At 40.2% G+C, this 72,089-nt stretch overlaps 2 protein-coding genes across 2 annotated transcripts; both read left to right on the plus strand.

Moving 5' to 3' along the window:
* Nucleotides 1–2,490: 2,490 nt before the first annotated feature.
* On the plus strand, nt 2,491–4,251 carry LOC124595849 (mitochondrial nicotinamide adenine dinucleotide transporter SLC25A51). The gene is made up of 3 exons (XM_047134756.1): nt 2,491–2,577; nt 2,665–3,051; nt 3,498–4,251. The coding sequence occupies exons 2-3, from the start codon at nt 2,818–2,820 to the stop codon at nt 4,233–4,235; spliced, it is 972 nt and encodes a 323-aa protein (XP_046990712.1). The 5' UTR covers nt 2,491–2,577; nt 2,665–2,817; the 3' UTR covers nt 4,236–4,251.
* Nucleotides 4,252–4,287: 36 nt separating this feature from the next.
* On the plus strand, nt 4,288–42,709 carry LOC124595850 (stromal cell-derived factor 2). Its single transcript, XM_047134757.1, has 5 exons — nt 4,288–4,522; nt 4,618–4,813; nt 33,687–33,814; nt 38,879–38,975; nt 41,296–42,709. The coding sequence occupies exons 1-5, from the start codon at nt 4,438–4,440 to the stop codon at nt 41,474–41,476; spliced, it is 687 nt and encodes a 228-aa protein (XP_046990713.1). The 5' UTR covers nt 4,288–4,437; the 3' UTR covers nt 41,477–42,709.
* Nucleotides 42,710–72,089: the final 29,380 nt, after the last annotated feature.

Here is a 72,089-nt window from a genome sequence, read left to right on the forward strand (position 1 = left end):
GGGTAATAACAAATGCAGGTCAGTTGAGGGGATGCTGATCTCCAGAAGTGGTTTCCGTGTAGCCTGTTTGGCCAGCCTGTCAGCAAGTTCATTTCCTGGGATTCCAACGTGACCAAGGGGCCAGATGAACACCACACTGAACAACTGGACTGTTCCAGTGCATAGATGGACGCTACCAAAGGATGACGAGTGTAGCACTGGACAATAGTTTTCAGGCTGCTCAGGGAGTCAATACATAAAAGAAAACACTCCCCAGGGCATGAATGGAGATACTGAAGTGCACGAGAAATGGCAACCAGCTCTGCAGTGAATACACTGCAGCCATCAGGTAAGGAATGCTGGGTGCTGCCAAACCATAAACTACACTCTCATAGTCAATTCAGGATTGGACAAGGGCTCTGTAGAGCCGCAGCAGCATAGAACGATCTGCACCCCAGTTGGTGTTGCTCAGGCAAAGGAGGGCATTGAGATGCTGCCAGCACTTCTGCTTAAGCTGACGAAGATAAGGAAGCCAAGTCAATCAAGCATCAAAAACCAGTCCTAAGAATAGACATGACTCCACTGCATTGAGTGGATCATAATGAAGGTAAAGTTCTGGGTCCAGATGAACGGGTAGGAAGCCGTGGGCTAGAGCCCGTGACTGCGCCTTGTGGATGGCTCCCTGTAGGCAATGCTCAGCAACACCAGTACTGGAGCAGCAGTACGAAATGTAGAAATTGTCTGCATAGAGAGAAGGTGAGACAGAGGGCCCAACAGCTGCTGCTAGACCGTTAATGGCCACTAAAAATAGAGATACTCAATATAGAGCCCTGCGGGACTCCACTCTCCTGGATATGGATGGAACTACGGGAGACACCAACTTGGACACGGAGCGACAGGAAGTTTTGGATAAAAATCGGGAGCGGGCCCCGGAGACCCCACTCATATGATGTTGGTATCAGGGGTGGGCATAAAATGATAACTAGATCTTTCTATCGCCCATCAGACTAATCTACTGATGTAACCGAAAACTTTAGAGGAAACCTCATTTCACATGTAGTTAAGTTTCCAAATCATGCTGTAATCATTGATGGAGCCTAGAATCATCCAAAAAATAATTGGAAAAATTACAGTTTTGTTAGTAGTGGGTGTAATAAGACATCCCGTGAAACATTACAAAATGCCTCCTCCGAAAACAACCTAGGAACAGCTAATTAGGAACAAATAGACCTGACCTCTATGAAGATGTCTACATCGAAGCTAGTATCAGTGACCATGACAGGTTATGGCAACAATGACAACTAAAACGTGCAGAAAGACATATATTTTCAGCAAACTGGATAAAAAATCAGTAGTGCCATATCTCAATGAGGAACTTGAAACTTTTAGCACACGGCTTTAGCATGTAGACGAACTCTGGCTCAAGTTTAAAAGAATAGTTGACCACGCAGTGGATGGATATGTACCCAGTAAAACAGTTCACAATGAGAGGGACCCTCCCTGTCATATTGCATATTAAGTATAAAACGAAACATAGGGCTATAGATAGAGAGATGCTGAATGAAATGTGTTTGGCTATCAAGAGAGCAATGTGTGACGCAGTTAAATTAAATGTACATCTTTGACTTCTTTCCAACTCCTAGAGATCCGTGGGATCCATGGAATATAGGGTAACCAATGCAATGTAAAACTGCTTGAATGCTAAACACTTACATGAAAATTTCTGAAGTACTGATACCATGGTAAAAAGTTACAATGAAAGTGGTTTGACTCACACTCGATAATATATTGAATACACATCATTGGCAAGCAGAAAAGTGTAGTAAAATATGACATCTTCAGCAAGTTGTGCTAGAGTCATGACAGCAATTAAATCTTAAATTACTATATGGTAGGCCTATAACTGTCATTAAATACTTCTTACAGCTGTTCAGTGTGCTGAAGTAACTCAGTCCCTGTAAGCACATATAGACATACTGTGGAACGATATTACAAATCAGTTTTTGCATAAGGGTTTCATGTTGTAAGTTAACAGCATTTAAAATACATTAACAAGAGTTCAAAGTATTGCCCTGAAGTAACAGAAGGGCAAGATTTTATTTATTGTGCTCCGATGACTATCAGTGCCAATCGCATTACAACATTAAGATTACTGACACAATTTCATAAAATGATCGATATATGATGCCTTTATCAGACGACCCTTATGTACTAGGCGTTGAGAAGGAACTCGTTTACCGTGTAAAAATTGTTTTTTCAACGTACGTTGTCGCCACGTTGACATATGGTAGAAATGAATAGTCAACTACACAGTAACCTAAATGTCGACAAAAATTAATTGCAACTAACAGTACTCTACGATACGGATATTGATAATGAACATACTCTGCGTTACAGTTTTACACACGACGACGGCACCGCCAGTCTCTAAAAGTTAACATGCATCAAATCAGACGACCAACCACACAAATACGTAGTACGCGCTAGTGTGTTGTTTCGAACAGGTGTACCACAAAAGGTAAACATTTGGCTCCACCAGGAAACCTGACTGATTTCGCAGGGCAAGTGTAAATCGGAACTTGTTGCAGATAAGAAGCAGTAAATATTGTGCTGGTGTATATGTTTTTTGTTCACAAAGTTGCTGAGCAATTTATAATGCAACAGTGCGAATGTTTGCGATTTCAGATGACCCTGTAACGTCAGGAGAAACATTTATCATGTAATAAGAAGCTATGCAAATAACCGCATGACCATCCGTGTTATTATTCAATACAGCGGCGAAGTGTATTGTTGAATGTTTGGCTTCAGAATTAGGATATGAAAAAGTGATTTTCAATTATGACATGTTCTTCGAACACTGAAAATACAATGCAACAAAATGAATCACCTACAAGAACTAACCAGCATGGTATTACGGACAGCAGTTTACACGGATCTCCGCTTCATCGTTTACAGATTATTCGTCAGAAGATTCCAGTATTCAGAGATGTTAAGGAATATGTGTGTGGATGGGGGGCCGCTTTTATTAACATTACAGTGACATATCCTATTTATAAAATAATATTTAGGCAGGTTAGTATAAATTGTGGCATACAACACATTACCTGAATCTAAGCATTTATCATGTTTCATTCGTAATATTTCTCATTGCCTTGAAGGGGACTCCAGGAAGCCTTGATCAGTTGAATTGCAAGTTTTGCTGACCCCAGACATTGCCTTTTTTTTCGTGTTCTTCGAAAGAGAGGGCTTCTTGCTTGAAATCTAGAACTCGTTATCTGGATAGGGACAGATATATGTTCCTAGAAATTGATTCATTATTGTTTTGTCGTCCTGTAATTAATCTGCATTAACTTGTGTAATGAAAGGTATCTCTCTCAAAGGCAGTGGAGTAAAACAGTGAAAATTACTAACGTAATTGTTATATGTTTTAGCAGTAAATTCCGTAAAGTTACTGATAAATATCTTAACGTGATAAGAATATTAACTTACGTATATTTTTGTTTGGTTATTTATTGCAGATGCTTCATGGAGTTGGAATAAAAAGTGCATTCCAACAACTTTCAAATGAAGGAATATATTTCTTGTATCGCGGAATTCTGCCTCCATTGTGTCAGAAAACACTATCACTGTCGCTTATGTTTGGTTTGTATGAAGAATGCCGAAGGCCATTAGAAGATGCAAGGTTTTCCGCAATCACATCAAAAAGTATTGCTGCTATGATTGCTGGGTCAGTTGAAGCTATCTTTATGCCATTTGAAAGAATACAAACATTACTCCAGGATCGTCATTATCACAACAAATTCAAGAACACAAGTGATGCTCTGAGGCACATACTGATACATCATGGATTTAGTGAATGTTACAGGGGTCTAATACCAATTCTGCTACGGAATGGCCCATCCAATGTGATGTTTTTTTTATTGCGTGATGAAGCAAAAGAAGCCTTTCCAAAATCAGTTTCTTGGTACAGGCAGATGTGTCAGGATTTTGTGAGTGGTGCTGTCATAGGTGCATTCACAAGTACTGTGTTTTATCCTTTGAATGTTATAAAAGTTCAAATGCAGTGTCGAATAGGTGGAGAATATCAGAGTGTTTGGGTTGTTTTGTCACAGATTCATAGCGATCGTGGTTTAAAATCAATTTATAGTGGCGTACATCTGAACTACACAAGAGCATTTATGAGTTGGGGTGTCATTAACGTAGCCTACAGTTTCCTGAAGAAGATAATGGATGAATGGGATGTAGTTACGTACTGAATCTCGTATTTTACCATTAAGTATTCATATTTGTTCGCTTAGACGTTTAGCGAAGTACCCATCCCGCCAAAGAAACAGTATTTTATTCACATTGTGACAGCAAGCTTTGGTTTTTACAAGGTTGGTAATACGAAGTAACAGAAGACGGACGGAGTGAACGGCAGGCTCCAATCAAAATTAGTCACGTCTTTTAAAAATCAAAATGGAGCTGGGCAGAGGGGCAGGAATGAGTGCCGGAGTAGTATTACTGGTGTTTTGTTTCTTTTTACACGTTAATATTATATCGGGTAAGCAGACTGCTATATATTTGTAAAACAAACCATAAACGAAGAAGCCAGAGATTATAATTGCTTTTATTTTGCGTTAATACATGTCAACATAGGTCGTGCTAGTCAGTATGTGACTTGTGGCTCCGTAATAAAGCTGATGAACGTGGATTTTAAAGTTCGTTTACATTCCCATGACGTGAAATATGGCACAGGAAGTGGACAGCAATCCGTAACAGGCACAGAAGTGCAAGAGGACGTGAACTCTCATTGGACAATAAAAGGAACGACGGGAAAACATTGTATCAGAGGGTATGTAGAAGAAATCGTTATTTTCACCTATTACGTTGCACTTAATCTACTGCTTGTGTGCTTGAATTATTAACCAGGTCTGCAAATTTCAAGACAAGTAACAGTCTTTCCTTTACTCTTTATTAGCAAATAGTGATGGTGTCTGCAAACCAAATGGTGAAAACAATCTCAAGATTGGTTGATACATCTCCCTCTGTGCACTAGTCTTATCCTGTCCAGGCCTCTTCATATCTGTATAGTTACTTCAACCCATATCGCTATCAACCAGCTTACTATATTCATGCCTAGGTCTCCATGTACAGTTTTACCATTCTCACTTCCCTCCAATTACCATATTGACTGTTCCTTAATGTCTCAGGATATGTCCTATCAACATATCCCATCTTTTAGTCAAGTTGTACCATAAATTAATTTTTTACCCAGTTTGATTCAACAGGTTACCTCATTAGTTATTTAATCTACCAGTTTAATCATTAGCATTCTTTTTGTGTCACCAAATTTCAGAAGCTTCTGTTCTCTTCTTGTGTGAACTGCTTGCCATCCTCACTTCCTCTGTGCAAAGGTTATCTATTTATTTATTTACATTTAGGGTCTGTAGGGCTGTGGATCAGTTGATAGAAACATCTCACATGTTAAATTATGTTTATTAATTTACATTAAAAGACACTCTTACGAATGTATTGTATGTATAAAACATTATTAACAGGGTCTCTGTGATGACTAGATTTATTTCTAATTTGAATATGTCTTATTCAAACAGTTTGAACTGTTTTCTTCTTTTTTTAAAAAAATCCTAATATGGCTGCTTGATGTCTCAAGCACAGCCTTAAAGAAAATTTATGCAAATTGTATCACATAGATGCCCACACTATAAAGTTGTGAATACCCAACAGCATCAACAGTGGAGAACAGATTTTGAACCAAAGTAAACTTTATTGGCATCAAGATCTTTCTGTTTTAGTTCTGTAGTGAAAAATTCATTAAATATGGTCCAAATGTGGACATTCAAACTGTGTTATAGGTCAGTTTGTTACCACAATCTTTATTTCACACTTGAACACCTATCGGGTACCTCAACACACAATCAAATTATCTTCCAACCAAACCTTATAGTAAAGTCAACCAGTATGACATAAGAAGCTATATCTTCGAAGAAAGTATCTGGTGATCAATTGATCTCTTGTGTAGCTCAAAGCTTAAGTTAGGGTCAAAGATTGTGGTTTGGTTTTGAGTTGGGAAATCCTAAAGACGACAAGCTTGATTACATTTACTGAACAGTTCAAGCAATTATTTGTAAGACAGGTTATGTATGTCATTCCTCCCCATGAACCATGGACCTTGCCGTTGGTGGGGAGGCTTGCATGCCTCAGCGATACAGATAGCTGTACTGTAGGTGCAACAACAATGGAGTGTATCTATTGAGAGGCCAGACAAACGTGTGGTTCCTGATAAGGGGCAGCAGCCTTTTCAGTAGTTGCAGTGGCAACAGTCTGGATGATTGACTGATCTGGCCTTGTAACACTAACCAAAACAGCCTTGCTGTGCTCCTACTGTTAACGGCTGAAAGCAAGGGGAAACGACAGCCGTAATTTTTCCTGAGGGCATGCAGCTTTACTGTATGGTTAAATGATGACGGCGTCCTCTTGGGTAAAATATTCCGGTGGTTAAATGATGACGGCGTCCTCTTGGGTAAAATATTCCGGAGGTAAAATAGGCCCCCTATTTGGATCTCCACATGGGGACTACTCAAGAGGGCGTCATTATTGGGAGAAAGGAAACTGACATTCTACAGATTTGAGCGTGGAATGTCAGATCCCTTAATTGGGCAGGTAGGTTAGAAAATTTGAAAAGGGAAATAGATAGGTTAAAGTTAGATATACTAGGAATTAGTGTAGTTTGGTGGCAGGAGGAACAAGACTTCTGGTCAGGTGAATATAGGGTTATAAATACATAATCAAATAGGTGTAATGCAGGAATAGGTTTAATAATGAATAAAAAGATAGGAATGCAGGTAATTCACTACAAACAGCATAGTGAATGCATTATTGTGGCCAAGATAGATACGAAGCCGTCACCTACCACAGTAGTACAGGTTTATATGCCAACTAGCTCTGCAGATGACGAAAATATTGATGAAATGTATGATGCGATAAAAGAAATTATTATGATAGTTAAGGGAGACAAAAATTTAATAGTCATGGGTGAATTTGATAGTAGGAAAAGGAATAGAAGGAAACGTAGTAGGTGAATGTGGTAAAGGAGCAAGGAATGAAAGAGGAAGCCGCCTGGTAGAACTTTGCACAGAGCATAACTTAATCATAGCTAACACTTTGTTCAAGAATCATAAAAGGTTATATGCATGGAAGAGGCCCGTAGATACTGGAAGGTTTCAGATAGATTATATAATGGTAAGACAGAGATTTAAGAACCAGGTTTTAAATTGTAAGTCATTTCCAGGGGCAGATGTGGACCACAATCTGTTGGTAGCTTCGAGAGATGAAATGGTGAAGGCAGCAAAGGATCAAGTAGGTAAAAAGACGAGGGCTAGTAGAAATCCTTGGGTAACAGAAGAGATATAGAATTTAATTGATGAAATGAGGAAATTTAAAAATGCCGTAAATGAAGCAGGCAAAAAGGAATACAAACATCACAAAATGAGATCGACAGGAAGTGCAAAATGGCTAAGCAGGGATGGCTAGAGGACAAATGTAAGGATGTAGAGTCATATATCAGTAGAGGTAAGATAGATACTACCTACAGAAAAATTAGAGACTTTTGGAGAAAAGAGAACCACTTGTATGGATATCAAGAGCTCAGATGTAAAACCAGTCCTAAGCAAAGAAGGGAAAGCAGAAAGGTGGAAGGAGTATATAGAATGTCTGTACAAGGGTGATGTACTTGAGGACAATATTACGGAATTGGAAGAAGACATAGATGAAGATGAAATGGGAAATATGATACTGCATGAAGAATTTTACAGAACACTGAAAGACCTAAGTCGAAACAAGGCCCCGGGAGTAGACAACATTCCATTAGAACTACTGATAGCCTTGGGAGAGCCAGCTCTTACAAAACTCTACCATCTGGTGAGTAATATGTAAGAGACAGTCGAAATACCCTCAGACTTCAATAAGAATGTAATAATTCCAAGCCCAAAGAAAGCAGCTGTTGACAGATGTGAAAATTACCAAACTATCAGTTCAGTAAGTCACACCTGCAAAATACTAACACCAATTCTTTACAGACGAATGGAAAAACTGGTAGAAGCCAACCTCGGGGAAAATGAGTTTGGATTCCATATAAATGTTGGAACACGTGAGGCAATACTGGCTTATCTTAAAAGATAGATTAATGAAAGACAAATCTATATTTCTGGCATTTGTAGACTTGTAGACTTAGAGAAAGCTTTTGACAATATTGACTGGAATACTTGTTTTCAAATTCTGAAGGTGGGCAGGGGTAAAATACAGGGAGCGAAAGGCTATTTACAACTTGTATAGAAACCAGAAGGCAGTTACAAGAGTCGAGGGGGATGAAAGGGGAGCAGTCGTTGGGAAGAGAGTGAGACAGGGTTGTAGCCTCTCCCCGATGTTATTCAATCTGTGTATTGAGCAAGCAGTAAAGGAAACGAGAGAAAAATTCAGAGTAGGAATTAAATTCCATGGAGAAGAAATAAAAACTTTAAGGTTCGCCGATGACATTGCAATTCTGTCAGAGACAGCAAAGGACCTGGAAGAGCAATTGAACGGAATGGACAGTATATTGAAAGGAGGATATAATATGAACATCAACAAAGGGAAAATGAGGATAATGGAATGTAGTCGAATTAAATCGGGTGATGCTGAGGGTATTAGATTAGGAAATGAGACACTTAAAGTAGTAAATGAGTTTTGCTATTTGGGGAGCAAAATAACTGATGATGGTTGAAGTAGAGAGGATATAAAATGTAGACTGGCAATGGCAAGTAAAGCGTTTGTGAAGAAGAGAAATTTGTTAACATCGATTAGAAGAAGGGATCGGTTGGTAGGACCTGTTCTGAGGCATCAAGGGATCACCAATTTAGTATTGGAGGGCAGCATGGAGGGTAAAAATCGTAGAGGGAGAACAAGAGATGAATACACTAAGTAGATTCAGAAGGATGTAGGTTGCAGTAGGTACTGGGAGATGAAGCAGCTTGCACAGGATAGAGTAGCATGGAGGGCTGCCTCAAGCTAGTCTCTAGACTGAAGAACACAACAACAACATGAATGTCATTGGGCCGGTATTAGACTATCAAATTTCTTTGTCAAAGATTTGATCAAAGATGTGGTCAAATATTCCGTCAAATATATTTGACAAAGATCTTTGACATAGCACTAGGAGGGGTATTACACTGTCATCAAATTTTTCGTCAAAGTTCAAGATGGCTGACAACAACTTGTTATTAACCGCAGCAGTTGCATGTACCACAAGTGCATTGTGTGTACATGCGGAAAAGAAGTGGGGGCAAAAAAGGAACCATACATACGAGGTTGACAGTCTTAAATTCCTGGGATTACAACTTGATAATAAATTCAGTTGGGAGGAGCACACCACAGAACTGCAGAAACGCCTTAACAAATCTGTATTTGCAATTCGAGTGTTAGCAGACATAGACAACATAAAAATGAAAAAGCTTGCATACTTTGCCTACTTTCATTCCATGTCATATGGTATAATATTTTAGGGTAAGTCTTCATGTCAAACAAAAGTTTTCAGAGTCCAAAAGCGTGTAATACGTATAATTTGCGGAGTAAATACACGTCCTGCAGAAACTTCTTCAAAGAACTGGGCTTACTGACTACTGTCTCTCAGTATATTTACTCCTTAATGACATTTGTCCTAAATAATATATCTCTTTTTCCAACAAACAACTCAGTTCATACATACAATACGAGGAACAAAAATGATCTGCACAAGGACTTAAAAGCACTTCATTTCAGAATGGGTCCACTACTCAGGAACACTCATCTTCAATAGTTTGCCAGCAAACATAAAAAATTTAGTTACAAATAAAGATCAGTTTAAAAGGAGCCTGAAAGACTTACTAGTGGCCAACTCCTACTCCATTGACGAAATTTTTAATAGAAACAAATGATGTATTTATTCATACTATTAGTATTGTTATTTCAGCTTAAAAAAAAATTGACATGTTCCACATCCACGAGGATCTCCTCAGCACGGATCTATGGAACGTAAAACTAATCTAATCTGGGTGAAGCCGTTGATTTCATGACGACACGATAAAAGCTTTCAACAAAACTTGTTACGTGAGCTTACAGTGGAAGACGTCAAGTCGTATATCAATTACTTAAGAATCGATGAGCATACATTTCAGTATGTGCTCAGTGAAGTGTATCCTCATATCACAAAGCACAATATTCACTTAAGAACTGCTACATCTTCAGAAGACAGGCTCACTGTAACACTCCGATTCCTTGCTACAGGAGAGGGTTATGTTAGGTTAGGTCAGGTCAGGTCAGGTCTCCAATCTTCTTAATCTATTTTTGTATTCAGGGTGCCTAACTTGTTAAGCTTCATACATCTCTATTAATTTTGTAGTTGTCAGTACACACCAATTGTATTTACCGGCAATGTTTATAAAAACACTACAGACGGCAGAACGCTGCAGCGATGCTAGCGCCCCATGTGGTAGCATGTCACATTGCAGTGAACAGAAGACAAGCGGTTTTCTCTGATCAAATCTACAGCGTGGCCCTAGATTTGATCAAATATTGGACGACATTTGACAAAGTTCCTATTACACCATCAAATATCTTTGACAAAGATTGTTGACAAAGAAATTTGGTAGTGTAATACCGGCCTTACTTGGTTCAACAGAAGCGTCCAATTCTACCCGTCTGCTTTGACCCATGATGTAATGGTGTTGTGATGTCCGACATCACTACAGTGCAGAGTTCTTGAATTGGTTGTTTTTGTAGATGTCACGTTATTGAAATTGATAGTGCCCTGTGGTGGTGGATGTGGACGTGCAGAGTGTAACACGTGGTACAGGATTCGTCGGAGTTTCAGTTGTCATTGTACTAACGTAGTTCTTAGTTTATGTAGTTGGTGCAGTAATGTGGGTTGTGGAAGTGTTTTCAGTGAGGTATTAAGGCCTTTTTTGGTGTGTTTGGCATTTTTGTTAGGTCCGAGTAGTTTGGTTTAGTGCAGAAAGAAGTGTAACTTTTTAAATTGCTTTTAGGTATGCATATGACAGTGAAGTGCACGATTGTTTAATTACATTCTGAGATAGGTGATGATATGACTTCCGTCATAGAGTTTCTACAGATGTTCAGGCTTATTGCTGAATATGTTAGGTGTTGCGTTCGTGGCAACAACATGAGGTTGACGAGAGTCCGGCGGCTAGGCCCTGAGGTGTGTGTGTGGGGGGGGGGGGGGGGGCGGCAACTTGGATGATATTGCCAGAGGTTTTCATTCGGAAGTAACTTTTATTTTGGTTTTATTCTGTAGTAACTGTGATGTTTTGTGTGTTGTTTATTTATGGTAGGTCGGTTGTCTTTTAATTGATGTAGTGAGTATGGGCTATTTGGGTTTTTGAGTAGTTGGGGTTTTGGTTCCACTTTTTGGAGTTGTGGGTGTTGGTTTTAAGGTATTGATAGCTGCAGCTGAGCTATATGGGTCAAGGGAAATGTACAATTCCACTTTTTGGCGTTGTAGGTATTGGTTTTTTGGTATCGGTAGCTGCAGTTGAGATCTATAGGTCAAGGGAAATGTCCAGTTCCTGTGATTTTGTTGGTTGTAATTTGTTGTAATATAAATGTTTTCCGATATTATTTATTTCGGGATGGTACGTTATTCTTTTTATTGTTGTGTATTTTGCTTGTTCTCAATCTAAATCTCCAATTTTCCGCAGTTTTCCCATTAGTTTCATTTTATTTTTGGTGTGAGATGTTAATGTATGACATATTTTTTTTGCGTTTGTTGGCATCTGTAGGTAGTGACAGTGTCATCATTTTGTATTCTCTGGAAGTAGCCGTTTCTGCTATATTGATGATGTCATGGGGTAGAACAGACATGTTGGATTGGATGCTTCTATAAGGCCCATTACTTTGGATTGTCATTTTGGTTACACTATAGAATCTTGCTAATCCATCTCCTACGGGATCAGGAGCTTAGTAGGAACACAAGTACTGTCTGATTCTTAGAGGAAAACTTTTATTGACCCTTAACATGTTCTCGTTGGTTGTATGTCAGTTGTACTGATGCGCTCACTTTTGTCACTGGGCTCAATGTCCAGTTTCCAGTGTCATCATGACTCTCATCCCTGATTTATTTCAATACTTCATCTTTATTTTCCTTAATACTACGGTGGGTGCGGCTTTCATACTTCCATGAGGGGGCACGTTGTGGCTTTTGCACCACAATTAGTTTTACTTTTTAACCTAAGGAAAAATAATCATCCTGTCAGTAATAAATAGGTAAAATGCATCAATTTCTTTTTCCGTAATTTCAGAATTTGCTTTTGGACCTGGCAAAACTTTAAGGATGTTCTTGGCCTTGGTTTTAGAAGAAGGAAGGGCTTTACGTATCCAAATAGTTTCTTTATCTTTTCCTACGTAAAATCGGTAATCCTCTGCTGGTTGTCTCCCCTCTTCAACCAGGTGGTCATCTGTTTCCTCTGTTGATTATTTGGAGTCACTGCCGTGGTTGTCTTTTTCAGTGACTTCCTCTTCCATCTCAGATTCACATGAATTTGACAATTCTTGTAATTCTTCTTCTGACATTCTCGCAGTGCTTTCTCATAGTCTTCAGGACGTACAATTAGACGGTGCCTGTCAAATGCTTTCTTTTTCTCCATTTCCACGCTTTTATGAGACCTAATGAAAAACGTGTTTTTGTAAAAGTAATACGAGGGTCGGTCAAAAAGTAATGCCTCCCATTTTTTTTCTACTTAAAGAAATTAAGTTAAGTGAAAAATTTGAATTTGGCGCCATTCCTCAAACCTTCTTCTGCAATCCACTGCAGTAGTAACTTTCTGTGTCAACAGGTGGCAGCACAGCAGAAGTTTGTAAGATGGCCGACATCGATGTTCGTTTGAGACAGCGTTGTGTGATTGAATTCTTGAATGCAGAAGGTGAAACGCCCATACGCATTCATGAAAGACTGAAGAAGGTGTATGGTGTTGTGACAGTGGATGTCAGCACTGTTAGACGATGGGTTCGTCGTTGTAAGGAAGCTGAAGGGCAAACACCGTTGACTGACGAAAAGCGGAGCGGCAGGCCGGTGAGTGCAGTGACTCCACACAACATTCAGCAAGTTGATGACATCATTCGTGGTGACCGTCGGGTGACTGCAGATGAAGTGTGTCGCATTATTTCTCTTAATAAAGGCAGTGTGATCACGATTATTAAACAATTGGGGTACTCAAAAGTTTGTGCACGGTGGGTTCCAAGAATGTTAACCGATCAGAATAAAGAGGCAAGGAAAACAATAGCCTCCCAACACTTGCAGCACTTCCGTTTGGAGGGAGATGAGTTTCTGAAAAAAATTGTGACCGGGGACGAAACATGGGTGCATTTTTTGGAACCCGAATCAAAGAGGCAGTCAATGGAGTGGCGTCACACAAGCTCGCCGAGGAAGAAAAAATTCAAAACTGTGCGATCGGCAGGGAAAGTTATGGCAACAGTTTTCTGGGATACAGAGGGTGTGATTCTGGTTGATTTTTTGGAGCAGGGATGCACAATAAATTCTGTTCAATACGTCACAACCCTCAACAAACTTAAAGCACGTCTTCAGCGAGTTCGCCCAACAAAATCAATGGCAGATGTTCTTCTTTTGCATGACAATGCAAGACCACACACCAGTCGTCACACCTCTGACGAGATTGTCAAAATTGGATGGGAAGTTTTGCCTCATCCCCCATACAGCCCTGACCTGGCACCATCAGACTTCCATCTGTTCGGGCCACTAAAAGAAGCTCATCGTGGGATTCATTTTGAAGATGAGGAGGCCGTCAAAACATCCGTGCGTCAATGGCTTAGGAAGCAGAGCTGTGATTTTTACCGTGCTGGGATACATGCCCTTGTTCAAAGATGGACCAAAACTGTAGAGATGGGCGGAGATTACATTGAAAAATGACAAAATGATCCTCAATGTTGTGGTTTTCAACCTATGTAATTGCATTTAAATTTCCTGACAGTTAAACGTAGAAAAAAAAATAGGAGGCATTACTTTTTGACTGACCCTCGTATATTGTAGCAAATCAATATCCAAGACTGTAAAAAGTAATGAAAATTGCATATGGGAACTTTGATTCGATTCGAATATTCTTTATATACTAATATAAAAGAAAGATTGCCTTGAAGCAAAAGAAAAACACAAGTATAGAAAATACTTACATCACAAGGCGCGTAGTGTCAAACACACCGCAAACGCATCACTCACGTTTCAAACAACAATAGCGACAAAACTGCTGAAACCATGAATAGGTCAAATGTAGTAAGTTGTGACATCTCTTGAGAACAACAGATACATATCTAGACATGGACGCAACTGTAAAGCTATTGGTGATACTAACAGAAAACTAAATCTTGCAGCTATCTGCTGCAGGTGCGCCCATCGAAAGGTTAATATTTGGACTCAGTTTGCACCAAATTTTTCAAACATTCATGCTGGCATTGTTTCTGAAGCTTCATCAATCATATAGATCATGCCTTTTATATTTATTAATTTCATTGATTGAAACAAGCTGCTGCCATCTTGAGTCATCTCTAAAATTGATCCATTGTTTTTTTGATGACATCACCTTTGCAGCCACTCATTAATCCCCTGGTCTATGGGTTGAATTAGACATGTTATGTTGGCAGAAAGGAATAAAGCTTTTACTTCACCTTTTTCAAGTTCATCATCAGATGGATGAGACGTAGTACTGCCCAGTATCAATGCCACATAGAGGTAGGGTTTTTTTAGGTGTTTTGTAACAGCAGGAACAAACTTGTTATAAAACCATTCCTTAAGAATGAGCAGGCACTGTGGCAAGTACAGCCATTATGAAATACACTAAATTTAGTTAAAGTTGTGCGTATGGTCATCCATCAGCTGTATAATGGAGTGACGACAATGAAAATCCATGCTAGACTGGGACTCGAATCTGGATTTCGCACTTATCTTGAGTGGTTGCCTTACCGATTGGCTATTCAAGCATGACCAACGCTAGACCCAAACTTCCATATGTCGTCAACCATGTGTCTACAACCTGTACTCATACATCCATTATGTATATTCCCGTTCAGGGGAGACATTTAATTGAAAGTCACTTGCTTGGTGTTGGCAGAGAAATACAATATTGCAGTAAATGTGTTATTCTAAATACGATGCAAAGTTCCTTCGAACATGATGCATAAATGGATGTATGAGTACAGGTTGTAGAGAGAAAGTTGACGGCATCGGGAAGTTTAGATCTGGCCATAGGTCAAGCTCGCACAACCAAATGGTAAGGTGACCGCTCGCAATAAGGGGGAAATCCGGGTTCGAGTCCCTGTCCGGCACAGATTTTCATTGTCACATTCCATTATTCATCTGATGGTTGTCCATATTCACAATTCTGAATACATTTCATGTCTTCCTTAAAGAGGCTGGATTCCATCCATCATGACTTTTGGTTACAATAATATACAGGTAGTGGTGTGATATTAAAGTTTTTGATAGCCGTTGGTCCCCCCCCCCCCCCCCTCCCATCCCCCCCCTCCCCCTTTTCAATCACAAACAATGGCATCTTGTGACTGTCATTAATAGTACCACAGAGAGCAATACTCATTCTACCTTTGGCTAGTTTGCATCTGTTACAGATTGATTTTCTGGAGCATGAGTTCTTGTCAGGAGCATTTTGTACGAGGTGCATTCAAGTTCTAAAGCCTCCGATTTTTTTTCTAATTAACTACTCACCCGAAATCAATGAGACTGGCGTTACTTCTCGATGTAATCGCCCTGCAGACGTACACATTTTTCACAACGCTGGCGCCATGATTCCATGGCAGGGGCGATGGCTTCTTTAGGAGTCTGTTTTGACCACTGGAAAATCACTGAGGCAATAGCAGCACGGCTGGTGAATGTGCGGCCACGGAGAGTGTCTTTCATTGTTGGATAAAGCCAAAAGTCACTAGGAGCCAGGTTAGGCGAGTAGGGAGCCTGAGGAATCACTTCAAAGTTGTTATCACGAAGAAACTGTTGCGTAACGTTAGCTCGATGTGTGGGTGCGTTGTCCTGGTGAAACAGCACATGCGCAGCCCTTCCCGGACGTTTTTGTTGCAGTGCAGGAAGGAATTTGTTCTTCAAAACATTTTCGTAGGATGCACCTGTTACCGTAGTGCCCTTTGGAACGCAATGGGTAAGGATTACGCCCTCACTGTCCCAGAACATGGACACCATCATTTTTTCAGCACTGGCGGTTAGCCGAAATTTTTTTGGTGGCGGTGAATGTGTGTGCTTGCATTGAGCTGACTGGCGCTTTGTTTCGGGATTGAAAAATGGCATCCACGTCTCATCCATTGTCACAACCGACGAAAAGAAAGTCCCGTTCATGCTGCCGTTGCGCGGCAACATTGCTTGGCAACATGCCACACGGGCAGCCATGTGGTCGTCCGTCGGCATTCGTGGCACCCACCTGGATGACAATTTTCGCATTTTCAGGCCGTCATGCAGGATTGTGTGCACAGAACCCACAAAAATGCCAACTCTGGAGGCGATCTGTTCAACAGTAATTCGGCGATCCCCCAAAACAGTTCTTTCCACTTTCTCGATCATGTCGTCAGACTGGCTTGTGCGAGCTCGAGGTTGTTTCGGTTTGTTGTCACACGATGTTCTGCCTTCATTAAACTGTCGCACCCACGAACGCACTTTCGACACATCCATAACTCCATCACCACACGTCTCCTTCAACTGTCGATGAATTTCAATTGGTTTCACACCACGCAAATTCAGAAAACGAATGATTGCACGCTGTTCAAGTAAGGAAAACGTCGCCATTTTAAGTATTTAAAACAGTTCTCATTCTCGCTGCTGGCGGTAAAATTCCATCTGCCGTACAGTGCTACCATCTCTGGGACATATTGACAATGAACGCGGCCTCATTTTAAAACAATTCACATGTTTCTATCTCTTTCCAATCCGGAGAAAAAAAATCGGGGGCCTTAGAACTTGAATGCACCTCGTAGTGTAAGGCAGACTCATTAATGTTATAAACTTGATCAGTGTTCAGCTTATGCTCATTAACCAAGTTTTCAAGATTTGAAACACATTTATTGGTAGTAGTTTCATCAGCAGACACCTCACCAGAAATCATTATATTTTGAATGCCATGTCATTTTCTCCTACCAATATATCTAGCCGTTGCTCAGTGTAAACTTTTCGTTTTTCCTTGTCTCCATCCAGTTTTTCATGCATAACTGGTGCCTTTTATTTTCTATTGGCCCTAATAATGCAGTTCTTTTTCTTCTCTCATGCACAAACCATTGTCTAGGATTTCTCTTTTGGGCTTCTTCAAGGTATTATGTATTTTCAGTCCTTTCTCATCATCTGTCATCATTGTTTTACTTTCAAGAGTTTGCCTACTGTTTTCTCTAGTCTTTACAATTGTTATACCGGCCCTTATCTTACTTGTAATGTTTTGAAGAGACGATCTGTTTTCTAACCTTTCAAGAACTTTGTTTCTCTACTAAAGACAGTGTCTGTTTACATTGAATTGATAAAATAATTTAGTAATACACACTTTAATGTTTAAGAAGAAGACTGTCACTAATATATGAGACAAATATGTGTACAATAACACTTATTGATCAAATCAGAAAAAAGTTATTTCATACTAAAACTGATTGAACTATTGCACCTATCAATGGTCAGCTGCCTAATGATCCATGTCATAGACAATGAGCCATATAAAAAAAGAAAGGTATAATTAAATCTCTAGTTATAAACAACGTACAGCGCTGATAATTCCAACCCCTAAAATAAATCTGTTTTTCATAATAATACGCTAACAAACCACCAAAAATTATTCCAGTATTATTCTCACAAACAGCTGTCAAGAAGTACAATGACTCACTGACAGCACTCACAAACAATATAGAAACAAACCCCCAACATGACAGAGTGCTACCATTATATACTCAAACATGCCCTCTGCAAACACGATCAACTTCAAATAGGCTACATTATGCCACCATGACATCACACAACACAATTAGGTTACATCACGGGTGAAAGCAGTTGGTTCAGCAAACTTTGGTTGATCCATAATGATCTACAGCTTTACTTTTGTTGTTAAAATAGTTATTTTGTTGACTTTTGTGAGTAACACCACACCTTTTTTGAATACATTGAACTTTTTGTTTTTATGTCGATGTCGCAATTTGACTGTATTGTTACCACAGATTGCTATATAACATGCTGTAGGTCTACAACTCTTTTTGCTCCTTATAAGCACCTGTTTACATACCGTGTTGCTTTCCTTTCACACGCCACAGCAAGTGCTGCCAATGAAGCCTCACTAAACACACATTTAATGGTTCTGACCCTGATGTACTCTTACCAGTGGAACAAGTAGAAGGTTGTATATGTTTAGCGAACTAGATAAAGGGGCTGTAGTGTCATATCTCAATAAGGAACTGGAAACATTTAGCCCTGGAGAGTAGAATGTAGGACTACTGTGGTGTAGAATAGTTGACCCTGTTCTTGACAAGATATGTACCCAGAACAATTTCTGTTGGAAAGGATACTCATTCGTATGCAGTGACTGCAAGAAATAGACACTATTTTGTAACAGATGTAAAAGGAAACACAGGACTATAGATGGGGAGATAGAGTGAAATGCTTAAACCCTTCAACTATTTCAGCAGAATGTTATCAAAGGATTTCTCACAAGACCCAAAGAAATTCTGATCATATGTAAAGGCAGTTAGTGGTTGCAAAATTAGTGTCCAGGCATACAGGGGTGGGACAACAACTGAAATTGAGGGTTGCAAAACAAAAACGGAAATACTTAACTCCATTTTCAAATGTTCCTTTACAGTGGAAGGTCGAGGCCTGTTCCTTAGTTTATTTCTTGCACCACTGCAAAGATGATTGATACAGATAGTGGTGTCAGTGGCGTTGAAAAATGGCTGAAATCGCTAAAATGAAGCAAAGCTCCAGGGCCCGATGAAATTTATATCAGATTATATTTGAATTATCAGCTGAGTAGGCTCCTCTTTTAATAATAATCTACCATAGATCCTGCAGGTGATCAAATGTGCTCAATAATTACAAGAATGCATAGATTGCACCTATCTACACGAAGGGTAGCAGAAGTGGTCCACAGCACCAATCCCAGTACCCGTGACATCTGCTTGTAAAATCTTGGAACACATCCTTAGCTCAAACATAACATAATGACCTCCTCCATGGCAACTGGCATGGATTCTAAAAGCCTCAGTCATCTGTTAAATAATTCTCACTTTTCTCACGACATCATGAAAGTCAGGGATCAAGGCAGTCAGTCGGTGCGGTATTCCTTGAGCTCTGTAAAGCATTTGACTGAGTACAATACCTACACTTACTATTGACAGCGTGATGATATGGGGTATTTATTTATTTCATTAACAGTACGAGTAACCCATCGCCTTGAAATGTAAGGTGGGTCGGATGCTTCTGAATCTAATAGCAAAGACTTCTCATTGTTACAGTCTGATTGGTATTCAGTTGTTAATGCGTTTGTTAAATATTATAAAGAACATAATGTATAAAGATTTCTGTGAGATTACAGCGAATTGAATGCTTAAAAATTGGTAAAATGGTTTCATATAATTTGTTACTACGTAGTTGATGAGAATATAATTTATATAATGCAGATATCAAAGAAAAATAAAATAAAAGAAAATGCAACACAATGAGTGTGGTTACGAATAATTTGTAATATATAGAGGGAAGCTGTATTTGGATGAGTAATACAGTCTTAAGTAGCATGTTGGTTAATAATGGCCTATTTCAGGTGAGAAGGTCTCGGTACAACCTCAAGGTATTCTCATCTGAAATGGTTTGTGCTAATGTATGTTTACACATGGGGTGTCAAGATAATATGTAAGTGGATTGAGGATTTCTTGGCAGTGAGAATGAACAGTGTAGACAGATGTTGAGGTAGCTTCTGGTGTGCGATTGGGAAGGGGCTGGAACCCTGCTGTTCATGATTTATATTAATGACCTTTGCAGACAATGTTAATGCTAACCTTAGGCTTTTTGTAGATGATACAGTTATCTACATCCTAGTACTGTCTGAAAAAGCTGCACAAATATTCATTTGGATCTTGATAAAATGTCAAAGTGATGCAGAGATTAGCATTTTCCTTGAAATGTTCAAAAATTTAAAATTGTGCAGTTCACCAAAAAAGTAATGTCTTATGACATACATCAAAAAGTCACAATTGAAATTGATCAGCTCGTACAAATACCTGGGTTTAACAATTTGTTGGTATAAGAAATGGAATGACCTTCCAGGCTCATTCGAAAGTGAAGCATGTGACAGACCTTCGTTTATTGTTAGAATATTAGGGAAAATGCAATCAGTTCACAAAAGAGATTGCTTATAAAAAACCTTCTGTGACCCTTTGTAGAATATCAGTCAAGTGAGTGGGTCTTGTACCAAGTATGGCTAACAGAATATTGAATGTATACAGAGAAAGGCAGGCTGAATGGTAACAAGTATGTTTGACCTGTGGGATACAGAGAGATGCAGAAGAGACTGAACTGCCAGATCCTTGAAGATAGGTGTGTGGAACCAAATTTGAGCACATGGAAGGTATGTGGATTACTGTCATGGAACCAGATGGTAGTGTGTTTGAGGCAGTGAACTTGCATTTGAGAAGAATTTGTGTCAAATTCCCATCTGATAAGTCAGATTGCTTGAACTCACATTTGAAAATAGATTGAATGAAATCCCAACCTGGTCCTCCAGATTGCTTTTCAATGGTTTACCAAAACTGCTTAAAGCAATGACAGTTTCCAGTAAATCAGAAGGCTCTGTGCAAATGGTGGTGTTTCACGATATGATGATCTTTTTACAGTTTTCTACATTGAAAACCTTTCTTTGATTTGTTATTATAAACTGTAGGGATCCCACACCACTCCTCCAAACTGGACGACAACTGTAGCTTCCTGAAGCTGTTGGCAAGACTTTTTAATTGTATGTTGGGTTAACCAACCTTTGCAAAGAAAAATTGTTTATGCATTAGGAGTCATCGGAAAATAACTAAAAATATTGTAGAAGTCAGTTTTTCAATGCACCTGTTTATATCTCATTTATGTGGTGAGTTGCAGTCTGTCGACTTCATAGTGAGGTATGTATAATGTTTACTGACTGGAGTCTTTCTTCTCCCTGCACAGGGCTATCAGCAGATATTGAAAATATACAGAGAATGGCAGCATGTATGTCCACAGGTTTGTTTGACTCGTGGAAGAGCATCAGAGAGATGCTGAAATATCTGAACTGGGAGATACTTGAAGATAGACACAAAGTAAATCATAAAAGCCTATTTACATGTTTGCAAGAACCAGCATTAGGTGAGGATTGTAGGAATATACAACAACCAACTACATACTTCTCTTAGGGGCCACAACTACTAGATTGGGCTAATGAGAGTGCACATACAGGCATTTAAGCGATCATTGTTCCTACATTCCATACACAAACGTAATTGAAAGCAGTCTTAATAAACGTTAACAACGGTAAGTATTCAAGTAATTCCTTGTGGTTTGCTGAACGTGAATGTAGGAGTTCCTTTAACTTCCATATTTTAACGAAGAAAACTACTCTGACCTTGATAATTGTTACATGCATGAGTACTACGTTTTTGTCAAGCCACACAATCACATTAATCAAATACAAATCCTTTATAACTTTCCCTTATTTAATTAAAATGAAATTAAATGGTCATATAAGAGCAATAGTGGTCTTACCAGAGATGTTGCCATGTTGTTTGTTAATTGATCCTATGCTGAAATATGATGAATACGCTTCTCGCCTTACACCATTATTTTTTTGAATGAAGAAATACTTACTGTATGTATCTGAAGGTTAAAAAGTCTGATTTTTTGGTCAGTCACTGTAGACTGACTGTCAGTTTGGAGACCAGGTATTTGCTTCAGCTATCTCATTTGCTTTGAATGAGTGAGTGACTCAATGGTTCCCTTTACAGTGTCATTTGTAGGTTAACATTCACAAGACGGTTGTCCTGTGCTCATTTGCAGTAAACAGCAGATGTTTGCTGTGTGTGTGTGTGTGTGTGTGTGTGTGTGTGTGTGTGTGTGTGTGTGTGTGTAGATGAAGGCTGCCAGTGGGAAGATAGTATGTTAACATTTGCACTTTTCATGTTGAAACGTTACTAATGATTTCATCTGTAAAATGAATATTGGTTGTGGTGACGAATTATACTAATTACTCATGTTGTTTCAATGGCCATCTCTTCATTTTCTGCTTACATGTGTTTCTATTATTGATTTACAAAGCACTTCTCCAATACCCGTATTGAAATACAGAGTATTTGCAGTAATACTAAACAAATAAAAATATAAGGACATCCTGAAAAGTAATGCCTCAAAGTTTTTTTTATGTGAAAACACTTAAAGCTGTTTCAGTAACGCATATGTTACCAACATTCTAAACCTTCATTCTTCAAGTCTGCATATTTATTTCTCAACAGAGCCATTCTGACGATAAATGCCAGTAAACACATTTCTCCCAACGAGAGACCATTTTGTTGATACCATAACTGTAGAATGTTTGACCTCATTGATGGGCCCCAAACTCACCTCTGCTTGCACCACTTCATCACTATCGAATTGAACTCCTCGGAGGTATTTTTTAAGCTCTGGAAACATATGAAGATTGGTTGGGGCCATTTTGGTACTATATGGAGGTGTTGGATTGTTGCAGATAATGCAGCCCTTGTACATAGTCTGGCATTATCATGATGGAGAGGGTGATCCATGTGGGGATGAGCTCTTCAAATTCAAAACTAGATTACAGCATGCTGGTTCTCATACAGTGACATATTTATGTTACAGACCAGGATGTTAAACACTACAATTCAGAGCCCTCTAGTGCCAAAGGGTTGCAAATATGTAGGCGAGAAGAATAAAAAAGTGTAACATTAATAATGTTCGTTTTATTTAAAACACAATATTTCAGTGCCGGGCTCGACATCTTCAATATGTAATTCCTCAGTCTCAGGGAGCAGCTGATGAAGTAGTGAAGTTACAGCATCAAAATGTGTGTTGGGAAGATGCAGAACACCTAATCTCGACAAGGTGACAATAAATTGCTGAGAAAGTCTAAGAGATTAAATCACATAAAGTAAACCAAACATGTCTCAAATCTTTAACTTTTTCAACAACTTGCAATGCATATTGTCAGCTAAATTGCTCAAGGTGTAATTGTTACACAAGTGACTAGCATAGGAAAGAAATCAGGGCAGTATATGATTTTGCATTACAGATTAATCCATCAGTCGGAACTGTAATACGTTGACATGAAATATTTTATAACCTTTTCTATAGCACAGTTCTTATGGTAATTTGTGAATAATGACTATTTTACTGACAGTGAATCAGTTCCTTGATTATTTCCAGTAGTCATCTCAAAAATGTGAAACATCTGTTGTGTGATGAAAACAAATATTTTCTTTAATTCAGACACACCTGATATAAGAAAAAAATATTGCATTTAGGCATGTTACAGTAACTAGGGAACTGAGGTGGAATAAGAAATGGTCATGGCAGTTGTTCTGCATATTGTGCAGGGTACCATGAAACCTGGGGATGCAAACTGACGTTGCGCAGATGATTGAAATTTATCAATAGTATTCCATTGATAAACCTGAAAAAAATGACAAACAGCTATCGGAAATTATATTGTCCAACAGTTTTCTGAAAAATGCTTTACCAAGTCAAAAAAATTTATCATCAAGTGGCTAAATCTTCTTGTCCTCCTAAAGACAGACGTGATGTTAAGTCCAGGCCAAGAGTCCAACAAAAGCTGTGAATTATTTGCCGGAAGTGGTAAGAAGGCATTTTGGATGTAGTATTGAAAATTACTCTCTTCCATTTTTATAGATTTTGTTATGTCTGTTCCAAAGTTTTTGCGGTTAAAGAGACCTTTTTTAAAATTGTTGGTCCTAATTTGCCTTGAGTTTCCTAAGGACAGGCATGAAGCTGTGGAAATGGTAATGCATTGGTATTTATTACCGGCATTGTTGTATTGTCGTATGTGTCAAGTCCATGGCAAATGGGACAGGAGCTGAAATTGAGGGTAACAAAGCAAAAGCCAAAATTCTTAACTCAGTTTTTCAAATATTCCTTTACAAAGGAAAACCCAGGAGAATTGCCTCAATTTAATCCTCATACTACTGAAAATATGAAGGAAATAAGTATTAGTGTCATGGGTGTTGAGAAACAACTGAAATCATTAAAATTGAACAAAGCTTCAGGGCTCGACAGAATCCCTGTCAGGTTCTGTACTGAAATTATGGCTGAGTTAGCCCCACTTCTCAGTATAATCTATTGTAGATCCCTTGAACGAAAAACTGTGCCCAATTCTTGGAAAACAGCATCGGTCCCACTTCTCTACAAGAAGGGCAGTAGAAGTGAAATACAAAAGTACCATCCAGTATCCTTGATATCAATTTGTTGTGGAATCTTAGAACATACACTATGCGATAAAAAGTATCCGGTCACCTACAAAAGCATACGTTTCTCATATTAGGTGCATTGTGCTGCCAGGTGCTCCACATCAGTGGTCAGTGACTTCAATAGTCATTAGACATCGTGAGAGGGCAGAATGGGGCACTCCGCGGAACTCACGAACTCTGTACATGGTCATGTGATTGGGTGTCACTTGTCATATGTCTGTACGCAAGATTTCCACACTCCTAAACATCCCTAGGTCCACTGTTTCCAATGTGATAGTGAAGTGGAAATGTGAAGGGACACGTACAGCACAAAAAGCGTACAGGCCGACCTCGTCTGCTTGAGAGTTAGAGGAAATCAATTGGACTGTAAACATAACTTTTTACGTCCTTAATAGGTCAGTAACATCCTTCTGAATCTGCTCATTGTATTCATATCTTGGTATCCCTATGCGATTTTTGCCCTCCACATGCCCTCCAATACTAAATTGTGATCCCTTGATGCCTCAGAATATGTCCTACCAACCGATCCCTTCTTCTAGTCAAGTTGTGCCACAAATTTTTGTTCTCCCGAATTCAGTTCAGTACCTCCTCATTAGTTACATAATCTTCAGCATTCGTCTGTAGCACCACATTTCAAAGGCTTCTGTTCTCTTCTTGTCTAAACTATTTACCATCCATGTTTCACTTCCATACGTAGCTACACTCCATACAAATACTTTCAGAAAAGCTTAAAAGTAAGTTTTGAAATAAAGTATAGTTTATATTAAGTAGCTAGCCTATAGGTAGTATTTTTACTTATAGTATACTGTTGCAAAATAATTACTGATTTGCTCTCAATCACTGTACGTAACTCGGGCAATTTGTTCAAATTCTGAGGACACTTGAAACACTTTTTGATGTACTTTTCAGTTTTGTCAGAATGTGACTATTCCTGAAAACAATAATTTAAACTGAAGAAGGTCCAAATAAGTCCTTTTTTCTTACCATATTTACTCGAATCTAAGCCGCACTTTTTTACTGGTTTTTGTAATCCAAAAAACCACCTGTGGCTCTGTGGCTTAGAATCAATTGCAAAGTAAGCGGAAGTTCTGAAAAATGATGGTAGGTGCCGCCACAACTAACTTCTGCCGTCGAATATATGTACCGCTATACAGGCATGCTTTGCAGACACAGAGATAAATACTGGCGCCAAAACCTCTGCAACAGTAAATAAATTAAAAGAAAAGGTAGAAGAATGTAAACGTTATGCCATGTATTCTTTCGTGTTTGCTGCTATCTCATTTAAATCCTGTCTGCCTAATAAACTACGAAACTAGATTGAGACAACAGCAAATGTGGAAGAATATACTTATCATGCCGTGTTTATATTCATATTATTCTTATGCTGAATAGTGATAGTCAGAAATGAAGCACAGCAACTGGCTAGATTTTTAAATCTAAGATGACTAATTTCTGTGCAGAATGTAATGTACTAAAGAGGTGTCTGCAAGGATTTTCAAACGGAGAAAATTTTTCGCAATACTCTCTTTCAGAACATCATCTATCATACAGTGTCTATTATTTGGTTCTTGCTGATCATTATCAAAGAAAGCAGCAGTGTAAGTAACAACAAATAACAGTCTCTTGCCATTGATTCACTTATGAGACAATTCCTCTCTCTCTCTCTCTCTCTCTCTCTCTCTCTCTCTCTCTCTCTCTCTCCCCCTCCCTCCCCCCTTTTTTTTTTTAAATTGTAAGCAGCAGAAGCATGCACAAAAGCAAGCCTTGCCGCGAGCGGCGACAGGTCATGGAGACTCTTATCAGAATGCGACAAACTATGCATGACACAGTACAGTAATGCATTTTCAGCTTAGAGTGACGTAAACACCTATAACAAAAAGAATGGCACTTATTAGTTCAAAGCAAAATAAGCAATAGATTCAAACCAGATGAAGCACCTGAAAAAGGAAGGGTACCCGTATAAATACGGACGGAGCACCTGACACATAGCAATGGCTACTTAGTAAAGCTTAACAGTTAAGATTATGACTCGAACCAAACTACTGTAGCTGTATCTTCATCCATTCAACCTAAATTGTCTCTCATGTTACAATGGACCAACTTTGTTTCGATTTGGAGGTGCAGTCTAAAATTTTCTCTCCCCTTAAATTTTGAGTGTCAAATTTCAGGTGCGGCTTAGATTCGGGAAATTTTTTTCCCTTGATTTAGAGTCTCATTTTTCAGGTGCGGATTAGATTCGAGTGCGGCTTAGATTCAAGTAAATACGGTAATCATCTTGCAACTGTTCAATTGCCTATTGTCTGTAACACTGTAAATAACTCAAAGACAAGGTTGTGATGCTTCTCACTCAACCATGTAGACTTGGATGACTGTCAGATGGTCAGACCAGTGTTGCCAATTCCAATTAAATAAATGACCCATAGAATTGCATGAACTACTTGAAATTACCAGCCGTTCACTCAAAATTTCATCTACTACCTATTTGCAGTAATAGCAATAACATTAATATTTACTTAGAATAACTGGAATTGGTCAAAAAAGTTTATTCGTAATGATTTTAGTTTGGGATGTGTCACACACTAATTCCAATTCCACAGTTCTAAGAATCGTGGATTCTCTAGGAATCGACCAATATCAGGATCAAACAATTCTAGCACCTTGGGCATCAATTCTTTGGTATTAAATCTTTTTTATATTTAGTTTTCTCATTTTATCTTGCAGTCATAAGAAGGCAGATAAAGAAAGGAGGAGAAAAGAAAACTATAATCTCCCTCAAGTGTTGCCACATCTGACAATAAAAATTCCTCCCTCCCCTCCCCTCCCCTCCCCTCCCCTCCCCTCCCACTGAGTATAGTGTAACATTTAAGAATGCATTTATCATCAAGAAACACATCCAGATGTTTAATACAGTCTGTAATAATTTTGTTATTAGTAGTCATTCTACAATAATAATCAGAGATCTGACAGAGCTCTGACATAAGGACAATGTTTTTCATACCGGCTTATCACTACAGAGCTGTTCAACACTGTGTGTGTGTGGGGGGGGGGGGGGGGGAGAGAGAGAGAGAGAGAGAGAGTAGAACAGGTAAAGGGCATAGTAAAAGATACACGGCTGTCAGCAACATGCACCTTCCATTGGTTCAGCAAGGTGGAATTCAAGTAAAATAAACCAACCATGCTTCTCTCTTCTTTCCTTTAATTCCTTGTAATAGAAATAAGTGTAAACATTTACTAATTCTAATGTCTGGAGTATCACCCCATTTCCTTATTTTAATTGGTAAATCTCTCCCGATGAACCATGGGCCTAGCCATTGGTGGAGAGGCTTACGTGCCTCAGCGATACAGATAGCCATACAATAGGTGCAGCCACAACGGAGGGGCATCTGTTGAGAGGCCGGGCAAACGTGTGATTCCTGAAGAGGGGCAGCAGCCTTTTCAGTAGTTGCAAGGACAACAGTCTGGATGATTGACTGATCGGGCCTTGTAACATTAACCAAAACGGCCTTGCCGTGCTGGTACTGCGAATGGCTGAAAGCAAGGGGAAAATACAGCCGTTATTTTTACCGAGGGCATGCAGCTTTACTGTATGGTTAAATGATGATGGCCTCCTCTTGGGTAAAATATTCCGGAGGTAAAATAGTCCCCCATTTGTATCTCCAGGTGGGGACAACTCAGGAGGCTGTTGTTATCGGGATAAAGGAAACTGCTGTTATACGGATCGGAGTGTGGGATGCACGATTCCTTAATTGGGCAGATATGTTAGAAAATTTAAAAGGGGAAGTGGATAGGTTAAAGTCAGATATAGTGGGAGTTTGTGAAGTTCAGTGGCAGTAGGAACAAGACTTCTGGTCAGGTGAATAAAGGGTTATAAATACAAAGTCAAATAGGGGTAACACAGGAGTAGATTTAATAATGAATAAACAAAATATGAGCGGGGATAAGCTACTATGAACAGCATAGTGAACACATTATTGTAGCCAAGATAGACACGAAGCCCACACCTACCACAGTAGTACGGGTTTATATGCCAGCTAGTTACGCAGATGATGAAGAGATTGAAGAAATGTATGATGCGATAAAAGAAATTATTCAGATAGTCAAGGGAGACGAAGATTTAATAGTCATGGGGGACTGGAGTTTGATAGTAGGGAAAGGAAGACAAGGAAAAGTAGTTGATGAATGTGGACTGGGGTAAGGAATGAAAGAGGAAGACGCATGGTAGAATTTTGCGCAGAGCGTAACTTAATCATAGCTAACATTTGGTTTAAGGATCGTGAAAGAAAGTTGTATATGTGGAATATGCCTGGAGGCACTGGAAAATTTCAGATAGATTATATAATGGTAAGACACACATTTAGGAACCATTGTTTTAAATTGTAAGACATTTTCAGGGTCAGATGTGGGCAGTTTATTGTTTATGAACTATAGATTAAAACTGAAGAAACTGCAAAAAGGTAGGAATTTAAGGAGATGGGACCTGGATAAACTGAAACAGCCAGATGTAGAGAGTTTGAGAGAGAACATTAGGGACTAATTGACAAATACAGGGGAAAGAAATACAGAAGAAGAAGAATGGACAACTTTGAGAGATGAAATAGTCAAGGCAGCAGAGGATCAAGTTGGTAAAAAGACGAGGGTTGGTAGAAATCCTTGGGTAACAGAAGAGAGTTTAATTGATGGAAGGAGAAAATATAAAAATCCAGTAAAGGAAATGGGCGAAAAGGAATACGAAGTCTCAAAATTGATATTGACAGGAAGTGCAAAATGGCTTAGCAAGGATGGCTAGAGGATAAATGTAAGGATGTAGAGGCATATATCACTAGGGGTAAGATGGATACTTCCTAAAGGAAAATTAAAGAGACATTTGGAGAAAAGAGAACCACCTGTATGAATACAAAGAGCTCAGATGGAAAACCAGTCCTAAGCAAATAAGGGAAAGCAGAAAGGTGGAAGGAGTATATAGAATGTTTGTACAAGGGTGATGTACTTGAGGGCAATATTATGGAAATGAAAGAGGATGTAGATGAAGATGAAATGGGAGATATGTTACTAAGTGAAGACTTTGACAGAGCACTGAAAGACTAAGTCAAAAAAAGGCAATGGGAATAGACAAAATTCCATTAGAACTACTATAGCCTTGAGAGAGCCAGCCATCTGGTGAGCAAGATGTATGAGACAGAACACCCTCACATTTCAAGAAGAATGTAATAATTCCAATTCCAAAGAAAACAGGTGTCAACAAGTATGAAAATTACCGAAATATCCATTTAATAAGTCATGGCTGCAAAATACTAACACAAATTCTTTACAGACAAATGGAAAAAACTGGTAGATGCTGACCTTGGGGAAGATCAGTTTGAAATCCATAGAAATGTTGGAACACACGAGGCAATACTGACCTTACAGCTTATCTTAGTTGATAGACAAAGGAAACGAAAACCTGCATTTATAGCTTTTGACAATGTTGACTGGAATACTCTCTTTCATAATTGGAGGTGGCAGGTGTAAAATACAGGGAGTGAAAGGCTATTCATAATTTGCACAGAAACCAGAAGGCAGTTACAAGAGTCGATGAAAGCATTGGGGAGGCAGTGATTAAGAAGGGAATAAGACAGGGTTGTAGCTTATCCCCGATGTTATTCAATCTGTATATTGAGCAAGCAGTAAAAAGGAAACAAAAGAAAAATTTGGAGTAGGAATTAAAATCTGTGAAGAAGAAATAAAAACTTTGAGGTTTGCCAATGGCATTGTAATTCTGTTAGCAAAGGACCTGGAAGAGCAGTTGAATGGAATGGACAGTGTCTTGAAAGGAGGATATAAGATGAACATCAACAAAAGCAAAACGAGGGTAATGGAATGTAGTCGAATTAAGGGAAATTAGAACGGGATATTTTTTTCACATTTTCAGACTTTTGTCTCATTATAAAATTTGCAATTTTCCAAGTAAAATGATATATAGATCACTTATAAACTCACATGAGATGTATTTTATTTTTTTAAAAATATAATCTACACCAGTTGAAAATTTTAAAATTTTTACGATCTAATAAAATTGGTAATTTTTTTTATATAGAAGGCTGTGGATTGCTGTTTTACAAAAGGTCATGCCCAGAAGAGGATGGGCCCCAGGTTGAGGGACAAGAAACTTTCTGATGGTAAGACCATAAGAGGAAGGTTGACAGACAAAATGATTGATGAACTACAGCAGTATTATGGGATGGCCATTATAAATAATAATGAGGATTTGTTGAAAATGAAGCAGGCAGTGTGGGCTGCCTTCTTCCACACTGTCAACTGATGAAAAACCAGTATACCACCTTTGCCCTCCTGGACCTGATTCATGGTGCAATTACTGCAATCCCCAGTACTTAACTGGAACAGTTCATACTTCCAGCAGCAGTCATGGATATCGTAAAACCTGTTTACAGAGATGTGGCAAATCCTGAATTACTGAAGAAGTGTCTGCATGGTCAGACTCAAAACCCCAATGAGTCGTTCAATAATCTGATATGGACTCGCTTACCAAAAAATGTTTTTGTTGGGATGATGACAATAAAGTGGGGGGGGGGGGGGGTGGTCAGTGATGCTTTTAGTGATGGGAAATCCTGGAGCAAACTGGATCAAAGAACTTGAATGGGTGGACAAGGTTCGCTTTGATAAAGTAAGGTATGCAGCACATTTGGCTACTAAGGAGTCTGAAAAGAAGAAAAAACTTCGAAAAAGATCAAGAGGATGATACACAGTATGGTGCAGGGCGCATTTGAGTGGACAAAAAAATTAAGCATAAGTGAGTTACAGTCTCTTTAGAATCCGTTCCGAAAATTTACATTTTCTGTTGCATTTTTCCCTAAATCTCAGAAATCACTTCGAGTAGAGTATCCACATTTTCAGGAAGTAATAGCATACATATCCTGAGTCTACTGAACTAAAAGGAGGACATAATGTTATTTACTAATTAAAATTATTTAGGACAACATACAAAAAAGTATACAAAATTTGAATCGTATAATTAAAAAGCTTTATTTCCAAAAGCAGTGGCTGAAATGCAATTATTGTAGTTCAGTAGACTCAGAACATACAGTTTAATGTCCTATAAAAGTTTCCTGTCAATGGTTGCAGTGGTTCCTGAAATACAGGGAGGCCAAGTCACTAAATTTAACATTGTCAGAATAGGGCGTTCCAACTCCCCTTAAATCAGGTAATGCTGAGGGAATTAGATTAGGAAATGAGACACTTAAAGTAGTAGATGAGTTTTGCTCTTTGGGGAGCAAAATAACCAATAATGGTCGAAGTAGAGAGGATATAAAACGTAGACTGGCTATGGCAAGGAAAACGTTTCTGAAGAAGAGAAATTTGTTAACATTGAGTGTAGATTTAAGTGTCAGGAAGTCTTTTCAGAAAGTATTTGTATGGGGTGTAGCCATGTATGGAAGTGAAACATGGACGATAAATAGTTCAGACAAGAGGAGAATAGAAACTTTCGAAATTTGGTGCTACCAAAGAATGCTGTGGATTAGATGGATAGATCACATAACTAATGAGGAGATACTGAATATAATTGGGGAGAAGAGGAATTTGTGGCACATCCTGACTAAAAGGAGGATTGGTTGATAGGACACGTTCTGGGTCACCAAGGGATCACCAATTTAGTATTGGAGGGAAGCGTGGAGGTTAAAAATCGTAGAGGGAGAGCAAGAGATGAATACACTAAGCAGATTCAGAAGGATGTAGGTTGCAGTAGGTACTCGGAGATGAGATTTTCAAAGGATGTAGTTGCATGGAGAGCTTCATCAAACCAGTTTGTGGACTGAAGACCACAACAACAACAACAACAACAACAACAACAACAAAAACAATAACAGTTGGTAAATTTTACATTCTAGCAGTAAAAACTTTTGAAAGTAATTTTTTGTAAATGCCCAGATTTTCTGCATTTAAAACTGCTTTTAGAAAATTCCTGGACAAATGCCCGTTTATAAACATTCTACCCACTGGGCATTTTCCCAGTCGACATCACTACACCTGATCCATTTAGGGGGACCGTACTGTTCTGAATCCTGTGGTGCAAGGCCTGGAAGTTACAGCCTAGCTTGTTACAGGACCCTCAAGTCTCTGGAACATTATTGGGGTTTTAAATCCTATCATGCCTTCCTTTATAATTTTGTAATCATCTCAGAAGGCAGCCTGTCTCCTGGTAAGATGTTACCAGAGAGAACACACGAATATTTTAGAAATAATTCCTTAGTAGCTACATTTTTCGCACTAACTTCACAGTATCTGAGAGAAAATGTGGTGGATTTTGGATAATGGCACTTCAACACAATCTAAGGCTATGTTGAAGAACAGTGTCTAGAGACATTATTCAGGTGGTGGGGCCCTTTTTTTTTAACATCAACACTTATCGGTGAAGTTATCAATCAGGAAACGTAAAACAACCCATTATCTTTGTGGAAACCAGGATCTATCCTGTTTTATGAAATGACGTATGTACAAGATAAATTGATTATTCCATTTTATGCCACATTTGCTCTGGAGCTAATCAATTACTCTTTGATTGTTTTAGTGTTTTTCTGTCCCCAAATGCAGTGTGTTAAGTGTGACTGTCATACAGTAACCATACAAAACATTTGTTCCTTTGATAAAGGTTTTGGCAGGTTAGAACTGTTGGCCAGACAAGGACTCGGCATAAAATCAAACAGCAGCTGTTGCTGTTCCACCTACTACTGTAGGCCTAAAGAGTGAAATGTCTGCTGGGCTGTGGGAGTTACAGTGGTGGTGTGGTTTGAAGGAAACACATGGCACTGTCGATGCACATGTTACAAATGAAAAATGAAACATTAAGTACTTCGTTTTATGTCTCATATAGTCCTTTCTCCACTGGAGGAACACAGGAGAATAAGGAACATAGTCACTGCCAGGTTATTGCACCTCAGTTCTAAACTGTGCCATTGTTACAAGTTTTATAGTTTGGTACTGTCTTTTATGACAGTCTTATTATGGTCACAAAACATGGTATTAACCAGCAAAATTTGTTAAACTATTACTGCAAAAAAGAAGAAAAAAACATGCTCTATTGTTCTTTCAGGCATGCACTCCCTTGGACTGCTGGGTGTGCTGCTGCTGCTGCTGCTGCTATCATAACTGTACAAAAGTTTTAAGTATACTGTCTTACCTTTCAGTGAACCGGTGAAGTGTGGTGATATAATAAGATTAACACATTTGGCAACTCTGAAAAATCTGCATTCACATCATTTTGCCTCGCCTCTGTCAGGTGACCAGGAAATCTCAGCATATGGAGATGATAATGGTAAGCTATCAGCACACCTAATCAATCAGTTGTGTGGTTTTTCATTGAATTAGTTTTACATCTTTTATTCAGATAAAAACTAAGAATTTACAACTGAAAGTCTGCCTGCAGATAATGATGTTTAGTTACGTGAGAAATAATGTTATAACCAAGAAAATTTAAGGAAAATTTTTATTGCTGCAGCAACCAGAATCTGATTCCAAATACAAGCGCATAAATTTAGACAAAATTACCCATGTCATTGAGTATAACATCATTACCAAATCACTGATAGTGTTCACACTTTTACCATTTCAGTTGTAGTGTGGCAACTGACAGACCACAGTTTTTGAGAGATGTTGCTTATAGGCATATTATATTATGTACACTATAACTGTGTGACACATCCTCTAATATTATTTTTCTAGTTGAAAATGATGTAAGAAATTTATATTTGTAGCAGAGTTGTACAGTGCGTAGTAGATTTATTTGGTCAAGATGAGTCCACAGACTCCAGCAGAAGACTATGCAACTAAGTTGACTTTCTTAATGTGTGGAACTACTTTCAGAATTCAAAGATGATATCCCAACAGAGAATCATATGTTCCTCCCAATACACACTCAGATACAGTTGATACAGTAAAATGAGATAAAAACTGGAGCGGTGCATTGTATCAGATTTAGCCTGTTCGTACACCCATGACAGGCTGGCCAATGTATAAATCATTGTTTCCCTTTCAATATTGAAAACTACTGGTTCGTAATAAAGTGTTTTCAACAAGAGCAAAGCAAATATGAAAACTGCTGGAAAAATTATGGGCACTATGAAAATTATTCCTTCAAAGTGTACTCCTGTGTCAGCCATGTGACTTTTTATAGCAGGGGCGGGGGTGGGGGGGGGGGGGGGGGGGGGGGGTAGGAGAGGGAAGGAAGAAAAGAAAAAGAAACAGAGTACATCTGAATTACTTATTGCTAAACATGAAGATGCAATCAAAATTCACTCAAGTGTTCATTGAATTCTGATGCACCAGCATTTCATAACATGTAACTAACAAGGGGAAGTCTTCAGCTGTGGGATCAACTTTCTGAAACTGTTTATCTGGTGTTGTAGATAAAGGTCCCAGTCTTTCGTCCTGGTGAGCCATTATTTTCATGTATTTGCCGGGGTGGGAGTGGGGGAAGGGGACAACCCCCGGTATTTCGTGTTACACTCAGTAGTTTCAAAAAGTACTGTTCTACAGATTTATTGTGTAGCGTAATGAATATGGTAAGGGCCTCCCATACCGAAGGCTGTGGGTTGGAATCTCATTGGGTAATTTAAAATTTTTTATGTTTTAATGTTTATCAGAAAGGCTTTGAGCATCATTTTTGTTCTATTAATTGGATTAAATGTAATTTTTTATTTCTATTCCTTTGCCACATCATTTTAATCGAGGTATGCACTTTTTTTCTGTTCTAATTTTTTTTCTTTCTGTTATTATTTTTCCATTTGGAATATTTGTGAGTTTGAATTTAATTATATTTATTTATTTATTTATTTATTGTAATACTTAAACATTTGAATATGCTACTTCCTGGTATATTAAAATTGTGTGTCGGACTGCTGACTCGAACTCGGGACCTTTGCTTTTCGTGGGAAAGTGCTCTACAAACAGAGCTACCCAAGCAGGGGTGAATGGCTGCAGTGTGAGATAATGTAGGATCTTAGCGTACATAACCTTACAGACAGTTTCAGGAAGTCGATCCCACTGCTGGTGACCTTTTCTTGCAAGATTCGCCTAGTACAGATCCAAGGTAGGGTATGAGAAGACAATATTTTGTAATTTAATGAAGTGTGCTTCCGTTTGAATTTAATGAACAAAGAATGTGAATGTGGAAATGTAGTATTTATATTTTGTCCATGGTGTGAGAACAGTTTATGCTTTAACCATTTATATGATGATGATTACCCCCCACCACCTTCCCTCCCGCAAAAAAAAGTATATCTTGCAACAGAAAATAAATGTTTGTGATGATGGCACAACAAACGTAAATACTGGTGTATTATTTTGCATTTTGTTGTATAATTGATGGATTGGTATTTTTAAATGATTATGCATTACAATACATAAAGAAATATAATTAAACCAGATGGACAAAATTATATGACAAAGGATTTGAAATTAAAGAAAAATTATGTTTGAACCAGTTAGTTGAATAAAAAGACAGATGGAAGTCATTTCGACAAAAATTTAAAAATAAAAATCTAAAAACCATCTGACAGGACTTGAATCCATCACCTTTAGCTTATCAGTCTTGTATGCCATCCACTATGCTACGCTGGCACTCGGGATAAAAATCTAGATTATAATGCTCCAGACTATCAAGCGGAAAAAACTTTATTTGTTGATTGTTCATAAATGAGAGCCCACAGCATGAGTGGCTTCAGGGTGGGTTAACATACAATCCTAATGTACACCATCATAGAGATAGTTTTGAAAAGTTGATCCAACCACTGGGGACCTCTCCTTGTAAAGTGGCAACGAATTACTGACTCATTGTACTCAAGAGTGACAACCTCTTGATTACAATTCAGAACTGAGAATGGACTACCACTCACCTCTTCATGACCAGTGGTGACACAAATAACACAAAAGAAACATTCATACATAATTTTTCCTACAAACATTTTTCTTCAAACATAAGACATATCAACACGTCCACGTTTCGAGTCACAAACTGGCTAACATGAACTGTTTGCTGATATGCGGGATGAACACAGTGCTTTTGATTTTTAACCTGGACTATTAGTAGTTAACTTGTTGTTGTTGTTGTTGTTGTTGTTGTTGTTGTTGTTGTTTCAGTCAGTGCTGTAAAGCTGAGCACTTGTAGTTCTCACGTTTTTCAAGTCACTCAATGTTCTTCATGTCATGTTTGAAAAGCATGAATGTGGTGTGATGTTGCCTTTGTAAAAAATATTTTTCCAGTGTGAAAATGGTATTCTGAATGAAATTGGATGTGAATAAATTGATTTACAAGATAGCATTGTGTTCATCATGCATTTCAACAAATAATTGGTGCTTTTCACAGTGGCCCGAAGAAATTACTTTAACAAGAGCTAGGTTTTAATTGTTGATGGCAGTCACCAACAGTTACGATCTTAATGATCAGCTGCAACCAGTAGTTAACAAGGAGTGCATATTAGACAGTATGTAAACCCATCCTTTCCTAATTATTTCCATCCTGGCTGTGCAATGATGTTAAAATTTCATGGACATAATTAGTTAGAGATAAAATAAGAATACCAGTATTAGTAAATATAACAATAACATCTAAAAATAACTAAAATCTATCAAATATAACACACAATAGTTCACCCATGTTGAACAGTTGTAGTAGTGCTTGATTTTTTACCTTGTATGGAAGAATGAAAGATCTGCAAAACAACCAAAATATTTTCTAGTACAAGAAAACATGCCATGTCTAATATGTAGCAGTACAACAATAAAGTTTGTACAAATTTGGTGCAGGAATTCTAAATTATATGTTTACACATTAATTTAGTGGAATAGAATATTCACAAACAACTGAAGCAGCTCAGCAGAATTGATAACAAACACTTTCTCTGCCATACTAGTAAAGTGCGGACACAATAATGTGACAGTCCGTCACGAGTGTTAACAAATGAGGACTGGCCTGGGGGATATATATGTGTGAGGGGCGGGGGGGAGGGGGCGGGGGGGGGGGGGGGACAGAGCAGAACAAGAAGCCCTGCCTCCATCTTGCAGGCCTGGTAGCCTATGTTCAAGTTCTTACTCCTGTGAAGACAAAACTAGAGAGATGCTCTTGGTAGAGAACTCTTTTCAAAATAAGAAAAGAAAACAATAAGCAGTGCACAACTCAAAGCAGAGTACACAAAGCATTAGGTAACAGCTACAGCGAAATTGTTTGGTTCAAAATGGCTCTGAGCACTATGCAACTTAACTTCTGAGGACATCAGTTGCCTAGGACGTAGAACTAATGAAACCTAACTAACCTAAGGACACCACACACATCCATGCCCGAGGCAGGATTCGAACCTGCGACCGTAGTGGTCGCTCAGCTCCAGACTGTAGCACCTAGAACCGCACGGCCAATCCGGCCGGCGAAATTGTTTGCTGAGGTTGGCAATGTTGTAAATGTGGTAGTTCAGGCCCAAGCTCAGTTGTTATCTTGTGCAACCATAGTTTAAAACACCTTTGCCTAAAGCTGCCACATTAAAGTGGTTGTATTATAAAGGACATTCAATGTTCTTCATTTGGCAATAAATTATTAATCACAAAATGATAGAAAAATTGTCCCAGTTGACTTTTCTCCAGCTTTGACCTAGTGTAGTTCGAAAGCAGTGAATGGTAAGCCATGAAATTTTAACAGTACATAGAGCACGAAAAGTTGTACATTAATCCATATATCCCCCATACATTACAACCAGTTTTAAATTTAAATTATCTTAAATGTGGCCAAAACTGGCATAACACTTGCATGTAATTTTGTTTTCCTTTGAAGCTTTCTTAAAGTCTTGAACTTTTTTGTCTTGAGCTCAAATTCTGTGCTGTTCAGTTTCATTCTGTAGGGAACATTGTGCAACATTTAATTCAAGAAGGAGATATTCCTAAAATGTGTCTACTTTATGAGGAGTAACCCTATATTAAGTTAGCTTTTGCAGTTAAACTGAAGTAGACTGATAAATCCACAGCACATGTGAAACTTGCCACAGAAACAAGAAGAAAGAACAACTATTTAGTGACAAAAGCAAGTATCAGGACTCTTATGTGGTATATGAAGTGTAGATCTGAATTTCCCCTTTCCAAATATAGCTGTGGATGGATGTGAATACATCAGGTTCCAGAAACAGTGATTGGTTGCTGTAAATCTTTTCTCAGTAATACACAGTGCATTTTACAACATTAACTTTCACTTTGTGCATTCCATTTCCTGCAGAATAAGAGTTACAGGATTTTACTTTGTGATTGACTGACAGATACTGGATGATAAGTAAAAGGGGAAAAAATGGATTTGATAAAGTGTCATCATGTAAGACCTCTACCAGTGTCTTTCTCTTTTCAGGTGTTGGAGATTCAGGTGACCACTGGATGGTGTTGTGCGAGGGTGAATTTTGGGAACGTGATGAAGCTATAATGTTGAAACATGTTGATACGGAAGTGTAAGTAGTGAATTTTGACTACATTAAACTGATATTTGTGATCTGTGAGTTATGGTTTGCAGGTTGGAGTGTCACATTAACCATGTGCTAAAGTGCTACTGTGGCGTAACGTACTTCCATGTTGTTGAATCTCCAGCTTTTTATGTAGGATTAAAGTTTTTTTTCCAGCACATGGTTTTGGTTCCTCAGTTTCCGTCACCAATTTTCAATACACACATACCAGCAGTATGTGTGCCAGTATTCTGTTCCCAGTTCCCATCATGACTCCATCTTCACTTGATGTACAACAGAATCGTATCATTAGTTTACCATATGTCTGTTGGGAAAGGAAACCCATGATGGTGTGTTGGTTCTGCATTCAGTTTTCTATGACAAAGCTACAAGGTGTGTTCAAAAAGTAAGGTGACTTTGTATTTTTATAAAAAAATATTTATTTATTCATCAATATTCATGTTGTCCCCTTCAAAGTAATCCCCATCAGATGCAATACACTTGTTCCAGTGCCTCTTCCAGTCCTTGAAGCTCTTCTCATAAGCTCTTTTTGGTACAACCTTGAGTACTTCCAGTGATGCAGCAACAGGGTAGTCCACTTGTTCCTTGGCCACAGTTTGTCGGTGGCCATTGATGCAGACAGACAGCTTGTTGGTTGTCATGCCACTACAGTGGTTGCAGCTTAACTTGTAGATCACATAACTGGTTTCACAGGTCTATTACGCTACTAAACATGATGTCCTTCATTTCAATGACTGCTTCACTGCTTGTGCCACATGGATCCTTCCCACCGAGGATGACTGTTCAATCCCGCATCCGACCATCCTGATTTAGGTTTTCCGTGATTTCCCTAAATCGCTCCAAGCAAATGCCAGGATGGTTCCTTTGAAAGGGCATGGCCGAGTTCCTTCCCCGTCCTTCCCTAATCCGATGAGACCAATGACCTCGCTGTCTGGTCTCCTCCCCCAAACAATCCAATCCAATCCAATCCAATCCAATCCTTCCCACCAACACCAGCTTTTCTGAGTTGCGCAGTTGGGAACTTCCCTGCAATATATCCTACGTTCCTGTAACCCTCCTGGCCTCAAGCTTCCTTAGTCGCTGCACACACCCATCCAGCCCTTTCCCTGCTCCTATTTCTGGACTACACAGCCGTCTTTACACCACCCCACTAGTCTTTTCTTATTTATTTATTTATTTATATATATCTCTCTCTCCTTTTCCGCTACTTTTTCCTCTCCCTCCCCACTCTCCCCTGCACGTCGCCCAACCTGCAGCACTTCACTGTCCGCCATCCCCACTGTACTATTCCTCCCCCTCCCTGCCCCAGCTTCCTCCTTTCACCCACCAAGTTGTCACTCCCATCATGCAGTGGTGCTGCTGCTCGCAGTGGGGTTTCAGTTGCCCGAGACTGCAGTCGTGTGTGTGAATTGCATTTGCATGAGTGTGTGTGTGCTTCTGTTTGTCTATTATTGACAAAGGCCTTTGGCCGAAACCTTTAAATTTTAAAATCTTTTTGTTGTGCCTACCTGTGACACAGCATTTCCACTATATGGTGAGTAGCAACTTTCCTTCTAATAATATAGAGACTATTGATGTATTTGATGAGTGTTTTTAGAAGTCCAGTATCAATTTTCTGCAAATTATGTATCCCTATTAATGCAACCATGCATCACCTGTGCATTTCAGGCCAACCTATTGTACACAGAGGCAACAGTCAACTTCAGTACTGACATGGAGTAATAGTATTTGAATTGCCCAATTAGTGCACTTCTGTTATTTTGGAAAGTTTCAGTTTGAGTTTGTGCACAGCTCTGTGAGCAGATGCTACTAACAGCAACCTGAAGTGCTAAATGGCATAATTCTGTTCTCGGATGGTTTTCCTAGACCACTCCTAACTTTCCTACTTTTTGCTAAAACTGATACTCCATCTGCTACAATCCGAGGAATGGGCTGCAATATAAATGGCAATTGAATCATATCCTCTGGCATTAGTTCCCACAGCAATGCAGTATACAGCACTTGCATTGTATATGAAATACACTGATTAATTGTGTATGGTTGTGTAACATGTTTGGCTCATCTGTTTACAGATGGAGAAAGTTAATCATTAGTAAAGGTGTTTCACTTAATCCATTTTGTATAAACTATGGAGAAAGTCATGGACAGAAACTATTAAAAATTATAGTTCTAACCTTGTACTATTTTGTGTATGGGGAACCAGACAAACTTATTTCATTTTTATTCAGTTGTAAATATAACTTTTAAGATTTTAGGCTCAAGTAAATATTTATAAAATACAAATGTAATAGATTTTTAAAATTTTCAGCTATTTATCTGCAACTGGTCGGACATATGGACGCCCAATTAATGGCCAAGCAGAGATTGTTGGGGTTCCGACACCTGCTGTAGGGCATGTACACTGGAAAGCTATGGAAGGATTATTTATTCACCCATCTGATTTCAATCCAAAATCTCAGCATACACACACTCATCATACAGAACTGTGAAAGTTGATGCACTGTTACTGCCAAACAGTTCATCAGCATAATCATGCATTCATTTTGTAGTAACAAATTCTTTTATTTAATTATTTTATTGGATTCTGTTTGTGAGAATGCAGTAAATGTACCTGAGGAAAAATCATTTTCTCACATATATTGTAATTATGTGTAAGTTATATTTTTATGCTTGCCTGTCAGTGAGTTTGTTTTGTGTTTTTGAAATCAAAGCCTATATTAATTTTATATCAAAAGATAAAACATATCTGTAGGTTGCTCTTCTGAGCATGTAAGTTTGTGATATATTTTAAAGCCTCTTGAATTATATTGTTACAATAGAATACATGAAGACTTCAAATTTTGTACTGGAGCAAGGTATCGTAAACTTTAGTTTCATTCACTTTACAGGGAAGAAAAAGCAAGCACAAAACAAATTGATGTACTAAGGTTGAAAACAGTATCCCCCTCATGTGTTATGGAAACATATTCTGTCATCTTATCACAAGATGTGTATGTAACATAGGAACATTTTAAGGAAAGGGTGCCTGTAAATAAATAGATGAAACTTATTAAATGTATTACCTGTGTCAGAGTGAGTTTGAAAGAGAAACTATTTCATCCTGTGAGGTAATGCAAGTATATATTGCTGTGACTGTTATACTCTGCCATTGTAACACATTGAGAAAATCATGAACATTTGAGACAGGAGATTGATTAAATGTCCAGATGAATACAGTGACAAAATATTCATCAAATAGTCATCTGATTCTGCTATGTTCTGGGATAGATACAGTTGGTGTATGACAATGCTACTGATACTGGTGCCATGAGCGCTTGTATTTCCCAGTTTTATTTTTCTTTGTTATTTGTATTTTTCCACAGATTGCTTTATATATCCTGTCATAACAATAATTTTGGTTGATATTGATACAAATTGCAGCTCTCGCTTATGTGTGAAATGCAAGTAAAAACCCTAGCAAAAGCAGGGAAGGAAACTACTGGAAGAAAGACAGTAAGGCAGCATATTAAGAGTAGGTGGAGAGGTTGGTTAGGGTGACATATTGAGAAGACGGGTGCAATCAAGATAGAAAGCAGAAAGGACAGTGCTTGTGATATACGATTTCCAAGTGTGAGTTGTGTGATGTAACTGTGACATGGTCATGGGCTCAATATCTTATCTTGTCAGACTGTATTATATGCAATAACTGAACATAAATACAAAATATGTATCACTGTTTCAAAGCCTGCAGTATATGATATGAACCTTTGCATTCCATTCACGACTATGGAAAAATGAATGGGGTAGTTTTGTGATCAAAGTTTACATGTACATTGCTGTTTTTGAGGCATGTAGTTGTATCTGTTATGATCTCATGTTAATGAAATTATCAACTGCCATGGAAATGGCAGTACTTTCTAAAAACAAGGTATTTAAGTCATTTATGTGTGTGATTTTCATTGTGTGCAGTGAATGTAAAGCAGTTTGTAGCTGCAGTGATAATGTTCCATATCAACATTTTTTGTATTATGTATTCCTTTTCATGTTCCTCAGTGTGAATTAATGTTCTTGCGCCAGTAATTTCAGCAAATTATATGTTGAACAATATGGTAAAAAGTTTGTAGATTAGTGGACACAATTAGTCATCACCAGCTCTTCATGAAGGGCAGTCTAAAATCTCTTACATACATGAAAAAGTCAATAGAAAGAAATATTCAGACCAGACAAAACGGCATAACAGTACACTTTGCTAATTATGAAGGTATACAGCTTCTTTCTTGTGTAACTATGAACTAAAATTACAGTGCCTCATGAAGGCATACCATCTCTCTCCAGAGAATGATTTCAGTTGCGCTCTTTGTCCTCACCCTGTGCTTAACAATTCATAATGACTTTAATATGCTGATGGTTGTTGCCCGAATGTAGAAAGAGTAGCATTTAAAATCTGCCCAATTCAACTGACAGATGCAAGTTTGGACTGTGATAAGTTCAACTTCACTAGGTGTTGAGTTACGTAACATACTTTTATAAAATTATGATTTCAGTCACTTGACAAACATGTCCCAGTATCCCTTTTTCCATCTCCTTAGTTATTGTCAGTGGTTCACCATTTTAAGGTTCCCAACAAATATTCTTATCAGGTGAATTTTCCAGAATGCATCTTTCATCCTACAAGAGAGTGTGTGTTATGGAACTTCCTGACATATTAAATCTGTGTGTTGGACGGGGCTCAAACTCAGAACATGTCCTTTCATGGACAATGCTCTTATCGACCGAGTTATCTGTGCATGACCCACAGTATCTTTTCCTCCAGGAGAGCTGGGGTTCCGCAGGGTGTGCAGGAGAAGGTCTTTGAAGTTCGGAAAGGGTGACAAACTGTGTGTTGTGCCTGGAATGCTTATTCAGTAAGAGCATTTCCCACGAAAGACAAAGTTCTGGGTTGGAGTCCCAATCGTAGCGAACAGTTTTAATCTGACAGGAGGGTTCACAATTAATTTCACTGAGCAGCTATTCAGAATATTGTAGTCAGATATTTTGGTGCCATAGAAAACTGTTAAATGTAAATTAGTCATAACTGAAGAGCGATATTGCTGAATGAAGGAATGACAGATTTCAGGTCCTCCAGTTGCAAAAGAAAATGTTCTATTGAGTAATTTTTTGTTTAGGAGACACAGCACTGTAACAAAATCAAAATTTATGACTCTCTCAGATATAATATTTGTAATTAAAACCTTTTAAGGGCTTTGAGAAATAGTTATACTACATAAAAAAGTCAATAAAAATTTTATGAGTCATGCATATGTCATGCAGTGTATGTTGCAGTATTGCAGCACATTATCTGCAAGCTGTCTGTGCAGCTCACTGATAGTGTGTTGTGAAACACTTGATATATCCAAGAGATCTTGCTTATTTCCATACTGATTGCATGTTAGAAAACTCATTTTGGAAGATTAGGTAAAGGATCTATAGATCTTGTGTAGTTACGAACTTCCATAAATTTTTGGTACAAGGACCCAAGCTACAACTCATCATTAAGCCAGTATACTTCATGACCGAGAAGAAGATGAAAAGTAATGATGACTGCAGGAATCAAATTTTTATTTACTAGAGCAGGGCCAAAGGCTGCTGTAAAATTGTAGACATCTTAATTTTGGATTCCTGTGGTTGCTAACTTTCCCAGGGCATAATCACTCAAATTCTAGTTGTCATCCAATAAATTACATTATTTTACATCAGACTCATAACACAGTAGTATATGTGTTAGATTCTCAAAAATACAAATTGTTGAAACTTGTATGTGGTGACAATTCTAAATGGCTTCCTGTCCTTGCTCATTTTCTCATACAAATTTATTGAATTAAAAAAAAAAAAAGCTATTAGTTATTTAAAAGCCTGTGGTACACCTCCAGTTAGTTTACTGGATACACTTAGAACACCTATTTCCATAAACACATTGTTTTGATGATCTCTGCCTTGAATATATCTACTAATGTGTAGTGTTCTATGTTTTAAGAAAGAAAGCTGAAATGCACACACACTCCTTAATAACACAGGGCACGGCTTTGGCAAACTACGCAACTCACAGTCACCCATTTACTACAGACATGACGTCCTTATGAAACTGCGGGGAATAAACTACTACAGTGTGTTTCAGTTTTACTCAAATAAAGGACACAATATCAAAAACAACAACATTATATCCATATTGCATTACATCACCAAGAGAAAATGTAATACCTGGAGGCATAAAATGCCAGATGATAATTCTGTCTACTAGTTCACAAGTAAAGCAAAAGAAGGGCAAATTTTTGGAAGAATTCACAAGACCTCCCTCTACATAAACAGTTTCAGCTGGCTGTAAAGTACACTGTAACCAACTCCATTTATGATGGATGATGAAATTAAAATGGCCATCTGAAAGGATAATTATCCAAAGTTGTGGAGGAGTAGAGATAACCCCCCTCACTGCATAGTTGAGGTGTTGAAAAAGGAGTTGAGGAAGTGGAGGGAAGGGTGTCTGGGGACTGGGAGGGAGAGGCACAAAAGAAATGTTAGTTAGCCTTGCGACCAGAAGATTCTCCTGGCCTCAAACTCTGGTAGCTCCAGTCCCACACCCACCTTCAATCCTTTTCCCTATTTTATTCATTCTAGATTTTTTGTCATTTCCCTCTTTCTCTCTTTTGTTCTTCGGTATACCTCTCCCATTCCATTCCTGTACTGTGTGCCACGTCCAACTCCCTGTGCCTACACCAGGGGAGTTCACCAGTGCCAAATTCCTATACTTATTCCTTTGTTCTCTCTTCCTTCTGTCAGCCAGCCTTCCCCTTCAACCCTTCCTTTCCCTCTCCACTTTTTTTTTAGAGATGAATAAGTGACTGTGCTCTCCTTGTTCAACCCTCCTGTGATTTTCTTACAGTGCCATAACTTTACCTGTCATTCCAGGTTTCTGTCAGTCATTCTGTATTAAAGTTAAATAGGAAATCAGTATTTTCGGTACCTGCTGTTTCCCTTCCCAGTCACTTTCTTTGTTAATGTGGTTATCAGATTGTTGTTCTGAATTAATGAGTATCAGTTCAGATTATTTGATGTATGAAATCTTTGTTATGAAAAATTGCTGAAACATAGCTCAGATGAACTCTTATGTTTCTGAAGAGGCCCGACAAAAATCCTTGAGGTAACATTACTGTTCATCATGTTGCACCAATATATGAACTGCATTTACTTTTTCTTTTTGAAACTGTTGACTCACTTGTAATTATAATCTTTCTGCAGATATTTTGTTACTTCAGTATAATTCCATTAAAGTAGTCATGATTTACCCTGTTCTGAACTTTTTCATAATTTCATATGAAGACGTAACTGCTGTATTTGATTGTATGGGAATGGTGCTTCATATTGCTCTGTAGTATTCATTATCTGTTGGCAAGGCTCCTTAGTGCTGTAACGTCATTAGGAAGTGGCAACAGTAGTTTGATTGATTGAATTTTTTTCTTTTATCCATTTCGATGATCTAATGCTAATTTTTTCTGTAAGCTTTTACTAGTATGTGTAATGCTTTTACTCCATTTCTCTGGAGTGTACAATGAAAAAGTTTCTACACTAGCAGTATTTTTTGTTTTGTGTGACTGCTGTACAGAATTTGATGAACATTTGCAAAGCATGTCATAAAAAGTTGGATATTTCTGTCATATGATTTTCCATAAGCAACATACTTCATTTTACTAGTCAATTGTATGTATGGCTTAACATTTCCATCTGACTAAGGTTCCTAAATTCGAGGTTCTGAGTATTATGTGGTCACATTTAAATGGTTAATATTTATTGTTAATTAAATTTATTGTTGTAAATAAATTGTCATACCAAAAATGTTCTGTTTCATCTACCTTGTTTTTTGAATTAACAGAATTTTAGTGAATAATATTCTCGTAATACACCAAAATCGTAACACACCAAGCAAACATGCCCGATAAATCTTATTTTGAATGACAACAAAGTTGTTTTTTTTTCATGGTAGGCTCTTACGTGGGTGACCTAATTTTGCAGTTTTACTTACTAGGTCCACAACTTTGCTTCCGCCATTTTTTCTCTAAGTGGGCTTTGTTGAGAAAAACTAAAAAAAAATTATGATTAATAGTATTGCCCATCGCTCTGGCCACTATATTCTCCCATCTTTCAGGTAGCATAAGAATCCCATGGCGTAAGAACTGTGCGTTTTTTGTGGTGATCCATGAATCGATTCAAGTTTGCACTTCTTCATATGATCAGAAGTGCTGGTCAGCCAGACTGTATGCCACTGATTAAAAAAGGTGGTAGTCAGAGAGAGTGATGTATGGAGAATACGGCGGGAGGGATAGGACTTCCCATTTCAACGTTTCCATGTATATTTTGATGGGTTTTGCGACATGGGGTCAAGCACTGACGTGCTGCAAAATTACCGTTACGTGTCTATTGCTGTGTTGTGGCTGTTTGTGTTTCAGTGCTGGGCTCAAACGCATAAATTGCTTTTCGTGATGATGTCCTGTGACTGTCTTCCTCTGTTTCAGTAGCTACGAAAATGTTCTGTCTTCCACTGCCATACTGGTCTTTGACATCTAAATCACTGTTCTTAAGGCATTGAAAACATTCTCTGCACATTCTTCCACTAGTAATTCCCTCACCATTGGTCTTACCCAGCATTTTAAGAGCCACAGCCGCAGATTTCTTGGTGTTAAAGCAGAAAATTAAAACTTTCTGCAAATGGCGAGAAATGGGTACATAAGTTGATGTACTCAATCGAGAATAATCTTTTGGTGCAATCACAAATCAACTGATATTTTTATGGCATTATGTTTACAGATGCCTAAGCTTATTGTATTACACCTATGACCAACCACCCGAACTCCACTTGCCGTTACTGCCATGTATTGCAAAACGGTGGAAGCAAAGTCATAGACCTAATACATTACCAAAGACTATGTTACAAATTACATTTTGCAGGTGTGTGTTCAGTTGCCCAAAAGGAATCTTAGCTTCAAATTATAAATTATGTTCAAACTTAAGTAAGCTGACATTCATATGTTGTGGAAGTTAATTTTTATTTGCACTGTTTTACAATTATTAAAATTTAAGGTTATATCTTTAAATGTTCATCTGGTACAGCATTTGGAGGCTTATTTTTAAAAACACTGCCTTATGGCCCATCAATCAGCTGCTTTGTTTTGTATGTCATTCAGATGACTGATAACCTATTTGATAAACCGTAGCTGTGTTTTCTTGAATGTTAAGAAAAGTGGCAAGTCTGATCACAACAAAAACTGAATTTCTTCATTTTAATGTAGTAAATAGTATTTTCATGTTCCAAGTTGTCAATAAAAGGCAGTTTTTGAGATACCACAAGACAACCTTAAAACAAAACACAGTGCTTAACTATTACTTCTTCTTCTTCTTCTTCTTCTGTAAAAGTAACTTTCTGGATGGTTCCTATGGTGGGCAACTTACAAAAATTTGCAAAACATTTGTGTTTAGTTGCCTTGCAAAATGTTTGCACTTAGCTGCGGATTACATCACATTTAACATAAAAATTACAGCAAAGGAAAGTTATTAATTGTGAAGCTATCAGGTAGAGACTACTGAATGGAATGTTGGCAGTAATAATGAGCAGATTATATTAATTCATTAAAATTTACGTTACAGTTATTCAACTCATGACCTTATTAAAATGTTCAATATTATGAAAAGGATAGATCGCTGCTCACCATGTAGAGGAGATGTTGAGTCACAGACAGGTGCCTCCTGAGGGTCTGGGGGTTAGAATAGGCCCGCGGTATTCCTGCCTGTCGTAAGAGGCGACTAAAAGAAGTCTCCATCGTTTCGGCCTTTGTGTTGGTTCCCTCTCGGGTTTGACCAACATTTTTTCCAAATTTCTGTTGCTAGTGCATGCCATTTGGGGAAGGACACCTTAGATGGTGTTTTTTGTTTGTCCATCATGCACCAAGATCTTGCATGCTACTTATTGTCGTGTGGAGGGCTTTGCACCCAACGTCTTCCGGGTTGCCTCGATCTTGTCTCCTGCGTAGTCCCATCCTTATCGCCCACGACAATTCTGGACCATTTCGACACAAAAAATCCAGTGTGGTAGCCAGTCCGTCGTGGTGGGGTCGTCATGTACCCTATTGGTGGTAGCCTCCTGAGAACACAGGGATCACACTGCTGATGCCTGAGCTGAGACCTCCCCATATATGCCAAGGAGTAGGTGTCCGTCCTTCTGGGGCACCAGGACTCACGGCAATGGCCATCCCGCCAGGTGGTCCTTGCTGAGGCTGGGTGGCACCCGTGGGTAGAGCCCCTGTTCGGGGTGGGTGGCATCAGGGCGTTTGACTTGCAATGAAACGGGTTAAATTGAATCAAGTTGGTAGTTGCTTGGCCTCAGCAGTCTCCAAGCATGTTAGAAATGATTTTGATGCTGCGACATACAATTCCTGATCGTTCCTCTCCCTGGCTACACCTTGGGAGGACCGTAGGGCGACCAGGTCTCGAGAGCTGTATTCGCCTCAGTATCTGGTTTGCAGCAGGACTGATGGAGAGACCTTTCAGGCAATGAAGCCCCAGTTTTTCGTAGACCACCTTGGGGATAGGTTTGGGGAAGTGCCGGTGTTGTCTAAGATGCGTAGCGGGGCGCTTTTGAACCAGGCGGCCTCACCAGCCCAGTCAAGTGAGTTACTCACCTATGACAGGCTGGGTGATATCCCCGTCTCATTTACTCCCCATAAAAGCATGAACATGGTCCAGGGTCTTATTTTCCATCATGACCTTGGAGTTGGATGTGGAGCTACGCACCAACTTAGAGCGATGGGGTGTCCACTTTGTCTGGCACATGCACAGGGGACACAAAGACAACAGGGTCACAACCAGTGCCTTCATCTTGGCTTTTGAGGGTGACTCATTACCTGAAAAGGTCGAGGTGATGCTTTACCATTGCGACATGAAACCTTACGTCCCTCCTCCAGTGTCACCTGCAGGAATTGCGGTTGTCCTCTGCACCTGGGAGCTCCGTGTGTGCCTCCTCCCACTTGTGTCCACTGTGGGAAGCACCACTCCCCCTGCTCGCCTGACTGCCCTGTTCTCCACAAAGAACAGTGAATAATGGAAATCAAAACCCTGGACAGCCTCACCTATCAAGACACAAAGAGGAAATATGAACACCTTCGTCCTGTTCCAATGACTGCATCCTATGGTGCAACTGCAACTTCATGGCCCCCGTTGGCGACAGCTGGCCCTACGGTTGTTACACCTCCAGTGGGCCCTCAGGGCTGCACCCACCTCTTGCCCCGTGTCTGTGACAGGGGACACTACTTCTACTGGTGCTCCCAAGGTACCTCCATTGGGAGACCAACCCCCAAATTGATGGGGATATCGAACCCCATCGCCCCGCCAGAGGTACACCAGCCTTCTCCGGCTTCTCTTGTGCGGAAAGGATCCTTTGGAAGTCTATCTTCTAAGGCCTCCTCCAGTGTGACAGCTGATGTCAGTCGGTGACTCAAGGAACCACGTGTGCCAGATCGAAGAGTTTCCCGCTCTTCGTCTGTCCCTGACCCTCCTTCTGAGACTCTCTCCCAGGTTACTCGTAAGGAGCAGCGGGTGGAGGGGCAGACAGAGAAGAAGAAGAAGAAGAAGAAGAAGAAACTGCTGGGTAGGAAGGCATAGGTTTAGGTTGCCTCTGTGCCACCTGTCGCTACCAGCTCTGCAGCAGGACGATTTGCAGATTTTGGCATATCCTAACGACCTCAATCTCTCCTCTACCTCAGATGCAATGGTTCTCGATTCTGGCTCTCCTTCGGTGGCAGTAAATGACCCAGTGGCGTAATGTGCCTAATCAGTCCCTTCATGCCTTTTTCGGCCGCAGACAGTGTCATCCTCCAGTGGAATTACAGCAGTTTATTCCACCACCTCGCTAAGCTCTGACAACTTCACAGCCTTCACCCTTTCTTCTGCATTGCTCTCCAGGAAACTTGGTTTCCGAAGATGCGAACCCCTGCCCTCTGTGGCTGCCAGGGTTGTTATAAGAATCAGGCAGCTTATGAGAGGGTATCTGGTGGCATCTGCATCTATGTCCTTAACTCTCTTTACAGCAACTGTGTACCTCTTCAAACACCTTTGGAGGCTGTCGCTGTTCGGGTGTGAATGCCTCAGGCTGTTACTGTCTGCAGTATCTATCTTCCACTGGATGGTGATGTCCTACAGCATGTTTGGCTGTGCCGATAGCCCAACTGCCGCCACCTTTTCTGTTACCGGGCGATTTTAACACTCATAACCCTTTGTGGGGTGGCTTGGTGGTGACAGGCCGAGGCACTGTTGTTGAGCACATGTTGGCACAGCTCGACTTTTCCCCTCTTAAATGATGGTGCCTCCACACATTTCAGTGTGGTGCATGGCACGTACTCAGTCATCGATCTTTCAATCTGCAGCCCTAGCCTTCTACCGTCTGTCCAATGGAGTGTGCATGACGACTTGTGTGGTAGTGACCACTTTCCAATCTTTCTGTCACTACCACAGCAACACTCTTCTGGGCCCCCCTCCAGATGGGATATTAATAAGGCTGACTGGGACTTGTTCACCTCCATTTCCACTATTGAGCCTCTTTCCACTGACACAATTGATGTGGTGGTTCACATGATCACCACTGGCATCATTTCTGCCGCAGAATGTGCAATTCCCTGTTCTTCCAGGTCCACTTGGTGGAGGACTGTGCCTTGGTGGTCACCCGAGATCGCTGAGGTGATTAGAGATCGCAGGCAGGCCCTCCAGCATCATAAGTGGCACTCATCATTGGAACACCTCCTCGCTTTTAAACGGCTCCGTGCGTGAGCCTACTGCCTCATTCGTTGACGCAAGCAGGAGTGCTGGGAAAGGTATGTCTCCACCATTGACCTCCGTACCTCTCCATCGCAGGTTTGGGCCCAGATTAGGCGACTCTATGGTTATCGGATGCCCGTCAGCGTACCTGGGCTATCCCTGAATGGAGCATTTCGTACTGACTCTGACACAGTTGCAAACCACTCAGTGGAGCATTTTGCTCAGAGTTCCGCTTTTGTGAATTACTCGTTGGCCTTCTGCTCCCTGAAAGAGTGGTTGGAACGTTGGAGCCTTTCATTTCACACACGCCACCCTGAATCGTGCAATGCTCTGTTCAGTGAGTGGGAATTCCAAAGTGCCCTAGCTGCTTGACCTGATACGGCTCCCGAGCCGGATCATATCGTCTGTCAGGTGCTCAAAAACCTCTCGGTGGACTGCCAGCGATGCCTCCTAGACCTTTTTAACTATGGCAGGAAAGCATTATCATACCAGTGTTGAAGCCTGGCACGAAGCCCTGGAGGTGGACAGCTACTGCCCCATTAGCCTCACCCACATTCTTTGCAAGTTGCTTGAACGCATTGTGAGCCGGAGGTTGAGTTGGCTACTTGAGTCTCGGGACCTTCTGGCTCTGTCTCAGGGTGGGTTCTGTAAGAGGCACTCTGCCATCGATAATCTGGTCTGCCTGGAGTCTGCCATCCATACGGTGTTTGCCTCCATCACCATTTGGTTGCCATTGTTTTTGACATGCGAAAGGTGTACGATACGACATGGTGATATCATATCCTCACCACACTGCATGGGTGGGGTCTTAGGGGCCTGCTCCTGATTTTTATTCAAAACTTTCTGTCACTTTGTTCCTTCCATGTGCAAGTTGGGCCCTCCCATAGTTCCTCCCAAGTCCAGGAGAATGGGGTCTTGCAAGGTGTCTTGAGTGTCTGCCTCTTTTTAGTTGCTATCAATGGGCTCACTGCAGCAGTGGGAATGTCTGTCTCAGCTTCCTTGTTTGCTGATGACTTTTGTATGTACTACAGCTCCGCTGGCATTGCAGTTGCTGCTGTACGGCAGCTGCAGGGCACAGTCTTGGGCTGCAGGGCACGGCTTCCAGTTTTCAGCTGCCAAGACCTGCGTTATGCATTTCTGCCGGTGAAGCAGTGTTCACCCTGAGCCACGGCTTTGTCTCGACGGCGAACCTCATGCTGTGGTCGTGACACATCAGTTCTGGGATTCCTTTTTAATACCCGGTTGACTTGGCTCCCATGTATTCGGTAGCTTAAACAAATGTACAGGCAGCGTCTTAACACTCTTCCTTGCTTGAGTCGCACAAGCTGTGGTGCCGATTGGTCTACTCTTCTATGACTGTATCAGGCATTGATTCAGTCCCATCTAGATTATGGGAGCCTGGCTTTCGGTTTGGCATCGCCTTCCGCATTGCGATCGCTTGACCCCATCCTTCACTGCAGGATCCGACTCGCAACTGGCGCTTTCCGCACAAGCCCTGTAAACAGCATACTTGTTGAGGCTGGTGTCCCTCCATTGCGGATCCAGCGCCAATGCCTACTGACCGTTTATGTTGCACACGTTTGTAGCTTGCCCGGGCATCGCAATTACCATGTCCTGTTCCCCAACTCGAACGTCCATCTTCCAGAACGGCGGCCCCAGTCAGGGTGTAAGATCGTGACTTGCATCCAGACTCTCCTCTCTGGGCTTGAGTTTTTCCCTCTCCCACCTCTTTTCCAGGCCCATATATGTATACCTCCGTGGTGTGTACCCTACCCATGCCTTCGGCTTGATTTGGCACAGGGCCCGAAGGACTCAGTCCCTCCTGAGGCCCTCTGCCGCCACTTTCTTTCCATCCTTGCTCCGTTTCAAGGCTCAGACATGGTCTATACCGACAGTTCGATGGTTGCTGGTCAAGTTGGTTATGCTCTTACTTTAGGGGATCATTATGAACAAAGCTCATTGCTGGCTGGCTGCAGTGTTTTCACTGCAACGTTGGTCACCATCTCTCACGCCCTAGAGTATATCTGCTCCTGCTCAGATGAGTCCTTCGTTATCTGCAGTGACTCCCTGAGTGGTTTACGAGCTATCGACCAGTGTTTTCCTTGCTCTCTTTATGGTGATGGCTATCCAGGAGTCCATCCATACTCCTGCCCATTGCAGCTGCTCTATCGTTTTTCTGTGGACCCTGGGTTATGTCGGCATCCCGTGTAATGAACCTGTTGTCATGCTGGCCAAACAGGTTGTCGGTGCACCAGCCTTGGAGATTAGCCTTTTGGAGTGTGGTCTCAGGTCAGTTTTGTGACAGAAGCTACTAGGTACCTGGGGTGCTCAATGGCGCATCCTGCCTTCTCCCAACAAACTTCAGGTCGTCAAGGAGACTACCGGTGCATGGTGCTTCTCCTTGTGTGTCTCTCGCAAGGACTCAGCTGTCCTTTGCTGGCTGCTCATTGGCCACACATGGATGACACACGGTTATTTATTGTGCCACGAGGACCCGCCTTTATGTTGCTGCGGGTCAGTGTTGACAGTGGTCCACATTTTGTTGGCCTGTCCACTTTTTAACTGCGCTCAGGCAGACGTTTGCCCTGCCTTCACTTTTAACAGGTGACACTGCCGAGGCGGGCTTAGTTTTGTGTTTTATTCAGGCGGGGGACTTTTATCGCTCAATCTGAGGGTTTGTTTCTTTTGTGTGTTGCGTCTGGCCTTTGGGCTACGGTTTTAGATTGGGGTTTTTAGTGTGTCTCTTGGTGGTTGGCCTTTCCTTTTTATTTCCATGGTTGGCCAACCACTGTACTACTCTTATGTGCTTTTATTTCCTTGTTTTCTGGTCTTTGTCTGTGTCTTTCTCGTTCTGTGTCGTCCCTTGTTACCTCTTATACTTGTTTTTATTCCTTGTAGGTTTTCATGGTCGTGTAACAAGGGACCAATGGCCTTTGTAGTCCGGTCCCTTCAACCCCTACAAACCAACCAACCACAGACAGGCAAAGCAAAAAGACAGCTATACATTTGAGCTTTTGGCCAAATGGCTTTCGTCTGAAGTATAAAACACACACACACACACACACACACACGCACACACACGACCACTGTCTCTAGCTGCTTAGGCTGGAGTGCGTACAGCAACTGCACCTGATGAAAAGAAGCAGCCTATGGGCGGCAGCGGTGGTGGTGTGGTGGTGGTGGTTGTTGTAAGGAGAAGGCTGGAACAGGGAGGGAGTGGGATAGCAGATTAGGGTTGGAGGAAGTTATAGTACTGCTTGTGGGAACATGCAGGGGCATGATTAGGACAGGGCAGGGATGCTAGGTGCAGTCTGGTGGTTTGAGGGGTGAGAGGGGCAGTGGAAAAGTAAACGGGAGGAAAAAAATCTGTTGGGTGCATTGATGGACTAGAAGGCTGGCCTCATTCTTCGTTTGTCCCTGTCCTTCACTCATTTATCCCCTTCCCTGCTTCCACTCTAACATTAGGCAGCCTTCTATTCCACCAGTGCACACACAACTCTGTACCTATTTTGCAATGCAGTCTAGTCAATGGAAAGCTACAAACTTGAGATAACTGCAGCTCAAGAACATCTATAACAGAACATTGCAAGTGTTAAAGGAAAAATGAGAATTTCAATCAAAAACTGAAAACAGTAACATTTGAAGAAAACAAAATAGATTGTTATGTTGGGCAGGCATTGCATTTATTTAGTAAAGTTGGCAGATAGCACAGTCATGAACAATGAAGAAAACTGTACTAGTGTCTGCAGATTTATTTAAATGTTTGTGTAACTCAAGAGATAAACCAGAAATACTGATAATGAAAATCATGACATGCAGGAAGTAATGTCAGGTGAGATATATACAGACATTTGAGGGCTCTTTTAATATAAATGGTGAAAGCTGGAGACAAAGTAATGGTATACTGTTACTTAACAGAAAGCAAATAAACAAAATATAAGAAACTACAGATGAATCAGCCTCATTTCCGTAATTACTACATACTAACTAAAATTGTCACCAGTCCCGTAGATAGAGACAGGTAATTTTAATAAAAAAAAGGAAGGGTAAGCTGGCTCTATAAGTGTATATAACACAATGGGCTGTTTGCAAATCATGAAGCAAATAGTAGAATGGAGTAATGAGTATGATTTAGGTTGTTCAATACGCTTTGGTTTTGAGAAAGTATTTGACTCATTTTAACAAAAACTGTACCAATGGCCCTTAAGAAACAAGATATTGGCATATCTATGTTAGTATACTGAATGACTTGTATACCAATGAGCCAAGAATAATGACTACTGACAACTGCAAGACTGATGCCTGGTGGCATTGCAGACACACAGTGCGGTAAGGATAGAATCCAAGTGGAGCAGAGGTGAGTGGGGAATCATTCTATCGATGATACGGGCAGCAAATGGGGAACTCCAGCGACATGAGTGACTTCGGCACATGGGAATGAGCATTTCAGAAATAAAGCTGGTCAGGTGTTCGTGTGTTACTGTAGTGAGCATCTATGGAAAGTGGTGGAAGGGCATTAAATCAAGTATTTGACAAGGTGCTGGATGTCTACTCCTCACAATAGAATGTGGAGATTGGAGACTTGCCCATTCCGTAAAGCAGGAGACATTATGATCTGTGGCAGATCTGGCCACAGAGTACAGTGCTGGTGCTGGCACAAGTGTTTCAGAGCACACTGTTTAGTACATATTGCTGAATGTGGGGCTCCACAGCAGATAACTCCTGTGTGTTCCTTTGTTGACCTTACTAAATCACAGTGCGCCGGAAGATGTCCTCTTGTCTCTGTGTTCTCAAAAAGTTTTGGAACGTATTTCCAGAGGACGTGAAATGCCAGCTCATGCAAGCACTCGTTCTACTGAACCTCCACTATTGTGATGTAGTTCCACAAGGCTTGTGTAGTGAAAACAAAAAGGCTGTTAGAATTAACCATGAATGCCGGTGTGTGTTACACAGCAACATTTGTCGATACGATCATGTTAGTGCTTCATACTCCCAGCTAGGGTTGCTGTGGCCAGACGAATTGCGTGACTACCACACACTGTCTACTTCACCGTATCCTCATTGCGCAGCCACCCTAGTACCTTGCTTCAGAGATTAAACACCTTTCATGCCATCATAATCGAAACAGAAAGTCACTGTTATTTGGCATCCTAACTGTGCACACTTACAAAACAAAAATATTTGCAAATTCCTTCTCTGTTGCCTCCACCTCTGGAACAAACTGCCCCTCAACCTTAGCAAAATTCAACCCCCTGCTGCTTTTAAGAAGAAGTTGAAGCCTTTCCTGCTAACGTCCTCATCCAGGTGAACTGCTACTCGAAACATGAACACAGGAGTGGGGGCAGTATTATGCTGTGGGGAACATTCAGTTGGGATGTGTGGTGGTAACTGAGGGCACCACGACAGCTGTGGACTATGTGAATGTTATTGCAAACCATCTGCATTCTTTCATACTTCGTGTTCCGTGATGATAATGGCATCTTCGAGCAGGTTAACTATCTGTGTCACGAGGCTGAATCCTGCTGCAGTGGCTTGAGGACCATGGTAGTGAATTCATGTTGATGTCTTGGCCATGGAATTCGCTTGATCTGAAAGCAATGGAACATCTCTAGGACACTTTGGGGTGGCAGCCCACAAACCCCTGGACTGTAATTTATGGAAATTTGATGACCTGTATCAAGATATCTGGTGCCACATGTCTCTGGAAGCCTACAAAGTACACGTTGAACCTGTGCTGTATGGAACTGCCACCATTGTGTGTCCCAAAGGTGAACTAGCATGCTATGAAGCTGCCTCATTAGTGTTTCCCACTTGTACAACTTACATTAGTCTCCATCGGCATGATGGAAACTGAGAACTGTAAGAGAAGTCAGATAATCAAATTCCATATAACCAGAATTATTCCCAGCAGCCCTAGAGCACATTTTTCAGATCCTTAAACTGGGCTAGCACACTGGACTCGAATTCGGGAGGATGACGGTTCAATTCCGCGTCCGGCCATCCTGATTTAGGTTTTCCGTGATTTCCCTAAATCGCTCCAGGCAAATGCCGGCTGACTTCCTTCCGCGTCGTTCCCTCATCCGATGAGACCCATGACCTCACTGTTCGGTCTCCTCCCCGAGACAACCCAACCCTTAAACTGGGAAAAAGAATGAAGCAATACAAATTAACGTACTTGCTTTTCTGACAATATACTGTTTGTCTATAGCATGGATAATATTCTATAACTATTTGAAGAACTTAATAAAGTCAAACAATAGGTCTAAAAATAAATTGTTGTAAGATTAGAATGATTAATCAACACTTTGGAAAGAAAATGGTACAAATTAACAATGTCATGAAAAGTACAGATTGCCACCCACCATATAGTGGAAATATTGAGTTGCAGACGCACAAAATAAAAGGCTGCTAAACAAGTAAACTCTCAGCCAAAAGGCCTCCTTCTGAATTACACAACATTCACATTAATGCAAATGCAACTCGCACACACATGAGCATTTTCGCTAGCTACTGAGGCCAGACTGCTAGCAATTGCTCATGATGAGAAAAGCAGTCTAGGTGGCGGGGTAAGGACCAGTCTGTGGTGGGGAGAGGAGGGACAGCAAGGTATGGCTGTGGGATGGTAAAGTGCTGCTTATGGAAGCATACAGGGACAGAGACGAGGTGGAGAGAGGATAGGGCAGTCAGGAGGTTAGACAGAGGACGGGAATGGAGGGAGGGGGTTGGGGGGGGGGGGGGGGGGGGAATGGAAAAGGAGAGACTGGGTGGATTGGTGGAATGGAAACCTGTGAACTGCTGAAGTGGGGACAGGGAAGGGGATAGGTTGAGGCCAGAATATATTGCAGGGACAGTTTCCACCTATACTGTTCAGAAAAGTGATTTTGGTAGGAAGTATCCAGATGGCACAGGCTCTGAAACAGTATTTATAATGAATGTTGTGTTGGGCAGCATTCTCAGCACTGGGGTGGTCCAGCTGTTTTTTGGTCACAGTTTGTTGGTGGCCATTAATGCAGACAGACAGCTTGTTGTGATAGATCCACATAGAAAGCAGCACAGTGGCTACAGCGTAGTTTGCAGACCACACGATTGGTTTCATAGGCGGGCCTGGCTTTGATGGAATAGCTGATGCTTGTGACGTGACTGGAATAGGTGGTGGTGGGATGATGTACGAGACAGGTCTTTCATCTAGGCCATATTACAGGGATATGAGCCATGAGGCAAGGGGCTGTGTAGGGATGTTATTGTTGTTGTGGTCTTCAGTCCTGAGACTGGTTTGATGCAGCTCTCCATGCTACTCTATCCTGTGCAAGCTTCTTCATCTCCCAGTACCTACTGCAGCCTACATCCTTCTGAATCTGCTTAGTGTATTCATCTCTTGGTCTCCCTCTACGAGTTTTACTCTCCACGCTGCCCTCCAATACTAAATTGGTGATCCCTCGATGTCTCAGAACATGTCCTACCAACCGATCCCTTCTTCTAGTCAAGTTGTGCCACAAGCTCCTCTTCTCCCCAATTCTATTCAATACCTCCTCATTAGTTATGTGATCTACCCATCTAATCTTCAGCATTCTTCTGTAGCACCACATTTCGAAAGCTTCTATTGTCTTCTTGTCTAAACTATTCATCGTCCACGTTTCACTTCCATACGTGGCTACACTCCATACAAATACTTTCAGAAACGACTTCCTGACATTTAAATCTATACTCGATGTTAACAAATTTTTCTTCTTCAGAAACGCTTTCCTTGCCATTGCCAGCCTACATTTTATATCCTCTCTACTTCGACCATCATCAGTTATTTTGCTACCCAAATAGCAAAACTCATTTACTACTTTAAGTGTCTCATTTCGTAATCTAATTCCCTCAGCATCACCCGACTTAATTCGACTACATTCCATTATCCTCGTTTTGCTTTTGTTGATGTTCATCTTGTACCCTCCTTTCAAGACACTGTCCATTCCGTTCAACTGCTCTTCCAAGTCCTTAGAATGTCATCGGCGAACCCCAAAGTTTTTATTTCTTCTCCATGGATTTTAATACCTTCTCCAAACTTTTCTTTTGTTTTCTTTATTGCTTGCTCAATATACAGATGGAATAGCATTGGGGATAGGCTACAACCCTGTCTCACTCCCTCCCTAACCACTGCTTCCCTTTCACACCCCTCGACTCTTTATAACTTCCATCTGGTTTCTGTACAAATTGTAAATAGCCTTTCGCTCCCTGTATTTTCCCCCTGCCACCTTCAGAATTTGAAAGAGAGTATTCCAATCAACATAGTCAAAATCTTTCTCTAAGTCTACAAATGCTAGAAACGTAGGTTTGCCTTTCCTTAATCTTTCTTCTAAGATAAGTTGTAGGATCAGTGTTGCCTCACGTGTTCCAACATTTCTGTGGAATCCAAACTCATCTTTCCCGAAGCCGGCTTCTATCAGTTTTTCCATTCATCTGTAAAGAATTCGCGTTAGTGTTTTGCAGCTGTGACTTATTAAACTGATAGTTCGGTAATTTTCACATCTATCAACACCTGCTTTCTTTGGGATTGGAATTATTATATTTTTCTTGAAGTCTGAGGGTATTTCGCCTGTCTCATACATATTGCTCACCAGATGGTAGAGTTTTGTTAGGACTGGATTTCCCAAGAGCGTCAGTAGTTCTAATGGAATGTTGTCTACTCCCGGGGCCTTGTTTCGACTCAGGTCTTTCAGTGCCCTGTCAAACTCTTCACGTAGTATCATATCTCCCATTTCATCTTCATCTACATCCTCTTCCATTTCCATAATATTGTCCTCAAGTACATTGCCCTTGTATAGACCCTCTATATACTCCTTCCACCTTTCTGCTTTCCCTTCTGGGTTTCCATCAAAGCTCTTGATATTCATGTAAGTGGTCCTCCTTTCTCCAAAGGTTTTTTTTAATTTTCCTGTAGGCAGTGTAGGGATGGACGAGGATATTGCGTACATTTGGTGGGCAGCCGAATACCACTGTGGGAGTGGGTGGGAGGATAGTGGGTATGGTGTTCCTCATTTCGGGTCACAATGAGATGCAGATGAAACTGTGGTGGAGAAAGTGATTCAGTTGCTCCGTTTTTCGGTGGTACTGATTCGTGAGGGGACTGCAATTTTGTGTCTGGACTGTGGGACTTTGAGGGGTGGTGGGTGGTGACTGGAGAGGTCAAGCACTGAGATCTATTTCTGCACAATGTTGGAAGGGCAATTACAGTCTGTGAAGGCCTCGCTGAGACCTTTTGTATGTTTTGAGGGGGATTGCTCATCACTATAGATGCAACAGCCATTGGTGGCTAGACTGTATGTAAGGGTCTTATGGCATGGAATGGATGGCAGTTGTCAAAATCGAGGTATTGCTGGTAGTTGGTAGGTTTGATATGGACGAAGATACTGATGAAACCATCTGAGATGTGGTGGTCAACATTGAGGAAGGTGGCTTGCTGGGTTGAGGAGGACCAGGAGAAGTGAATGAGGGCAAAGGTGTTGAGGTTTTGAAGGAATGTGGGCAGGGTGCCCTCACCTTAAATCCAGAACATGAAGGTGTCATCGGTGAACCTAAACCAGGTGAGGAGTTTGAGATTCTGGGTGGTTAGGGAGGATTACTCTAGATGAGCAGTGAATATGTTGACACAGGATGGTACTATGCCATTGCCAATTGGCAAACCCCCTTTTTTTTAGGTGAAGCCTTCAAAGGAGAAGTAATTTTGAGTGAGTATGTAGTTGGTCATGGTGACCAGGAAAGTGGTTGTAGGTTTGGAACCCATCAGGCACTGGGAAAGGTATTGTTCAATAGTAGGAAGGCCATGGCATTAGGGATGTTAGTGCAAAGGGAGGTGGCATCAGTAGTGATGATCAGGGCACCGCAGTAAAGGAATGGGACCTGAGGAAAGTCAGTGGAGGCAGTGGCTTGTATCTCTTATGTAAAATGGTAGGTTGTGGGTAATAGGCTGAAGGTCTTTGAGAACAGAGATTCTCTCAGTGGGGGTGCAGTAACTGGCAACAACAAGGTGTCCTGGGTGGTTGGGTTTGTGGACTTTAGGAAGCATATAGAAGGCAGGAGTGCAGGGAGTAGTACATCTACATCTACATCTACATTGATACTCCGCAAGCCACCCAACGGTGTGTGGCGGAGGGCACTTTACGTGCCACTGTCCTTACCTCCCTTCCCTGTTCCAGCCGCGTATGGTTCGCGGGAAGAACGACTGTCTGAAAGCCTCCGTGCGCGCTCTAATCTCTCTAATTTTACATTCGTGATCTCCTCGGGAGGTATAAGTAGGGGGAAGCAATATATTCGATACCTCATCCAGAAACGCACCCTCTCGAAACCTGGCGAGCAAGTTACACCGCGATGCAGAGCGCCTCTCTTGCAGAGTCTGCCACTTGAGTTTGCTAAACATCTCCGTAACGCTATCACGGTTACCAAATAACCCGGTAACGAAACGCGCCGCTCTTCTTTGGATCTTCTCTATCTCTTCCGTCAACCCGACCTGGTACGGATCCCACACTGATGAGCAATACTCAAGTATAGGTCGAACGAGTGTTTTGTAAGCCACCTCCTTTGTTGATGGACTACATTTTCTAAGCACTCTCCCAATGAATCTCAACCTGGTACCCGCCTTACCAACAATTAATTTTATATGATCATTCCACTTCAAATCATTCCGCACGCATACTCCCAGATATTTTACAGATGTAACTGCTACCAGTGTTTGTTCCGCTATCATATAATCATACAATAAAGGATCCTTCTTTCTATGTATTCGCAATACATTACATTTGTCTGTGTTAAGGGTCAGTTGCCACTCCCTGCACCAAGTGCCTATCCGCTGCAGATCTTCCTGCATTTCGCTACAATTTTCTAATGCTGCAACTTCTCTGTATACTACAGCATCATCCGCGAAAAGCCGCATGGAACTTCCGACACTATCTACTAAGTCATTTATATATATTGTGAAAAGCAATGGTCCCATAACACTCCCCTGTGGCACGCCAGTGGTTACTTTAACGTCTGTAGACGTCTCTCCATTGATAACAACATGCTGTGTTCTGTTTGCTAAAAACTCTTCAATCCAGCCACACAGCTGGTCTGATATTCCGTAGGCTCTTACTTTGTTTATCAGGCGACAGTGCGGAACTGTATCGAACGCCTTCCGGAAGTCAAGAAAAATAGCATCTACCTGGGAGCCTGTATCTAATATTTTCTGGGTCTCATGAACAAATAAGGCGAGTTGGGTCTCACACGATCGCTGTTTCCAGAATCCATGTTGATTCCTACATAGTAGATTCTGGGTTTCCAGAAATGACATGATACGCGAGCAAAAAACATGTTCTAAAATTCTACAAGAGATCGACGTAAGAGATATAGGTCTATAGTTTTGCGCATCTGCTCGACGACCCTTCTTGAAGACTGGGACTATCTGTGCTCTTTTCCAATCATTTGGAACCCTCCGTTCCTCTAGAGACTTGTGGTACACGGCTGTTAGAAGGGGGGCAAGTTCTTTCGCATACTCTGTGTAGAATCGAATTGGAATCCCGTCAGGTCCAGTGGACTTTCCTCTATTGAGTGATTCCAGTTGCTTTTCTATTCCTTGGACACTTATTTCGATGTCAGCCATTTTTTCGTTTGTGCGAGGATTTAGAGAAGGAACTGCAGTGCGGTCTTCCTCTGTGAAACAGCTTTGGAAAAAGGTGTTTAGTATTTCAGCTTTACGCGTGTCATCCTCTGTTTCAATGCCATCATCATCCCGTAGTGTCTGCATATGCTGTTTCGAGCCACTTACTGATTTAACGTAAGACCAGAACTTCCTAGGATGTTCTGTCAAGTCGGTACATAGAATTTTACTTTCGAATTCACTGAACGCTTCACGCATAGCCCTCCTTACGCTAACTTTGACATTGTTTAGCTTCTGTTTGTCTGAGAGGTTTTGGCTGCGTTTAAACTTGGAGTGGAGCTCTCTTTGCTTTCGCAGTAGGGGTGAGAAGAGAGATAGGGCCTGGGGAGAGATTTTGGGATGGGCCGAAAGATTTGAGGAGAAATTGGAGATCCAACTGGATTTCTGGAATGTGGTCATTGTGGCAGCGTTTGTAGATGGGTGAATCTGACAGCTGGTAGAGACCTTCTGCCATGTAACCCTTGTGGTTGAAAACAGCGGTGTTGGAGCCTTTGTCAGCTGGTAGGATTGTAAGTTCGGGATCATTTTTTATGTGGTGGATTGTGGTTCTCTCTGTGGATGTGAGGTTAGCTTGCTTGTTGAGGGATTTGGGGAATGATGGTGAGGCAAGGTCCAAGGTTAAGAAATTCTGGAAATTTACTGGAGGTGATCTGTGGGCAGTGAGGGTGGCTCACTGTTGGATGTTGGGGTGAACTGAGTTAGGCAGGGCCCAACATTGGTCTCTGATTGAGTCTGATTGGCAGAGTTGGTGGCAAAAAAGTGTTTCCCTTATAGGGTCCATGAGAAGGGAAGGAGGTCTTTAACAAGTCCAGCATGACTGAATTTGGGAGTGGAGCGAAAGCTAAGGCCCTCTGGAAATGACTGATACTTCCGCGGAGCTAAGGCTTTTGGAGCAAAGCTTCATGACTGTGTTTCAGGTGTGCTTAGTTTCTGGATTGTGAATGGTTGGGCAGGGAGTTTTATGGGAGAGGGGTAATGTAGTAGGCAGGGTTTGTCAGCTATGAAGGGAGGTGGGGGAGGTTTGAATGTAGTCCAAGGTGGGTGTAGGAAGTGGACAGGTTGGAGAGTTTTTTGAGGTGGCATTGTGCATGCTACTGTAGTGTCTGGAGAGAAAGAGTTTCAGCGTGTGAAATGGGATCCAGGAATTTGAGACTGCACAGGAGGAGAATTGTACAGATGGAGAGGAGACATTGGAAGGATCTTTGTGCTTGATTGACATGGTTTTGCAGGACTATGTTGGTGAGGGTTAAAGACTAGTGGAATCTGAACAGATGGAGGTCATTCTGGAAGGAGGGGCTGCAGGCAGAGATGGGTGATTTGATGGAAAGGCCATTCGGGGAGATTCCATGAACCAAGCAACAAGACAGGAACAGTATGCAGGACTGGGCACTGGCTTCAGATAAGAAAACTTTTCTGTATTGGTGCAGATGAAGGAGCAAGGATCCATAGTGGAAGACAAAAATGTGTAAATATACATAAATAATGTAGAAATATGAGCAAAATTTTGCAAATATACATGGGAAAAATCACAAAAAGCGTGGATCGGATGTAGTCTATGGGAACAGGAGAAAACCTGAGGGAGTAAGGCTGACAGTCATTAACCTGTCCTCCCTCCCTGTTTGCAATCCAGCATTACACAGACTTCTATTCCACCAATGTACCCACTTTCTTTTTCCTTCTCTCCTTTTTTGCCCCCCCCCCCCCTCCCCCCTGACACCCCCTCCCCCCTCTGTCTAACCTCCTGCCTACATGGAGCTGCCCTACCCTCTCTCCACCTCATCCCTGTATGTTCACACAAGCGGCACTTTACCATACCCCACCCCCATTCTTCTATACCTCGCCTCCCTCACCTACTCCTTACCCTCAATCATCCAAATTGGTTCTCCCATCAAATCCTATTTATAATATTATTATTATTCCATCCTGGATTTTCCAATTTTTGACAAATTAACAATGATGACATTGAACAACTAAGTTTCTGTATTTAGAGCAGTTAAAGACAGATGGTGGGTGGACAGCAAAATAAAGTATACAGAAGAGTGAAAATGGCCTGGAACACTTTTGGCAAATGAAATAAGATTTCTTAAACTAAATATTGGGATACATGGAAGCAGAATGTTTACCATCAGTGTACATTACCAGTTTTGACTGAGGGTTGCTCAGCAAACAATGTAGAGAGACATGTTGCAGGGGTGCCCACAGGTTTTCATGTCAGTAGGGCTAAACATTTTCTCCATACATGTGGTAAAGAAATTTTGATGCAGATTGTTATCTGCTCATTACTATCTCCTAGTGGTTTAAAGAGCACTTTTAGTATCTGGTTAATTTTATAAACAAGCTAATAGTATAATTACAGTAAAACCTACATTCCCATATTTTACATTTTCCCACTATTTACATTTCTCTTGGTCTGGTCATAAGTCATATTATCTAATTAATTGTTTTCGTGCAGTTCAGAATTTCATATGGATAAAACTTCCACCCATTTTGCACTTTTGAATCACTACCACAAATTTCAAAATCAGTTTTGATATTGACTAATTTGTGAAGTACCTTGTGCTCCTGCTCACACGACCTATGTGATTACACATAACACTGTACAGTTTCTTTAAAAATGTAAATAATTTTGGTCTTAAGAGAAATACCGTTGTCATTTTTAATGGAACTTTCAAAACACTTACGCAATGTTTTTTCATTTGACTAAACTCTAATAAGTGCAATAAATCACCAAAAACAGCAACATCTGTTTTTTCTCATAATGCACAAAACAGTGCGCAAGAAACAACTGATTTCAATTTGTTATGGCGATTGGTTTGTACTAATTTTGCAAGATTCTTCTTTGATACTCTTCATTTTGTTTGTCATAATATTAACAAATATTCTTGATTGTTCAGTTGCAACTTCATGATACTCAGAACTGATATGTGTTCATGAAACATTTTGAAACTGGTAAATTGATAGCTTATGAAAGAGCCATTATGACTGCCATGTGTGGTTTGTTTCCAGAAAAATGCATGCAGCTTACAAAGTGCACCTTAAAAACTTTAGAATGAATAAATCATGTATATAATGACAGTACTCCAGTCAAGATGATCTGTTTATGGCATCTACATCATTCTTGAAATTATAATTTTTGTCAGGTGCCCATGGAATCAATAAAATCTGATACTTCAACTTATTTCTGACATTGGAAACAGTGACTAGGAGATTACTACCCTTCATTATAGCACTTGAAGCCAGCAGAGGTACTGGCTAGGTCTGTATTTTCTTCATCAGTACTATTACTGGGATTTCAAGATAGATGTTTGAGATTAATTGCCCTTTTCTTATGATATTTGATCACGGGCAGTATATTTTTTGATATCCTCACTTTCATTTTCAGTTTTCGTTCATTTATGAAGTACAAAAGACTTAGGGGAACCATACCTAAGAGTGCGCAGTTAAGGAATAACTGTAAATTTCTGGGTTGTTATCAATTGGAAAAGAAAATAATTTTAGGTCTATATTTATTGAGACAAAATCTATATGTTCAGAAAACTACAGCAGCAGAGAGGTAATACTTTTATTGAACTTTTTCAAAAATACAAAAAATGGGAAATGCTCACTCTTTCATTCATCTGAACTTAAGAGTACACAAAACATGCCGGAAGAGTACGTATTTAGCAAGTGTCACAAATGAATGCAATATCACACTCAAACAAAGAGCACTGTTCATGCTACTATCCACCACACTTAATGCAATGGATCCATTCCTCTGGAAATGCCAAAATCTATGTTCTCTACTCACAACTTTCAGCCTTTTCCTTAAAGCGACACCTTCATACCACGAGCAGTGGCAACCTTTGATTGCTTTCTCCATTTTCAATTTGTTGTCTGCCCTTATTGAGCAGCTCTTCAGTTTAGATGAGCTTCCTGTCTGATTTTTGTATTTAATTTGAAGTCATTCAGACACTAAACATATCTTTCGGACCCCACAGTGCACTCAAGAGGTACAAATTTGTAGTTGTGCCCTAAAGAGAGACTGAGGGAGGTGGTGCAATGGTTAGCACACTGGACTCTCATTTGGGAGGATGACGGTTCAAACCCATGTCCAGCCATCCTGATTTAGGTTTTCCATTATTTCCCTAAATAGGTTCAGGTAAATGCTGGGATGATTCCTTCCCCACCCTTCCCTAATTCAATGGGACTGATGACCTCGCTGTTTGGTCTCTCCCACCCCAATATCAACCAACCAACCACCCTAAAGAGAATGCACACACTCTATGGGGACATTATATGTGCACTCTTTCATACAGAAAGAGTGATTCCAAACAAAGTCAACAGATAGCAGCACATGTCACATTTGCAAAACATGTGGATGCAGTATGAGAGATTGCGAGTCAGCCTTTCAGAATTCAATCAAGGATTAAAGGCTATTGCTCATGTAGTCTCTGTATAACTTATGCAACAGAGTACCAGAACTATGTCAAGAAAGCTGAAAAGTCATTCTCACCTGTTTTGCTTCAGAAACACAGTGTTTCTTCACACAACTTCTACAAGGTGTTCGTGATACCACTCTAAATACAACTAGGTCAGTGGCAAACTGATTAGTATAGTCAACTGCCAGAAGCACAAGCTGCACCCTCTTTGGGACTGTGCACTCTTTGGGACTGTGCACTCTGTGGGACTGCTGCACACTCTTTGGTACATTTACCCTATTCAATCCTTTTTTTTTCACTATGCTGCTTTTAAACCTCACAATACACTAAATTCTAAGTAAACCACATTAATGTACCTGTTCACTTACAACTCGTTCACTGTTGAAAAACTTAAACTTTTTTCACTGCCGAAAACACTCCCACACCATACTGATTAGCTGAGCTCAAATGTGTTGCTTCTTTGCAGGAGTAATTATAAAATTAATCAAGTAAAGGGAATGTTGTGCAACAGTTACTCAATGAGTACCACCCATTGTTAGATTGCATTATTTGACAGTAGTTCCAACGCCGATGACTTCCCTTAATGTGGGAACCTTGATGACTTCTTGCTTCTACTGACAAATACCGATTATCGGCCACATGATACACATGACCACTACTTCAGGAAATGAATATATACCACAAGACGCTGCTTTAAATTAGTGTCTTACAGTTGTTAACAATTATTTGAATTTCAAAGGAGTAAGCCATTTTGGAGTGTGTTTTGTCATGCAAGTGTTTTGGTACATCAATAACTATTTTAGGCTTATGAAGATATGGTTATCTAGTGATGTGGGAACAGGTCACTGGGAGGATGAGATTTTAATCCTCTAGTAAAGTAACATTTGGGAGACAAATTTTTCATCATGCGTATTCTTCTTCACAGGACCACATACACATGTGATAGTTCCATAGTTTAGTCGCTCAGCAACTGCATTTCATAATATTATAGCTTATTAGTGATGCCTAAAATTCTTTGACAATTTAATCTTCCTTTCCTTATAAGCTACAATATTTTGGCTATAGAACTGGAAATTTAATTTTGAATTTTTTTTAACAATATTGTATTTAATTTTTCAATGATGACCTTTTTTAGGTTTTACTTCCTTTTTTACATGTTTGTTCTTAACCTCCATTTATAATACAACAACTCATTCTTTTATGTTGGCAAGGACAAGCAATGTACGTGCCTCTGGAAAAATGCAACAGTTTTGTTCAAGAGAGTATTTACACCTCTTTAAGATAAATTGATGATTCATCTGCTTATTGTCATTGTCACATTACCTGCTGTTGTTAACTTGTACCAGGTGTCTACTGAAATTAAAATATCGATGCTTTGAATTGATACTGTACTAAATGTAATGTCCATTTGTGAAATAGTGATGTTTGTGTATCGATTTCTTAGGTTTGTTTCTGAAGTTAAAGGAAAATATAAAAGTACGCCGTACAGTTCTTTCAGCACATGATGAAAGGTTTTCTAACTTTGGGCACTTGTTGTCCTATAACAGATGTTCCCTCACCTTCGAGAAATTCAGTATGCTGACTGCCACACATTACAATATGATGTTTAATAACAATTTTCTTACAGAAAGAAAATAGCTATTTTAAGTAAATTATCCTTCTTGTGACAAAGACAATGTAAGAGAACTCTAGAGATGAACAAGATATTTGAAGGCAGGGTACAAACCAAAAGTTGTAGCAATGGAAAGCGTTGGAGTTGACTTGGTGGCTGCCTAAGAACAGGACATGAACTGATGGAAGGACTATTTCTAAGAGTTGTTGAATGTCATTAAAGGAAAAAGAGTTGACTGAGGAAACTAAGACCTATGAAGGATCTCAACTGTGACATCTTATTTTGTTTCGGCCCGATGATGATGGTTGTCCCAGTCGAGATGACGTGGAACTGCGTTCGTCGATCATGACAACACCAATCTGTAACTATTATAAAAACAAACTCCTCATGTGGTTTGGTTATTTTTTAGATACTGTCTCTCAAAACTGATATCAGTGTCTTGATGGAGTAGCACACCGGAGTGTTTGTGTTGCCCTTGCTGGTCTTCGAGGTCTATCGATCTTCTCCACTGCACTGCCCGATAACGTGATTACTCCCTTGATCTGAAATTATATCCAAAAGTCCTTTGGGTGTTCACGATAGACCATTCAGTTTACACAAACTTGCTGACTGTAGTTCTTATGCCCGGTTTGAGAATGGGTATTCAGACTTAGAAAATATAATGTCTAGAATCATAAATCCATCAAACAAGTTGATGTCACATCACGATTTTTGCGAGGATATTGAGTTGTTAATTATTATTATATTGTCAAGACATCGCTACGTCACATATTCAACAACTAGATGATGTTATTCCAGAGATAACATACCCTTGAGCAATGTTCACAATGCTTCATATTTCGGTGTAAACTTATTGCTGTTTACAGTTAAATTGTCACTAAATCACTTTTCACATTTATGTTATTCGAAGAATTAGTTAATTCCACAAATAAAATTTAAATGTTCATTAGATGATGTATGCGACACGAAGAATTAAAGCTAAATTAAAGTTTATTGTTCTTCATACTTATTTGTCCCTACACTGAGCACACACACACCAATTTTTCATTCAGGGGATTCCGTCTGTTAACATCAGCAATTCTAACTTTGACGATAGCTTCTGTCAATTGTAAGCTTTTCGTGATTGCGTTTATCTTTTACCTACTCAAGTCTAATTATTGAGTTTATGTCAGCGGTCAGTCTCTTTCTGTGTCCTTTGATGTTCGTGACTATTAAGTATCACGAAGGCTAAGTCCCATCACAAATCAGCAATCACACGAGTTATTTTTGTGTCACATATATCAACTACCCTGTTATCTGTCTAAACAGTAAAGATGATTTTACTTCAGTCCGACTTCTGACTAATACTTCCAACTGTAAAACTTTTAAACTTCAGATCGGATTTAAAACAATCTAGTAGTGCTTAACATGCATACTACTATTGCAAGAGTACAAGAGAGAAGTGAAGTTAACATCCCCATTGCCGAATTACATTGTAGTCACAGCGAACTTACAGCTCGATGCGGCTACAACTCTCTTCTAGGATAAATGTTATCTTTGGTCAGTTTATGGTCTGGGCTTTAACCTTCATAAATAATAATTTTTTGAATTCTTTCTTTAAAGTTTCTGTTTAGTATCATATGGTATTCTTTCATTCAGTCCTTTCTGTTGTAACTGCAACTGGAACAGTCATGGGGTTGATCTGATGGAAAGTGTGTTGGGACCCAAGGAGCGGCCCGTGAGCAACAATGCAAACGGGAGAGGATGGACACGAACAATGAAGGTCCTGTCTGAGGTGAGATGTCGATAGATGCACGCCCACACTAGACTAACTGGCTGAGCAAGAGGCAGGCACTTAAACACATGATCGGGGATGCTGCTATTGGCTGCTGGGACCATGTGTTCCACCGTGGCGCCCTCACATTAAACGTGGGCCAGGAGGCGCGTGCCGCCATGGCTTACGGCTCGATGGTGCAGAGACCTCTGGGTGTCTTTGATGTCGATGCCGTCTGGCGCAGATTCAAAATCTGCAGGGCGCTTTACCAGACTTTCTTTATGTTAAGCATTAGTATTTACACAACGTAATTGTTAATCAAACTGCCAAGAGTGTAAATTTTCTCGTCAGTAGTTGTCATCTCTGCTGGGTGACTGATTTTTCTATGTCTTTTCGCAACAAAAGGGTGTTCATTATGGGTTCTATAATTGGGGTGTTACACATGCTCCAGGACGATGAAGTGGGTATGTGACTTCCCGCTTCAACGTCCGTAACTAGGTAAGGTCCTTGTTTTATTATTGGCATACTGTCATTCAGACACATAAACATACAAAAAAATTGAATCATAACATTGTTTCTTTTACATGAATTTGAACTTAGGTTTCAAGTGCCTTAAATATTTCATTTCACTATCACATTTATATTTTCGGCGTATCGCCACACTGTCACTGCACCTGCACCAGTCCGTGGAAAGCTGCAAACATGGCCCAGTTCGAAGCCAGTGCCTTCTCCTCTATCGGCTATGTCGGCCATGGTGAAGCCGCAACAGCATCGGATCATATATGGCAGTGAGTGCAATCCGATTATGCATGGTTGTCTGGTTACTCTCGTT

The sequence above is a fragment of the Schistocerca americana genome, chromosome 2, assembly GCF_021461395.2.
Source record: "Schistocerca americana isolate TAMUIC-IGC-003095 chromosome 2, iqSchAmer2.1, whole genome shotgun sequence".
NCBI lineage: Eukaryota > Metazoa > Arthropoda > Insecta > Orthoptera > Acrididae > Schistocerca > Schistocerca americana.

Excerpts from the sequence above, each read along its gene's own strand:
- LOC124595849 (XM_047134756.1), top strand. The coding sequence starts at position 2,818 with ATGACATGTTCTTCGAACACTGAAAATACAATGCAACAAAATGAATCA. Across the intron at positions 3,052-3,497 it reads ATAAAATAATATTTAGGCAG|ATGCTTCATGGAGTTGGAAT; the intron begins GTTAGTATAAAT and ends TATTTATTGCAG.
- LOC124595850 (XM_047134757.1), top strand. The coding sequence starts at position 4,438 with ATGGAGCTGGGCAGAGGGGCAGGAATGAGTGCCGGAGTAGTATTACTG. Across the intron at positions 4,523-4,617 it reads ACACGTTAATATTATATCGG|GTCGTGCTAGTCAGTATGTG; the intron begins GTAAGCAGACTG and ends ATGTCAACATAG. Across the intron at positions 4,814-33,686 it reads GGAAAACATTGTATCAGAGG|TGAACCGGTGAAGTGTGGTG; the intron begins GTATGTAGAAGA and ends CTTACCTTTCAG.